The sequence below is a fragment of the Varroa jacobsoni genome, unplaced genomic scaffold (genome assembly GCF_002532875.2).
Source record: "Varroa jacobsoni isolate VJ856 unplaced genomic scaffold, vjacob_1.0 scaffold_1317, whole genome shotgun sequence".
NCBI classification, from domain to species: domain Eukaryota; kingdom Metazoa; phylum Arthropoda; class Arachnida; order Mesostigmata; family Varroidae; genus Varroa; species Varroa jacobsoni.
In genome coordinates this window covers 41,472-113,560 of record NW_019214219.1, presented here as the reverse complement: position 1 = coordinate 113,560, position 72,089 = coordinate 41,472, and the positions used below count along the sequence as shown (strand labels likewise).

The 72,089-nt window shown below is 38.8% G+C and overlaps 5 protein-coding genes and 2 long non-coding RNA genes across 10 annotated transcripts in view; 5 read left to right on the top strand and 2 right to left on the bottom strand.

Moving 5' to 3' along the window:
• Positions 1-26,047: 26,047 nt before the first annotated feature.
• On the bottom strand, positions 26,048-26,624 carry LOC147752331 (uncharacterized). Its single transcript, XR_015314362.1, has 2 exons — positions 26,455-26,624; positions 26,048-26,324 (listed from the first exon to the last, which is right to left on the bottom strand). It is a non-coding gene; the product is annotated as an uncharacterized LOC147752331 (long non-coding RNA).
• An 8,600-nt stretch (positions 26,625-35,224) lies between these two features.
• On the top strand, positions 35,225-37,083 carry LOC111268749 (dnaJ homolog subfamily B member 3). Its single transcript, XM_022847902.2, has one exon. The coding sequence runs from the start codon at positions 36,502-36,504 to the stop codon at positions 36,970-36,972; it is 471 nt and encodes a 156-aa protein (XP_022703637.1). The 5' UTR covers positions 35,225-36,501; the 3' UTR covers positions 36,973-37,083.
• Positions 37,084-39,995: 2,912 nt separating this feature from the next.
• Positions 39,996-40,466, top strand: LOC111268750 (dnaJ homolog subfamily B member 3-like). The gene has a single exon (XM_022847904.2). The coding sequence runs from the start codon at positions 39,996-39,998 to the stop codon at positions 40,464-40,466; it is 471 nt and encodes a 156-aa protein (XP_022703639.1).
• Positions 40,467-42,675: 2,209 nt separating this feature from the next.
• Positions 42,676-45,769, top strand: LOC111268743 (dnaJ homolog subfamily B member 8). Its single transcript, XM_086971795.1, has 2 exons — positions 42,676-43,734; positions 45,473-45,769. Exon 1 carries the CDS (start codon positions 42,942-42,944, stop codon positions 43,686-43,688), a length of 747 nt encoding a protein of 248 aa, XP_086827921.1. The 5' UTR covers positions 42,676-42,941; the 3' UTR covers positions 43,689-43,734; positions 45,473-45,769.
• Positions 45,770-47,578: 1,809 nt separating this feature from the next.
• LOC147752330 (uncharacterized) lies at positions 47,579-48,711 on the top strand. Its single transcript, XM_086971794.1, has one exon. It carries the CDS (start codon positions 47,780-47,782, stop codon positions 48,614-48,616), a length of 837 nt encoding a protein of 278 aa, XP_086827920.1. The 5' UTR covers positions 47,579-47,779; the 3' UTR covers positions 48,617-48,711.
• A 2,699-nt stretch (positions 48,712-51,410) lies between these two features.
• Positions 51,411-52,244, bottom strand: LOC111268748 (uncharacterized). The gene has a single exon (XM_022847901.2). It carries the CDS (start codon positions 52,242-52,244, stop codon positions 51,411-51,413), a length of 834 nt encoding a protein of 277 aa, XP_022703636.1.
• Positions 52,245-65,043: 12,799 nt separating this feature from the next.
• Positions 65,044-72,089, top strand: part of LOC111268751 (uncharacterized) — a 25,561-nt gene continuing 18,515 nt past the window's right edge. For 2 of the 4 annotated variants that reach the window (XR_015314360.1, XR_002685391.2), the window contains exons 1-3: positions 65,288-68,653; positions 68,969-69,070; positions 69,699-70,275. This is a non-coding gene — a long non-coding RNA (uncharacterized LOC111268751). The other 2 variants (XR_015314359.1, XR_015314361.1) reach the window with 2 other exon arrangements.

Here is a 72,089-nt window from a genome sequence, read left to right as displayed (position 1 = left end):
CATACACAGATACATCATGCACTCTCCAGGTATGCAAGTTAATTACTATTGAAATGATCCGATTCCCTGAATCCACAGTCTTCGCCAAAGCTTCGATCATATAGCACGGTACGCGGGACAAGACCCGTGGACATCTTCGATTTACATAATGACAATAGGGATAGTTTTGTATATACTCGTCGTATATTTATCGGCGATGTAAATCATGCATCAATCGATGGGTCAATTCTTTTCACATGAACCGAGCTTGCTAAATGTCAGTGATTTTTTTAACCTGAGAAAATACACTTGTCCTAAAATGACTTTTCTTCAAACCGGCTTTCCCTCTATTAAGCTTTCGAGTTCGGCCAAGCATTTAAAATGAAGGCCTTACTTTAGAACATTGCTGACTCACTGCATGTATTATTCAGTAGACAAAAAACTAGTGCGTGGAGTCGCTTAGCGTTTTATCCTTTGGCGTAAAAAGTAATAGCTTTAAAATTGCGTAAACGCTGAGATTAAAAACGAGTGTAATACACCTTCTATAAATCCTATTTTTTGTCTCAACCAAACGGGACGTACGAACGTTATAATTCCACCCATGTTGACAAGCCTCATCTGTACCAGACGTATAGCATTGAGATGCACTCTTTTTTTTTTATCTTAGTCTATCGTCCTAGTGCGTACGTACATAATTATTTTTGCAAACGTACGTTCTCCTCCTCGTTAGTATACTTGGATTTATTCTGCAAAATAATAGTATCTATAGCTTAAATGCCCCTCTTTCTAATTGTATATCCTAATTAGAGAATGATCATCAAGAGATGTTTCCAAAAGTAGCCATGCGCCATATCAGTCGATTACCATTGCGACTAAGCACCAATGTTATATTCGTTTGTGACCTGTTTTACTGATAGCAAAACTATACAAAAACGGAAACGCTAGTTCTTTTTCCATCTGATAAAATATCGTTCTGTTGGCACGTGAATAAGCACGGTCAGAATTTAAGCGGAGTTGATGGCCAGTAACAAATTTGCTCCGGTATAATGCTAAATGTCAGCTTCATAACTTGAAAATGTCTTCGTATTAATATCATATTATCGATGCCATTTTATTTGGTCTCTTAACTTGACTATACATTTGTGATTTTATCAGTTCATCCCTCATGGGCCTTATTCAGCTCAACGTGTTCGGTATAGGCGCCTGCTTATATTTAATGTAAACATTATGGTAAAAATAATGCCAACAGCTGAACGCTCAGGATATTTCGGATAGCAAGGAACCCTGCGTATCGTTATGGGATTTAGGTAATCCCAATAATTGGAGCAATCCATGAAGTTTATTATCGCCCCGACGCTTCGTTTAATGGGAACGTATTGGATAATATCTGATTTTCGCTCAAATGGTGGAAGTAAAGCACTGTTGTTATAGAAAAACTAGCTTTCTTTTTGTACCAAGAATAGCAGATGAACACATGCCCACTACGGCAAAGAATCCGCGAATGGCCGATCCAGTTTAGATGTTTCACCATGGGCAAAATATGCCTGCTTCGTTCGACATTATATCATAGTAAGAGTTACACGACAATTATAATATAATAATAAATAAATCGGCTAGTTTGGCCAATTTTGCGGTACCCCGCTGTTCCGGAACCCATTTAGTGTCGACAAATTCTGCGCTCTACCGAAGAGATTCTATTGAAAATTGTTCGAGTAAGCAATAGAGCTGGAAGTATGAGCAAATCTCTCTGAATGCATTTAAACGCTATGCAAAAACCGTTGATCTTCTAGAGCGAAGATGCTTAACTAACGCACAAAACGCATCTTATATGGCAACAAGCTCTATAAAACTATAGCGGGTCGAGGAAAAATAGTCTTCGCTCGGGCTTTGTCACCGAAGAGTTGCCAGAGCAGAAGTAGTTTTGTAACTTCGACAAGGCACTAAATGTTACGACAGAAAGAACGCGCACAGTTTAGGCGATGCATGTAGAAGTAATCGGAGCTTACCTCGACCCCAAGAAGCTAATGTGTGCAACCGTCTGTTAAAACTACACACATGTAGGAGCAAAGGCTGTTTGTCACAATAATGAATTTTCGACAAAAGAAAAATTGCCGTTTCCTTTCAAATTTGCAGTTATCGTTAACTTCTTCTCAAAATCGATCCTACGTTCAACTAACGATCGCGTACTTTGTTATAGGTAAACTCATGTGTTGGTAGAACAGATACCATAGGCAAAATGCTTCTATAGTATTCGCTTACATCAGTGTCCACATGCAGAGTCCATGCACGCTCAAACTGGCATTCTATCTCGGAGAGTTTGCGGCCCACGTTATCGGAAATCAAGCTGCGATGCCCACCATGCGATACAAAGCGATGCCTACCTAATAAGGCTATAAATTTCCTGGAAGTCGTTGGTAAATTCTAGATTCTATTGTAATGAACGTTTAGCACGGCGATAAATTAATTTTATGGGTGCGAAGGTCAGTGGCGAATGAAACGTTTAATAAAAAAATAAGCCCGCAGACATCCACTTTGATCACGATGAGTAGTCTAATTGAGATCGTTTCTGGAGTAAATACTACTATTAAATATATCTCTACTCGGATTATACCTGCTGAAAAATAAACGGTTTTTGAGTAAATAATGTAAAAATATTTCTTTAGACCGTGTCAAGCGTGGATCTTAGCTAACGATGCCGGTTCCTAATATCGATTACCAGAATCGGCTCACTGATTCATTTAGCAGAACAGATCAATTCAGCAGAGCTTACAGTTAGAACAGTTACTCCAAGGTACAAATACGATCCCAAATTACCAAGGTTCGTATCATTTCGTTTACAGAAAAAAAAAAAAACTCATGGAACTAATAAAGTATTAATTCTGTCCTTCTAGATGCCTGAAATGCTAGGGTGGCAGAAGTCTTGCACCTGAAAGGAAAAAAACTTGAACTCAGAACGTCAAAAAGGAGATTAGGAAATAGGCTGGTAGTGCGATAGGCATCGTTCGGACACGGGTCGTCGTCTCAAAATTAGAAATATAGGCTATCTCAATAAGTCAATGAGTATTTTTAGAAGCATTAGAAGAACTACTCTTTGATACTCATGCAAACGCATGGCTTAGTCTCGCTTTGCAAAGTGTTTTTACTACAATTTTTCGGATAAGACCTGCGCTGCACAGATGCCTGATCTGCGCTCTAATGAATCTACAACGTCAGAGGAAACTGTTGTGAACGTTAGGACCCGCAAAAGAAATTACAGCCAAAAATTTATGAGTACCATTCATTTCTGGATAAAAGTATAGATTCAGTTCCCTTGCTCAGTAGGACAATTATGGTTAATCGTTACGAGCCCTTAAAGCCCTTAAGCTGTAAAAACATTAGATACAGATTGTCGTGATACGAGTATACGAGCAAGAAGCGTATGGAGAATTCAATATAAATAACATTACACTTTTATTTACAAATACGAAATAATAGTCCCCGTCAGCCTCATTTATTTACGTTGGTTTATTTAATCACATTTGTCCATTAATATTATTATTATTCTTTACTGCTGAAAGTTAGCGTTTTCCTGTGAATTGATAAGATTTCGCTCTGGGATGAATTTTGTACAATGCCTCGTCAGAGTGAGTTGAAGAAGATTTTTCCGAGCGTATTTTTTTCCTGATACAGGTCGTCTTTTACAGTTTTTGGAGAACCTGCTTTACAATTCTTGAGAATACAAAAAAATTGCTGGAGTGAAAAACATGAATTAAGAAATGTAAATATTGTCTATGCAGAATAAGGTGACGATTTTATGTAAATAGTTGATAAATAACGGAGTATCGATGCAACACCTAAAAAAAATACAAGAAGAAAACGAGACAAAAGCAAGCAGATATTGAAATAATAGGCTTATTAGGTCTACACAGGACGAACAATAGAGGTTAGGTCAGGTCTCTACGACAGATTGACACCGCTTGCAAAACGCGGGGCTTAATGTAAGTATAGAAGTGAAATTGACTTTGCTTAAGGTTATGGACTGGCGAGTTTACTTATGATTTAATTATTTCGTCATGTAGGAGGAGAGGCACGTTAACAAGTGGGTCCTTTGCAATAAAAGGACTATCAGTAGGAACAGCAGGACGAGCTAATACAATGCGACATAGTGGCGAGCTGACTGGAGTATGATAAGAGGAGGACGGGTCCCTACAATCGAATAACCGGATTCGTACAACTAGATAACTGTAATTGGTCTATAGGTTATATTGGGTACGATTAATCTGTGAAACAACGTTCTAGAGTGACTACATGAAGTAGGTTACTAATACGGGCTAAATGATTGTCTAAACTAGAGAAACAGAATTACCGTAGCCGAACGGCTGCGACGGAATAACGGGATCGGCCAAAGTAGGCCTCTTCAATTACAGCCGGATAACTTTAAGCAATTTAGCTATACTTCACATTAAGTCGACTGTGACACGAACGGTAATGCTGGAATAGACTGCTGCATGGCGACAGGACTGCCAAACCATTTCAATGAAAGAACAATAACTGCGGGGATAGTTGCTGGTGCCTTCCCAAGCTATGCTCTATGTTAGACTAGCTGTAACATAGAATCAGTTAAAGCAATAGCAATTAAAGCAAAGAGCAAGGATCGGTGATCCGAGTAAAATCGCTTGAACTACATTTGCGCTCACCACGCATGCTTATTATTAGCTTGTTCCTAAAATTATCGGTGAGGCTCGATTGGACCTAGGTAAATTTTGTGAGTAAAAGTGGCTCGTAAAGGTCAAAACAGATTTTTTCAGTTAATGGTCGATTCCCGAAATTGTTTCAATACAACCTTCTTATGGTCGCCTTAGTTAAAGTCCATGTACCATAGGCACTTGACTTTTCTAGAACATTGAATCGTTAACTTGCGTTCCTACGCTCTACGCTTAAGTAAAGTCGCCGTTATAAGAGAGGGAAATAGACTCAACGTCCTAAGAGGACGTAAGTGATGAAAGTATTTCAGATTTAGAAAAAAAAAAAGGCATTGCTTAGGAGATCCTTCATTGCTAGCGTCCGTGATAGTAGGGCTCAGTAGGGTTGCTGCACAGGGAAAAAGTAACACTATTAGGTGACAAGTAAGGATATTATAGATACCTATTTACCTCGGTCTGAAGATAATTATCATGATTCTCTACATCTCAAATGTCTGTCGAACTGTTATGCGGTCAGCTTTCTAACCACGACAAAGCTTTACGCTCCTCTGTAATCTAAGCCAGTGTTCTTTGCTAGAAGTATTGCTTGGATCGAACGTAAAATATCGACATTTATCTAAAACTTCATCTCTCGTGAATGTCAGATTACTAGCAAGAGCTGTTATTAATACTCTATAAAAAATATTTATAAAGTATCAGTAGGGGACGGGGGGAGGGTACCAAAGGGATGCTACCTTACGTGAAGCCAATTTCTTCCTGTTTTCAAAGAAATTTTGTGTTTCCTGCCATTTCAAGTGACACGATCAATTCACATTTGCATCGAAGGTAAATTAGCACTTTCCACGAAAAAAAAAAACCTATTCATCTCGGTTAGTTATTCTCCCAACGTTAAGTAACCTTTGAAATTTCGTATCTAGTAATAAAAAATCACAAACTTGTGAGTGCTAACGATAGATGCAAAAAATAGAACAACACCCGACCTAAGGCTGGAACTAAGAGAACTATGTACAAAAAAAAAAAAGTAGAAAGTGTTTGACCATGAAGTTTTCATCAATTGGTTCGATAGAAACAAAAAAAAAATAACTTAAACAAATATCAGTGCCTACCAGATGCAGCTTCAAATGGCAAATTAAACCAATTAATGAATTTATATGAAACCGTTAATAAATTTAGCAGACAAGAAAAAGCATTCAATAGCCTATTTCTTTTATAGCGCTAGAGGAAAGCTTTTGTGACACAAACAATGAAAAAAGGGTCTAGAACAATTGTGCCAAATAGGTATTTCGATTTCTAATTTCTTTAACCTTATTACAACTTTTGCTACTGTAAAACCATAAACAGATGCAAATTTGAAGCTTAAATTTAGGAGTTTTGTTATACATCTAAGAAAAATATTGAAAACCAATTGAAGACACTTAATTTTACTATCATTTAATCTTGTTTTCAAACTGTGCTTGAGTTACATTACGATAGAAGACTATATGAGGTTGAAATCTGCTTAACGCTATCGTCAAAGATGTTTGGTGTGACGGAGGGAAAACTTCGAAGGCTGTTCTACCATGCCGCCGAAATGGACCCACTACAACCCATTTATTTTCGAAAGAAAATATTAGTTGAAGGCACCTACATCGTTGGTCTATTAGGCCCACAAGGCGTATTTTATATGAGCCTTAAGTAAGCGTCACTAATAATTTCGAACGATCCAACGTAATTTGGTTCATTTTAGAAAGGAATTTGATTATAGCCGGGGAAGATAATGCTTGATAATAATTTACTGCCAGGTTAGGCGAGCCAGATACTATAATTCATACACGTGAAGCTCTGGCGCGCGGCGTAAAGCTAGAATTGAACGATCCAAGGTCTGATAGATACATCGATGAATTTCGTTCGAGAAGTAAAAAGAAGAACAACAGCAAAAATATAATTTAACCATATTGAAACCTTTACAACTACTACGGTTATTTTAAGATAACACTTCATGGTAAATGCTGATCCATGGTTGTGATGATCACTCATGTAATGTGGTGTATATTGTTTTGTACAAATTATATATTATGCTAATGAAGTTGTTACCATTTTTTTTTTTTTCTTTTTTTTCTTTGAAAACAAGAACATGTTAGGTACAACGACTGTAAAAATGTGGTACACTTATATGCGCACCGCTTTGAAGCTGGATTGTAGTGTGAAACTATTTAGTTGTTTTAATTTCTCTGTAAGCTTAGTATTTATAGTATTCGGCTTGATCCAAGCTTGAAATTATAGTGACCTATGTAACCATCTTATTTTGGCCCACACAGTTTTGGGGTAGTCATGCGGCATCACTCAATGTTGGAATTTATCAAACGTAATCTGTTTTCCGTTTGCTATTAATAGGCTATTCGTTTTGGGGCAGGTAAAACTGTCGTATGGTCCAAGCTTTTACCACCCGAAACTATGGAACGCAATGGGTCCGTGCTGGAAACCAGCCGTCCGATATAACGCTTAACGGCGACACCAGACGTAAAGCTCAAAATACAGAGACAAAACTGGGTTAGAAAGACGAGCTGTTTACCTTACTACATTGGCGTTCAGCATAAGATTCGGTAGAATGCAAAAAAAAACTTAGTTAGCTCCTCCATTAGCTCCCACCTTTTGAAATTTAGACAACGAAAGAAAAACTATTAACGCAAAGATTTCGTTAGATATCACACTTATGGGCTTCTCGAAAATCTTGAAAACTTTAAGGTATTGAAATTTTAGATTGGGGTTTTTTCTTTTTTTTTTCTATAGTAAAGCGGACTAGTCTATATGTATATAGCCTTTGCCCCCTATGGCCCTATGGTCAGTTCCCAACCTAGTCAACCTAGGGAGCAACGTTTTATGATGTTTTAGGGTCATTAGTGTTTTGGCACATGGTAGTTTAGGTTTTTTCTATATCAAAAGAGCATATCTGTAAACAGCAAAAGAACAGTCAAATAGAAATCGTCAACGGACGGAAGAGTTGTTCAAAACTCCTACCGGGCATGCCTTCGTTATGCACCAATACTGCTTAAGAATGAATGAAAATTTGTGAAACAGTGTGTTGGCATAGGAAGCCGGCAATTATTCGATGCCCTTTAATTAAGCTCGAGTTGTTCCCTAATACCAACTATAAAATAATAACGGATCTTTGATCACTGGGTCGCCTGTCAATTTTCTGGCTTTACTGTAGCTCTCTTGTATTTGGCCCTATTGCTTTTAAACCACATATTTGCCTTTTATCTTCTGCCACCACTTCTTTAAGAACATTTTTAGTATCTGATAATTTCGCTTCATTCGCGGCAACTACTGCAGAACCACTACAGATGCTTAGTTTAGAAGGACTGTGATGTCAAGCTAAGTTCGAATGCGTCTACTGTTGTGGCAGATGGCGGAGAACCTATGAAACCCCAATCCCAGATCTGTCAATTCCGTTTTATTTCTTGCACAAGCTTACTCGCTAAATCTGTCTACTCAGCAACTTTTGACCCAGTCGCTCACCCCTCACCAGCCAAAAGCTAGATCTTTTAGAAACTTCGAAGGGAACGGAGTTTATGGTAAGAGGAAACTCAAGAAAAAGTGGGTCCAACTCGAATGAAAAGTCTATTGTGCTTTACGAAGACTGGGACGCCTTGAGCGTACGATAACGCAGAATGGGGCCATGAAGGAGAAAAACAAGGCTAAAGACGGCTCGACCATGGTTCGACGACCGAGATTCACGGATCGCATTTCGAATTTTATGAAATGGTCGAATTAACGAGCGGTTGAGCGACGGTTGTAAGATTTTTATCGGTGTTCCTTTCTATTCACACCATATGTCGTCGCGGCGTAAACTACTGTTGACCAATGAGGCCGACTTTGACGACGTATGTGTTGTGTGGATGCGCCTCATGAACGGTTTCGCAGAAAATTTTTAGGCTTATTGCTTTCTAGTTACACATGAACCACGACAAGTCTTTAATTCTATGAAGATTAACCGGTATGTTTTGACTTCAATACTTTGTCCTAATAGGTTTGAATTAGCTCGAGGTGATTTTATGTCTCGAGATGTATCGGTGTTGGAAGGTGTCTGTTGCATTTCATGATGCCAGACATTCCATCTTTGTATAGCTTATGCAGAGAACATGTAGGGCTTCAAAATTTATTCGCCTGTTGCATAGTGTAGAAGACGGTTATTCGAGTTTAGATTTAAAAAAAAGTTCACGTCCGATATTGCGCAAGTGGTTAATATACAAGGCGGAAGGCGATTCTGTCAATCTGAGGTCAGGTTTTTCTTTGCGGTGGAATCGCCGGTCTTGAAGAGTTTTTACGTTCTTCAACACGTGTTACGTTAGATCTAGACTCCGAGGTTTTAACTTATAAATAACGCACTTACATGTGGAGCAAATGTTTACTGAATGTAAGTACTTCTGTAGCCATCTCTGTTAGGTTTATTTACGTTTCCCTCTAATATAGGTTGGCAATGACATATCATGAAATCAAGCTGGGTCAAAGTTAGTGGACTAATCTCATTTGGGCAGAGCAAGTCGCCTAAAAATAAGCTGGCTTACTTTGTGGAAAGGATCAGGCGTTTAGCGACCGATTAATGTAAGTTTCCTAAGTAGGCCTGATGCAGGTCTAGGTTGATGAATGAAGCGACCTTAGTGCAAGAATAGCCACAATGCGTGTTGTCATCTGTATGAAGCTTTTCAATGCCCAACATCCTTCTAATAAATGCCTTATTATGTTTGTTCTGTGACTGTAGAGTAGAAGTATTCACGATAGAGCAGAGGTTGTACACTATTTACCTCTGCGTGAATGGAACTGTAGAAGCATAAACAACAGATAAATTTACAGTTACGGGAAATTTACAGTTTGAGACAGCGTAAGTTAACAGTTAATATTTCGACCTCGTTCCACTATTGATGAACAATAAAGTAGCGCCTTAGACACAATGAAAGCAACTTTCGACGCAAGATAACTTAATGGGAACTTCCTATCAAATAGCGTTCAGCGACAAATGTATAGTGGAAGTTGGAGTTCATCTACTATTTCGTTCGCAACAAATTTCTCCAGTCATTTCTAAAGTAGGTTCTTTTTACAAGCCTTTTTATACGAGATGACATATCGGTGGACAACTGCTAGGTTACTTGGGTATACCAATAGTTACTCACTAGTAATAATTTTGAAGTGGATAATTATCGTTCTAGAGTTCGTCAGTAACTTGTATAGTTTTCCAGAAGCTGTGAAGGGGTTGTATTTTGAAGTTCCTCTGTGCTACGTAAACGTTGGGTAAGCATAGATGAATTGAAGCCGAACTAACTGCTGCACAAATCATACGACAACTAAATAATTATGATTTGAGCATTGTAATTAAATTGATGTGAAGTTCCGCACTGAAGATACTTCTTCATTAACGATGCATTTAGCGGAGCTGATCTCAACCCTTAACCAAACTAGTAATTTTTAAACCGGATAATCGAATTGTGTTAAAAAAGTACGCGGTATTTAAGAAAACGAAACACTTTTCCTAGGAACATGGCCTATTGTTCTCCGATTATCGTCTGAGTTGCTATTTAGGGCCATTTCGTTCTTGTCGCTTCTACTTTCCGTATTATATACGAGCCCATTCAGGACGCATAGAATCCATTCTATAGCTGATAATTTCCAAGTTCGCTGACAGAAGAGGTTTCTTTATAAATCGCTTACTCTTGCAGGAGGCCACTACAAATATAGGAAAATGTTCAAATATTCCTTTTAAGAATAATGAAGATTGAACCAGCATATGATATAATAATACATTAGTAAAAAGAAAAAAAAACCATCCGTAAATTGCATCCGAAATATTGCACACAATAACGAATTTTTTTCATTAGTTCTGGATACAGACTTACTACGCGAAGGACAGGAGCCTTCAGTCGGCCACAGGCACGTCGAAGGTTGGCCGAATCGGAAGCAAACTAAAGCGCTATATTAAGTAATTATCTACAAAACGTTAGGGCACAAGGGTGAATGAGATCGCCTAGTACGGCTGTTCGTACGCACGCGGCATGAGCCACCCTGTTCTGACAGTGTTCTACACCGAGAAAAATCATAGCCCCGGTTGAATCTAAATTCAGTTACTAATTAGCGTGTCTAAGCTTCTTGTTTTTCGCCAACTAAGTTCGCTGTATAGAACTTGTCGATATCTGATATTAGCGACTCTTCGCAAATAGAGTACAAAATCGTCGAACTAGTTATCCCGAGCTAGCTTTCTGCCATATAACCTATATTTAGTAACAATTATAACATCGTGCAAAATGATTTCTATTTTCGATGTTTACGCTTCTACAAGTTGTTGAAATTATTGCAATTTGTTTTACTAGCATCCAAAAAAAATCTTCTAATAATGGATGAACTCTTACAATATATAAATTCTGTTCGCTATTTTTAATCGTGATACGTTGTAGCTATTACTATGCATATATATATGCACTTGCGACAACCATTGGGAGACCCAGCTAAAAATAGCCCGGGAAGCGTTCTCTGTGACCGCAAAAATATTACGTACTTCAAACTAAGCAAAAAACTTTTAACACCCCTTTGCTCAAAGTCTCAGCTGTGTTTCATTTATAGAGATGTTTATTGCAGCAATAGTAGATTCGTACCTTGATAGAATAGTTGATCTACAAGTAGACATTGGGCCTATATGAGTGAAAATTTTGTCTTTTGTATCTCATAATGCTGTTATAAACGTGAATTCGATAGATACGTGTAACGCTCTAATTCATTCTATTTTTCCGTTTGCGCTAAGAAGCTGGGTATGTTGGCCCATTAGACGTCATCTCTTTTTTTCTATTGGCAATTTTTAGACATTTGTAATAACGAAGCGTTTTTGTTGACCCGACATCCTTATCGGTAGCCCAGATGTGCCACATTTCAATAATATGCGCCTACCACGGAGTCTAACGACGGAATGAAAATCTTTCACTTCCAGAATTGTTGGACTTTCGAGATTTCAATGAACAATGATCTACGCGGACGTATCCGTATGGAGTGAGAAGATCTAACGCATCTGGGCATGTAGGAACCCATTTGCCCTACATTTTTCTTGCATTGCAGGAAAAGGAATTTGGCCTTTGCAATTTATACTACCCGAGAAAAGGCAAGCCGAACGTATTGGATAGGCTATAGTCATGTTTCATGTGTGGCTTTGTATCGGCCTAATTTCCTCGTTTCACATATGAACGTTCTAGTGAAGAAACGTGAATAAGGAAAAGTAGACAAACAGCATGTATTCGAATAGTGGTGAATTCAAGGATGTAGGTTTTTTTTTTGGCTTTTATTTTGACGTCCTTAGAAATTTCAGTAGATCCAATTATATTTATTGTAGCTTAATTTAGTTTTATTCTTTTATCACTATTAGCTACACGCCCATATATAGATAAGTGTGATTTCGAACGTTTTTAAATTTGGGATTAAGACTACAGTTAAGAAACCTTTTTTATCGTGTGGTGAAAATGCGAGGAATATAATCGAGCTTTCGAGGGAGCATTCCATTATCCTTTAAGCAGATAAGTTGCCTTTCTACGACGCGCATCGCAAATCCTTTGCTCACAACGGCTATTTCTAACTCTCCTGTATTACCGTTACAAGCGCCTTAAAGTACCCTCCACGTGTGACACGTTCATTCGGCGCATGCGCCGCCTTTATGGGGTCCGCTTTTGTGAATTGAGATTAATGCCCTCTGGTGACTGCCGAACTCAGCCTGCTTGACCACTTCTTCCTCGGTCTAACTGTGCTGTTTACTTGAAACAGCGTTCTTGCCGTATCAAACATATTTACATCTCTGTCATGCACAGATTTCAACTGCTCACCAAGTTCCCTAATGAGGTGAACGTAACTTTCGGGAACATTGACGTGACATATTGATGGACTCCATTGGTATGTTTTCCCTTGTAACCTTGTTGTTTCGGCCTTACAGACACAAAAATAACGACAATGTTTCACTTACCCCTTAATTCAATCAGCCCTATCGGGCGAGTTTTCCACTCAATGAACGTGTGTGCCACGCTAACTTTTTCTTTGTGGACTACAGAGAGAGAGAGAGAGAGAGCAGTTTGCTTGTTCCAACTATATGATTTATAACACAAGTTTTCCCTCTTCATTTGGTGCTTCTTTCCTAAATCCACCTTCAAGTCAATTGACCAATGCATATTTGTTATGTCAATCGTAACGATAATAACAACGATAAGAAAAACAAAAGCACTAGTAACAGCGCATGACATGGCATAGTGCTGGGCCATAGTTTTGGGCTTCGAGTTTACTAAAAATGGAATATGCTTGTATCATTGTGCAATTTTCGGGTGCCACTCCCGCTGCCACTTGTTGATTCGTTGACCGGTACAGCTGAACCAGCTGTTACCATGCTGAAGCCTACCCTGTACTATCTTCCCGTTTTTGCCCCGTACCCTCTTCCCTCTCCTGATGAATTATATGATTTTAGCACCCACAAATGCTTTCGTCTTCTGTGAGTTCTTTGACGATCTTTTCATCCCTTTTCCATAACCGTTTCGAGGAATGCCCAACAGTAAAAGTGTTAAAAATCCTTAACTAATTAATTGCAGTGATACAGCTGTTTATTTATACAGCTATATCCATACACCACGATGTATACCTAGGAAAAGGCACAATAAGGGCTCCGTTGTGTAATTTAGAAGGAAAATCGGCGTTGAGAATTTTAGGTAATTTAGCCTTAAGGTTTCGACGATCAGTACCCATTAGTCGCTTCAGAATATTTTTTCCCAGACAACCTTGACTAAGAATAAACTGTGAGATTTATTTTTGTCTTAACAAGGGGTCTTGTTTCTAAAGATCTCCTTTATGATAGGCCAAATAGTTACACGTAATCCCAAAAAAATACTAGATATTTACATTGAAAAAAAAAAAAGATCATCTCGATTGAATCGTATTCACAGTTGGAACAAGGGAAGTCCATTATTTTCTTAAGTCAATATGGATCACTACTATAGTTATGAAATTGCCGTCTCTTATAGGTGTTAAGTGGGCTGCCCTTGACTTCCCTTTATCGTGGGACGTTAAAGGGCCAGCCCTCCTGAGTCTGCCTGAGTAATAGTACTTATGTACACGTAAACGTTCGCTCTGCACCATGATAGGGGCCGACTTAGCGTCTCCGTTACACGGTCCTTCCGTCTACGCGTTGCTGTATGGATACTGGTAGTATGTTGACCTACACTGAAAAGGTTGTAAGCACGGTCGCTTAATATTTATATTTTCATATCAAAGCAAAATAGGCGTATAGGACCTATTTCCGCGAGGGATTTATGAGTTTATTCGTAATGCTTAGTTTATCGTTAGAGTCTATTACGCGTTATGCGCGCCGCTAAACAACTTTAACTTGTACTTAGTATATCATGTATCATGTGAATCACAAGGATATATGTATAGATATGTTCCGACCCTTTAAGATAGTGCAGATTATATCGCAGGCAACTGGCTGAACAGATTTCAATATGTTAACAACAAGTCTACGATATTTATTTAAGATTGCTTCCAAGTTGTTTTAATAAGATGTCGCTAGCTTTACGATCAGTTACTATAATGATCTTGTCGTTACAATCGTAAAAAGTATCGCCCTAGTACGAGTAAATGGCTAGCGATACGAATCCATTGTTTCATATGCTAAGTGTAAGCATATCGAGCAAGACGTCAATGGGTTTACGTAGGATGTTTGTCTACAACAAGCTTTTGAGCGTCAGAACTCAGTAACGTTACTACTAACTACGGACCTTTCGTTGATTTCCTTTAACTTAAGCCGGAGGCTGGCGGCCAGCCATTGCAATGCCCAACACCCCTTCGAATACCCCTTCGTTGTCAATGCCCGTTATCGCTGTTTTTCCATTTCTAATTTCCGACGTCTGGCCACTGGGTTGAACAACAGGTTTTGTTCGAAAGAAATCTCTATGAGCCTTGCTTAGTTAACAGCCGATCGGCTTTACAGACTATGATCGATCGAAGGTCAAAGCTGCAAGGGGTACGTACAGCCACGCTATACAACAAAAAATTTAGATCAATCTACTTGGAAGTAAAGACAAGTCTTGGGTGAATTATCGTATAAGCTAAACAGACAATTTTTTGGCCTCTTCTTGTATCTCTACACTATATACCGATAAAGAAAACAGCACAAGGTGGAAATAATGGTACCTCGATATTGGCCGTAAGCTACTAGTATGGTATTAGTTGACCATGCGTATTTGCATGGTGAACTAATCGGATCACATGAGTTTTCATTGCTGATTTCCTTACATATATATATAGAGACATGTATCCGAGTGTATACAACCTACTGGGCCAGAAGACTAGATATATATGCACTGTAACGTGCCGGCTCTAATTTCGCCGTTTATGGCTCTGTCGAGCTTTACGCTTAAATAGCAAAAATACGTCATTGTATCAAGTGTCTAAGTCAGCTCATTGCAACTGGCCAACGCTATCGAGGGCTTATTTCATTAGTGTCTTGCTTCAGGAGCTACTTGTTCGATCACTGATCCCTATTACTGCCTCCGCATTGAGTCAGATCGACGATCTAAGTTATTGTTGTAGATGACGCGGTTTAACTGAATTTCCCTAAGAGACTCCAGCTAGTTTCCTGAGTGACCGATGATGTCTTCCTTGGGCACCACGGATGCCATCGAACTAAGTGCCTTTGCATGTTGCGAGTCTGGGTGCTTGTGCTCTATGCAGTCCACGTCCACCTAGTCGTGGTGATTGATGGCTGCTTTTACTGGCTTTCGATTGTTCAATTGAGAACAACGGTTGGATTTGCCCTGTACTCTGAAATGGCACAATCTGCCCTTCAGAAGAATAAACCAGTCAACCTTGCAAACATTCCTTGAATACACTTATCGCGAATGATTAGAGAAAATCACCATTTTATGTGCCAATATCGTGCTGCGAGAGTGACTTTCCGACAAAGGCTCCCGGTAACGAGTGATATCGCTTCCTAGATGAACGGTGCTGACACAGTGCAGCACTAAAGGTCTGATTGGCATTAACGCGATAACCAGAAATTGTTTTTACTGTAAAACTAGTAAACCGTATTTGGTATTCGCAGCACGTTCTTATTAAACCTTTTTAAAGTGTGTGCTCGTTTTGAAGGGTACTCGCATATGATACAACGCTGAACGCTTCGTGTTCGGCAGACAGTTCCCTTTTTCGCCGCGAGCGAACATCATAAAAAGATCAATTTCTTAGCAACGCTGCTTTGGAAGCTTTCTCTCGAAGGTTTCCTCAGAGGCTTTGACGAGACTGAAGACCTATTCGGGCAACCTGAATTGTTCCTCTCAAAGCTTTTCTTTGTACCTCTGTCTCATTTGGTCCGCTACCATTTCGCGTTCGATCGAGTGACTGCTTCATTCCCCCAAAAGGTGATGCTGACGCAATGCTTGTTTGAATACAGGAGTTCTCGCATGAAGGCTACTTTCTTGTCTCTTCATGAGAAGCCTTTGGGGTCTTACTTGCCAGTTAGTTATCGTCTTTGTAGAAAAAGCGTGTTGCACTAGCGTATTGAAAATTAATGTAGGACGCTAGTGAAATAGCTAGCAAATACACACCCGGTATACAGTTTTGTCGCCGCCCAACTACGGCTTGTTTGAGTCAAAGTCCGACGCAGGCAGAGGTGCCCAAGCGTATGATTCCCTGTAAAAAAAAAGCTTCTGTCACCGCCTCGAACGTTATTTCTGTATGATTAAATCAATCGAGGAAGTCAACGTGCGCTCGTAGGACAGGGTACATTGGCATTGGACGTGTACGGGATGTGTTTTACGCCAACTATTGGTGCTTGTTTGATACTGACGCTGACTGTTGGTTCATTGTCAAGTGTATTTCAGACGCGGCGTCGTGAGAAATTTGTCCGAATGGGGTGAGCTCATATCATTGATAGTTGAAAATGATTGCAATGACGCAGTTAATACGCAAGGTTGTGGATGAATTAGATTTTCACGCTCTTGAATCGTACCAATTTTGGTGGTATTTACCGTTCAAACCCATTATTAAGTATTAAACTAACTTGTAAAGTGTACTTTGAAACGTACACACGACTCTTTCACCATAAGTCGCTAGCGTACGTTTTGTAGCAAAAAATACTTTTGCATCATAAATTAATACATAACAGCGGCGAAGTTCTCGATTGTTTTTTCTAGGCCACATTGTTGCTGAGATTTACTGATTATTATTCAGCGTAGCTATGGTATACGAAGTGTAAACGATTGAATAAATTGTAATGTCAAAGAGTCGAAGCGGAAAGCTGCATTTTAAGTAGTTCTACAGCAGATGAATGGGCTTAGGAGTTTAGAAAAGCTTTTTTTTTTTTGATCAGAATCATGCTTCAACCCTGAACCGCTGCCGACCAAAAGTAATTTATCTTGACACAAAGGTTACAACGAAGGAGCGTATAGATGGTTTCGGTAAGGAACCTTGTTCCAAGTGCAAGTCGAAGTCAAGCCTAAAACGATCATAGATTTCTTGTCTATACATCAATGGGTCATTCAGGATGAAATTGATTTGGTCGCTTTGGAAATGGTAACTATCTGACAATTTGGTAGCAACGCTAGTTTATAGGTCTTAAAGTGGATAGAATCTATGGTTATAGCATTTGGCCGCGAGTAAATTGTTTCCGATTTTTGACAACTCTTACCCGAACAGCATCGGTCGGATAATGTACTGTTTGCCTTTTTTTTTGTTAATGTTGTCGTTCATAAAGACTTGAATTCCCGTCCTTTCAATATGCTGCTCTATACGCGTTTTTACGCTAGACAAATGGCAGGCTTCTCCATTAGAGGAATTTTCGTCGAAGCTAAGCAGATCACAATTTAAAGAAATAGGGTTAGGACCGGATGATGTAATTTGACAAAACATATCAGCTATAATCCTATAGTATATATATGTATCTATATATATATATATATATAGTTGGTGTGCAGAATTATTGGTAAGCCTAAAGAGATATTCTGTGCTTGACGAATCTTATTTATTTCGACGCAGAGCCTGTCCTATGCATTGTTTGCACGAAAAAGCCGTTTCATTTTTTCTAGAAATTTATCGTATGTTAAGGTACGCCGCTCCGATAGTGACTTTGGGCTCCAAAAAGATTGGGGGTTTAACGGTTTCTTTTTTATGTAAACGGTTTCAATTGATACACCAAAAAGGTCGTCCAGCATTTCGGCCGCATCCAAAGTTTGATGAGGATTTTCGTGCAAAAGCGTCGTGTTGATTAGGTCTTGTCACTAGCCGTCCAGGTCATGGCCAATCGTGAAGCCTGAAGTTGGTAGAAGCGACACCCAGTCACGTTTGAATGTTGCTATACATTTGGCAATCGTCGCTAGTCTGCAGACTATTTTATCTAAAATAAAAAACATTTCCGATATATATATATATATATATATATATAATATTAAAAAAATAAACAAAAAAGTAGGCATCTATTGAAAAACTTCCTAAACGCGGAGACATTGCAAAAATATCCGAAAAAGCCCGAATGTCATGAAAAGCACACAATGTTGGATTGAATATAGTCACTACTTGTAAAAGTTTAAACTTTTATAAGTAGTGGCTTCTATTACGGAATGTATGTGTATCATTTTTTTATTATATATGTGTATATATGGGCCTTCCGTAGAATGCAAAGATACATGCCGGCCTTAAATCCCCGCAAAATCCTTGAAAGGATATAAGTCACAGAAGCAAGAAAAAAAATATTACCTGGTTTCGTTTCCTAATCCTAATATATTGACTACTCTTTCCTCTGATGGTCGCAGGAAAATAGGCATTTATGTTTGTCTTTCGTCCAATTCGTGTTCCGAAGTTGCGGCTTGCTGTTTGCAGAAAAAGTATAGCAGGAGATGAAGATTTTTTTCCTTTTTCAGATCCTCCGTATTTTGATTGATGTTAGGCATTCGATCAGTTCTCGTCCCGCAAAGAAACTCACGGCCAACACGCAATGCTTTTGTGAATTCCAAGTTACATATTCTAACATGTTACAAGTTACATATCATGACTGTATACCGACGTCAATATTGTGTCTATTTTTTTGCAGTATACATACGGTGTTATGAGGTCCAAGATGCCTCGCGGAGGAAAATTCGTAATAATTTACATTCTACATTGCTCCTACACATTGTTAAATAAGACTAGTGAAATATTTAACTCTCTGTGTAGAATGAAAGAGCAATTGGCAGTGTGTACGCCGAACAAGAAGCAAAAATAATGGCGAAGTTATACTTTAAATTTAGTTTTTTTTTTTTGCTTTATCCGACCCCAGCACTATTCAGATACATATATATATATATATATATATATATACATTTATTATTATGGGATTATTAATTGTTCATTAATAACCATATCTGGATAGCCATATTTCGTGTTAATTATACGATAACTGTATTGTTCTGTTTACCGGAAGCCTATTGCAATCGCTTATAGAACCAATGTTGTTGGAGAATCTAGTTCAAAGTGCCTGTTTTCAGCCTTGGCCAATGCCTCTAGACTTTTGTCTTCCTTAGACAATCATATGTTTCGCATTGAAACCATCATAATAAACGGTCATCTCAAGTTCTTGCGGTTTCCGTCAGTATCGTTTGTTCGAAACGTATTTCTTGATTTTTTTTTTTTTTTTTATATATTAATATTGTTTGTTCTACAATAATATTGTACGCCCTGTACGGCAGATTAAAATTCTGTATTTTATGTGCGAACTTGTAGATTCAGAGCAGACAGTTTTACGGAAATTCATAATTACTGAGCAGAGTCACTACCTCACTTAAATTTCCTTAAGCATTTTGATTCTTTTTATATTTAGTTTCAAGTATCTCATTTGTTAGCCTTTGTCACTCTACCTGTAGGACTTACGTTCTATCTAAGCATTGTACCAACAGGGACACAACTATTAACAAAGATTTTAATAACATTTACTGATTGACATGTATATATCAGATAGAATCGGGCCCAGAAGGGCGCTCTAAGGCCCCGTCTTGTACTTCCCACAGTGGACTTGTGTTATTAATAATCATCTTTTTTCGAATTTGTGAAACAAGATTCAATATAGTGACCCTGTGCGCCCTATCGCTAAGTCCAAACGCATTAAACGTGTCCACTAATGTTCGTGTTTTGACGTTGTCGAATGCCCTCCTTGAAATCAAGAGATGCCACTGCCGATTTCTTCGTGGTGTTAGTTACTTTAGCAAGAAATCTATTAACCCTAATCATTGTCTCTTCTGTGCATTCCCTTGCTTCAAAGCGTGTCTTTTACACGGAGTATAGTCTTTTTTTTATAAATTCGTGCAATTACATATTTAGTACATTTTTGATGAAGCTAGGATACTTATATTAGCCCCTAGTGTTGTATTTCCTTCCTGTAAGCTAATGGCACCATCAGCATTGTCTTAAGCTGTCAGAATATATTTTTGGGCAGACAAGTCACACTTATCTAGCCCTTTGCTCATAGACTGAATTATAATTTGTAGAGTGGTTATCTTTGTTTATAGTTAGATGGCGTATGCACTTGTTCAAGGAGATATAAATACATTTAAAAACGTAGCAACAAAAAACAGAGCAAGAAATGGTACACGGTTTACTAGGAAAACCTCACGGGAGAGACATGGATTAAGTAGGAAAGCGACGGCCACTGTAGCCTTACGAGCTAATCGAGCAAGCTGCCCACAAGCTGTTTTTAAGCAACCCGGGTCACAGCACAAAAAAACTACAGCGTTCCTTTCACGTTTCGAGAAAGAAACGAAATAATAATGAAAATAGTTCCTAAAAGTAAAGCACCCTAACCGAGCAGAGCACCTGGCTAGCTCGCAAAGACCTTTTTCAGGAAAAGCCAAAATTCTCTGACATAAGGTAAACACACTGCATGAGCAAACGTACGCCGTAGCCTGCAAAAAATTATTTTGGTTCTTGTAAAGAGATCCGAAACACTTTATTTAGACGACAGAGCACACAAGTTAATCTGTCTTCCGGACATGGTTAGGAAGTTTTTGGAGCCATTATATAAGGGACTAACGACAGAATTGGAGAAGAGAGAAGCGCTGTTGGATCGTCAACGCATATTCCGTTGGAGCTAATTCACTGGAACGTCCATCAGCAGAAGCTCACAAGAAGCCGGAAAAAGAAAGACAAACTAGGGGTCAACGAAATGCTGTGTGGTTATCTTACTGGATATTGGAAACGTCTTCAATTTTAGGATGCAACAGACGTAATAAGAAAGAAGCCTCTCCATGTTGTTAAAGGCTAATCACTTCTTATTTTAGCAGCAGGGTCGTCACTCATGGGACAAAGAATTTTGCCATAACCGCCCAAAGTATCCCAGGGATCGATACTGCCATAGGACATAATCTATAGAAACGTCCTGGAGGTTTTTGAACTGAAGAGAATACAAACAATAACATCGAAAAATAATATAATCTCAGAAAAGAGTGAAACAAGGGTGCTGATGGGAAACAAAATTCGCAGACCCATCTATTCCCCACTAAACTGAACATGTCCGATTTATGGTAGATCGAGCCCTTACAAAAAGCCCCCCATAGTAAGTGGTTGAGAAAATGAAGGAAATACCCAACGGGCTAGCAGAAAAACCCACTGTAAGCCTAGTTAAGCCACAGAAAGAAGAAGCAGATTTTAACGACAGCAACCAAATCCATGGTAATGTATGCGGCGCCCACGTGGGGCTCTATCGCGATAAGAAAAGAAGTGAGACTAGACGAATTTCTAAAAGTGCAGGGCATCGTGGTAACAAAAGTGACGAGAACTCAAAAAACATGGAAAATATATACAGGAACGAATCACTCTGCCGGTGTATTGCCACTTCTTGCCTGGTCCCTAACCTCATTAAGTGTTTCAACAGGAATCATGGCGCCGCCGTCTTCTATCTGACGCGAGTTATGACTCGGCTTGGAAATATTCATAAATACTTGCACACGATAAAGAAAACGGAGAGCGCTATATATGTGACACGTAATCGACGATATGAAGTTCGCCGATCATCTTCCATAGCCCAGCAGTCTAGGTTACCCATGATGGCGTTCGGGGCAAAGGCGCAGCCTATACGACCAAAGCTAGTAGCATGTATGGGCGATCTGCTGTAACAGTTATTTCTAAAAACCTATGAATGAGAAAAGCTCAGCTTGCTACAGAAAATAATATAAGGACTTACTCAGACGGCAACAGGAATTTCGGTACGGGATTACAGCTAACAGGCAAAGATGGCCTCTCTTCTTGCATGAGTACCGCCCTTGGTCCAGCGGGGCTAAAACAAGTAAGTGATTTACTCGAAAGCCCTTCAAAGGCTAATTTACATCGAATAAGCAACGGAAAATAAAACAAGAAGAAGAAGAAGGTCACACTAAACATATATAGGAAAGCTAGATCAAGCGCCTAGTAGGACAAAATATAAATTCTGCTTCGAATGTGTAGCATTCCCCGATACCTTCAGCTGACTGTACCTTGGGCCTCGTTAAAAGGAAACAAATCGGATAAATCACCCTAACTAATAGGAGGGTACGGGTGAGTCACGATCCCTGTCGCGCATGTGAGGCAAGAGAGTTTATCAAGGAAAGGGGCTTTACTAAGGGGAAGACTGTGTGTCGAAGAGACATATATATTGCAGTGGACGCAACGCTACACCTTTTTACCTCATAGACGTGTCCTATTTGAGGGAGTGAATGGCATCTTGTCCCGGAGATTAACAGCCGACATACAAAGTAATTATTATTGTGAGTGTCTCATTAGGTCGGTGATACAATAGGCTTCGAAACGATAGAACGAGACTGTAAGAAGAACTAGAATCGCGTGTCAATGCAGAAAAAAAAAGCAGCTATTTCTTGTTTAACTTTAAAAGAAAAGCAACGTCAAAATCTTTAGCAAAAAATTTGCGGCGCGTTCATGGGCTTTACCTCTCTTCATGCTTATTTCAATCTTTCAGTGTAGTCAGAACTTACGAGAAAGGGTGTATTGAAGGTTTCTCAGGGGGCCAAGTAAATACAACAATACGTCGTCATTGTGAAATCGTATGACTAGATTAGTGAGGTGGCAGCGAACTTTATTCGTTGCAAAGTGAATCCTTGTACAAGTTTCGTATGTTTGGACAAGTAAGTTGATGTTTTCATTAAAACCTAAAACCACAGAAGTGCTGTGCTTTGGAACTGCATGAAATTCATTGCATTAAGTTATCTACTGTCCAAAATTGACCAGCCGAACGAAGGATAGCGATATGGGCGGATCTGACCTTTGACAAGTTCTACTTTAATGTGATTAATTCTGTTGCACAAGAATAAATCAACCGATGGATACATAGATACAACTATATCTTCAGTAAGCTAATGGCTGCAGATGAGAATTCCCAACGTTGTTTTTCATGGCTCAACAATGTCCTGCAAACAAACTAATTAACTTCTTTTCGTATGTATGCAGGAAGTTTTTACTTCGAGAGGATCATTCCTTTGTTGTTTATATTTTATAAACAATCGGGAGTATAACGATTTAGATTTAGCAATTTTGATCTAGGCGATGAGTAAATTGAAAGGTATCGGAACTTGTATACACCTACTTTTATATGTATAGTACATTTTATAGGTAAATTTAATTCACTCTGAAGCATACAATAGAAAGCATTTCTGAGACTAGAGGACGCGTTTGCACTTTATTTAGCTAACAAACTGTGTGCAGATGTACGAAATGAACCAGCATGACTTGTTGATATCACGCAAAGCTACGATTAACTCATAATTTCATCTCGCAACTCGTGTTTAGTTTAGGTCTTAATACGTAAAAATATGACAAACCGAAAAGGATTAGGATGAGGCGAGCAATGATGTAGAAGGAGAAACGTTGTGAAGGGTGTTGCGTAAAAAGAACAATGTACACCAGGCAAAGGCATTATAAAACAATATGCTACGACCTACATGTGGTGCCGTTTTTGCGTACGGTCGATTTCCACTTGGCAATCTAATAGACGCAGTTGCTCGTACGCAATGAATAGGTCTGCCACCAAATCTTGTCTTATGCCGACCTGCTTAAGCCATACTTGTGCTTATTTTCTGGCAATTAGATAGCGTAGTAAGGGGCCAAGGATCCTCTTAAACGTCTTAAATAATGTAATACTAGAATGATCTAACTTCCAGTTTATTTCACTAATCTGTGGAAAACGTTCAATGTGGCCTCTTCCATCTATATCAGCTAAAATTATAATCGAATTATAATAAGAACCGACACAGACTACCTATGTTAAGCAATCCAGTGCATATATCATAGACAGCCAATAGGGATATGACGATAGGAACTTTTATCTATATTTACGTTACCTAAATATTTATTGATATAATAATAATAATAATGATATAATTCAACCGAAAATTTCTTTTTGGCCCCCCATTTTAAGTATAATTAAATTCCAGCTACGTAACTCTATTCCATCCTTGCAAATGATTCTACAAGACTTACTTCAGCTGTCAGACAGATTTGCGACGCGAGCCACAATGAAGTTTTTGAGAATACTCACTAATGGTATTTGGAGTCAACATTTTCTTCAATCAAGCACTTTCTATCTTGGCAAGTATTTTTAGATTAAAAAAAAAAAAAACTAACTTATTATTTCAATCTTGTCTACATATTTTCGATCTGTCTTATTTATCCTGAAGGCGCATGCTGCCAGTTCTAATTCCTCTTGTCCCATGCTTCTTTTCTACTTCAGTTTAAGGCTGATGCAATGATGGTATATAGTAAGCTATTTAATGGATGGCTAAGTAACCCTGCCCGAAATGGTCCGTTCGCCTAAGACGGCGGTAGTGTCCCGTCGTTTGTTGAAACTGCACTATAGCTCTTGTAGTGGAACCAACTCTTTTTTAGTATTCCCCAAGCCCCATAGAACGTTATTTTTTTCATATCACAGCTACATGCACATCCTCTACCAGAAGGAAACCTAGATTCGTATCCTACGATTGTTTTTTTTTTTTCGTATTAGGTAACTTTAGTTCAAGTCGATGAGTGCATATTGTACATAGCGCACACCGATCAAGTCTGGAACGTCTAAAATGGGCTACAGAACCTTTGAACACAACGTCAGTTACGTCTATGGATGTAGGTGAAAGGAAAAAGTGCGAAACTCGTTTCAGACCCCGTTTACAGGGACCGTGACAGGGACGTCTGTCATTTATGTACCCCATTTCTATACTACAGTGTATATGTAAGGGGTATTTATGTGAATTACATTCACAGCGTTCCTTGTGCAGTAGATCAGCGGATTAGCGGTAGGCTACCGGACCCTCATTTGATCCATATTTGTATTAACTCAAAAATAAGGTACTTGTAATACTCAGAATGTATATCTGATAAAGTAATTGATTTCCCGATTGAAATACGTCTCCACCATTTTGAGTGTAATACATAGAGATATATTGACATCAGTTCAAGTAATGATGAATTCATCTTACGATATCATCTTAAAGGTGTCAAACAGGTAGCAAGACGCAATTTCGTAGTATATATAGCCATGCCAGATCATAAAGCATTGCGTCAAGGTTGTACTGTCTTGAGGTCTAGTATTCGATGAAGGCCTATAGAGTACATGCTTACAGCGGTCCCCTTTAGATAAATAAATTTTTATTACTTAACCCGTGCATGTAAGTACATTATACTTTTATTTGGATTTATCCTAGGTTTTTGGAAGTTCCCTTCGCGGTCAGTGTGAAATAACTACCGAATTACTGCATTGCTATTTTTTATATATACATAAAACGTGTCAAACTTAACACTTACCCATTTTGTAAAACGCATTTTTCTTCGACTTGTGTCGTGTTCATATTTTGAGACAAACGTAAGATTTTGCTTAAGAACCTATCGAAATTTGAAAGAAAAACACCTGTTGCGTGAAATAGAGCTTATTATTTCAATTATTTGCGCAGTGTTTGGATAGTTTAACGTATATATTGCTTATAGCGATATGTATAAAACAAGCTGTATAATCATACATAGAACGGTACACTACAGGCAGCTTAGCATTTATAAATAACGTGTACTTTAGGGAGAAGCTGGCTTTTTAATGATAATTAATAATTGTGAATTTTTTTGAAATAGCATTTGTTAAAACCTCAAACAAAACACGAACAAAAAAAAACCCCTTTAATTTCCTATTACATATAAAATTATTACTTTTTTCTGTTACATTGTTTTTGCTTCGACATGACAATTACTATGTTTATCTGTTCGAGCTCTGACCGAATTGTTCCATACATCCTACACATAACCATTACCTATATTTTATTAGTTAAATCTAGAAAAGCCTCCAAACAAACACTTATCTATGCTCTTTTGTCTATTTTATAAGTATAAAAAACGCTTCAACTGCATGCAAAACATAGTGTGTTCTCAAGGCATTTATATTTTTATTGTTAACACATCTATTATGTAATGTATGAATCTTTCTGTTATTATACTCTCCTGTGACTAACTGGAAGGATGTTCCCCGAACTTCATATGTGTATGTGCAATTCTCAGCGAGCTGCGTGCTTGCCTCGTGCTTTCGTGTATTGCCGCCGGCTCTCCAATAATGGATGAGGCCTTAACGTTTCATACCTGCTGCGGTAGTATTGCCTGATCGATAAGCGTCCAGTTACTAGCACGTGTGGAAACTGTCTGATGAAGATGCTCAGACAAAAAAAAACGAACAATATGATTATTATTATGACTAGTATTTGTTATTATAGCAACCGATCGCTAACACGGAAGAACAAAAAGTGGACCATAAGGACTAGAACGAACTTACCTTACCAAGGACAAATACCATCATGGAAAGGAGGTTTCAAATTTAGCATATCTATGTTTAGGTAGATACATCTACTGATATAACGAAAACAATACATTTCATTATCATCAGCCAATATTTTGCCATAAACGTGCTAATCTTAAAATTTTCGTTTTTTTTATTACATTTGGTAATTTTTCTCATGGTTAGCAAAAAAACAATGGTAGTATATACGGAAATAAATTTTCTAAGTTTACCTTTTTTCTAAGTTTAGGTTATTAATTTTGGAGAATGATAATCAAGAACTATCTTTCTGATCGTTATTTGTATTGACAAATAACCATGTTATAATATTAGCTAAATCTCGTAAATATTCAGATAGATTGCATTATAGAAAAATGTTTAGGTGACTAATGGCATAAAGTTAAATTGTTGAAAGACATCTTCTGGATAAAAAGCAACGAAGTGATTGAAACAGGTGGCCACTGGGACGTATTGCTTGTGATGAATTATCGAAAGTATCCACACAAGGGGATTCTATAATAAATAAGCCCCAAGATCATTGTGGGAAAACATCAGTCATGAAGACCAAAGATGCTAAAAAATCTTGCATTATCTGACAAATGTAACCAAAGGAAAAGTGTGAGAACATCTCTGGCTTAATATTAGAAATTCTATCGAGTGAGATTGGTGTTGAACGCTCCGCCCAGGGAAAAAGAAAGGTTTGTCGCCCCTTTAAAATTGGCGGTAGTTAAAACAATAATTTGAATTAATTTAATAATAATTAATTTGACATTAATCTGCCTGAGAAGATATGTCGTCACGCATCTTCGGTAATACTGGCTTTAAAATCACTGTGTATACATTTGGTTTGAAGCGCAAGCCTGTAAAAAATATGCCATTCCTATTTACTTAAACATGCAATTAAGAATTACTATTAACGTATATATAACAGGAAAACATGCGATGACTTCCGTTTGTAGTTAATTTGCTATCTATACGTTCGATAGAACCACTGCTTACGAATGTAATGGCGCTTAGCTTCCATAAAATGGGGAGCAGCTTCTATATGCGTTGAACGAAGCTCATATGCATATACCGTAGGGGTGAAGTACAGTAGCTCCAAAAAATACAAAGATATCTCCTTGGCATCAGCTGATTTTCAATGCCATTTTTACGATACGCTCGTCAGCAGAAAATTGGCATCGCGGACAGCGATTGAAGCGCCAGCTGTTACTCCGCTAGTAATAATAAATTATACTACTTGCTACTACTCAGTACTTGCTTAATAATATTTTAATTCTTATGCCATGTTAGCTTCCATAGGACACATAAAAACACATTGTGAAATCAGAACAGTACATCGTATTTCATTAAAGCCGTAATTCTATATGGCTTATCTAGGATAGCAGCCGCATGATATTCTTCGGGGAACACCTATAACATTTCTTGTCCGGTCGTCGATTAATTATAAATTTTAAAAAAGTTTACAACGTCTACTTATGAAAGCGATAAAGAAGTACTAGCGTTTGTGATCTGAATGGTATTAGTGCACTAAGAGAAAAATATAGGAACCACGATTTTTAGCGTATTCAAGAACTATCGTCCCATCGAAGTGTTGTCTGCAAGCACAGTGTATGCGGGACCTATGTTGAATACTAAGTAAAATGAGGTACGACAGTTAGAAATGCTGCTTCAAAGTAAGATATCATACGAAGAAGCCACCGACTCAGTGTGAGTTGTTATGTACTGGTTAGATTGAGACAAACGCTCGTAACTTTTTTTTTTTTACTTAAGTTACTAAAAGGCCTCTCATTGTTTTGTTCGAATGACCCGAACAAAAGCGGGTGTTGAAGCTTTAACGCGTGTTGCTTAAAATCATAGAGCGTCAATTCGATTTCACCACAAAGAAGTCAACGTCAAAATTGTGCTCTTTGGCGAGCCAGACCACTGTCTTTGATGCCATGGGTAAAGATTTCTGTCTAAAGAAAGCAAACAAAAACCTAGAACTTATTGATTTCTAAAAGGGGTCTCAGTACATCTTTTCGTTTGAAGCCGTGTTCCGGCCTTTGGCGATCCAATTGGCTCAAAGATAGAAGTTCATGCAAAGATTAATTAGCTTTGTTGACGAAAGCATTTATTAAATAATATAAAGGCAATCATAGCCGCCATGCGTTCGACGGTAGTGACTTTAACCTTATGTCTCATGCAAACAGAACCACCTGTACAACAGATTGTTCTCCCCCTATAAGTTTTTCTGAAACAAAAATGTTCTCATTGGGCCATATTATGCAACTAAGCAACAAGCCAAATTTTTAAGTGAGTGTTTTCTCACCTTATATATATAATATATATATATAGGAACAACATATGACGGAACTGTGGTAAGACTAACGAAAGACTGAATTAAATTCAAACTATAAAATTAACGTGGAAAGCTTCGAAAGTTATAGAATTTAAATACTTAGCTTAATTCTCACTAAGCCCACGTTTACTAAGATTATACTTTTATATTATTTAAAATTGTTATTAAATTAGATACCATTCTAACGGAAAACGTCACAGAGTATTTATTCTTGTATATGGAATAGCTAAAAAACGGTTATGAATTAGCTGCCTACATAAATAAATGCTGCAAGTTTTACGTCGGATACTGACTCAGATGGCTGTCGCTTTGCAGCAGCAACCGAAAAATGCAGCTTGTCCCTTGAGGCATCTACAACACAGTCGAGCTTTACAGCAAATAGCCTGTTGTATATATATATATATATATATATATATATATATACATATATACCCATATAGGTGACAATTACGGCATTTAACCTAGCGCAGACAACATGCTTCATGAATGTTGAAGCTTGTATTTTGATGAAATGCTAAAATACGGAATAAATGAGTTATCTTGTGTTATCTCATAGAAGTATGTAAACGAGTACCGTCACGAAGCTTAACAAAACGGCCGTAGGAAATTCGTGCTCGCTCTAGCTGTTTACGCACTACATACACACCTACAGGGTTTCAAGAACACAGTTTCTATTTGGCTTGTTTGTGCTTTGGTGTATACGCTTTACTAGCATTATGGTCAACCTTCTACTTCATATATTCATATCGCTACGTTATTACTTCGAACTTCTTTTTTTCGTTAAGAGTGCTTGAAATATCGAGTAGTTCGTTAAACATTTTAGAAAGCCGTGATTGATATAATATTGTTGTCTTATACGTAATAAAACGCGTAATTTTCCTGTACGTATATATACTCGACTATACCCTCTTGGAAATAATCTACAAATTAGCATATCAGTTGGTATTCTTTTTCTTTTCAAAATACTAAAATAAGCTCTTTGTAAATAAGCTCGTTGATTTCACATTATATCTTTTGTATGCACAATATAAGCTTGTATCGTTTAAGCGCGCGAAATTTTAAATCCATTACTGATACCGTTACTAGCCAAGGAACGTGTGATGCCTAGACGCAACTCTCGCGATCGCAGACAGCTATGTCTGTTTGAAAAGAATGAATATTTACAAGAACGTAATTAATAATACCCAATATAGTTTAGTAAGTCTAGTTTGGTAAGTAAGTCCCATACTCTAATCCAATAAACAAAGCTTCAATATTGAATATATATTATTTATTAAACTGGCGCGACGGGCGGCTTTATGTGAGTTGTCAACTCGTTGAGTTTCAGCGCTGTGATCACGAGAAAAAATGGTTAGTACCTAAATATCTGCAAGTTCTAAAAGGCAAAGGCCCTTTTGTGTAGCTATTCTGAACGAAACCTGCACCTTTTCAGAAGGAAATACTAATTTGAGCCAAATCATTGTTAATACTTTGAAATGTAATTGCGAAATCACTAACCGAGGCCGACGGCATACTTCTGTCATGTTGGCTATAATATCATTATTTTTATCTTTTATTGATCGCTTCCTAATTGGCCAGTTTCAAGGTATCACATTTTGGGTAGTATGAGTTTGCGACAAGTCGGCCTTGGTGCCTTTTTAAAGCCAGAGAGCTGAAGATTTGGCAGTAGTAGTGAGTTTGCTGCCAAAGTTTAAATGCTTTTTGAACTAAGGCGAGAAACTTCTAGGAAAGTTCACTATATTTTACAATTTTAGACACAAATGCTGCCCAGACCTAGGATGCATTATCGACAAAAGAAAACGGTATAAAGTTAGTTCAGGAAATTTCGATGCGGAAGATTCTCCTCGTACTGGACGACCGATTACGAAAAGGGATAATGAAATGAAAGTTGAGCAAGAATCGATACTCGAGTAGCCGTCATATTGCTAAGGAACTAAACATCCCCCACCAACAGTTTCAAAACATTTGAAGAAAGCTGAATGTAGAAAAACCTGATCTCTGGCTGCTCAGTTTAGTCAACCGCAATTCCATCTACAGGATTCGAAACATGACACAAAAGCAAATCATCTCTAAAGCGGCTAACTGCAATTGATAAAAAAAAAAAAAAAAAAATAGATCATACGCAACATTAATATGCAGATAGAGAAAACAATAGAACAATGCACCTCATAATCTGTGGCAAAGTCCGGACTGACGCCAACCAGGCGATAGGATTAATAGGCGAATAGGACTGGAAGCAGTCGTGCATTATGAGTTGCTGCGACATCGCAAAAGACAATCCCATTGAACCCTCACTGCCAACATCGAACGACAACAACCCATTCCAAAATATCGGCTGAATTTTGTAATCTGAAGGGGCACCATCATCCATTATGACAATGCCGGACCACATACATGTTTAACTAGCCCACAAAAATGGACACCATTTCCATAGAAAATTTTAATACATCCGCTGTATAGCTCGAACCTTCCATTAACAAAGTAACATCTATTTCGACATCTGCAAAGCGCCTCCAAATATGGTGTTAATTTCAATAGAGAGATGCAAAAATTGCTTGTCACTATTTTTGTGATCGAAATTACAGAAGCTATAGAATGATATGATAATGGTGTTGCCAGAAGACAGGCAGAAGATCTTCGGTTAAAGTAGCACATGTCTAGTTTAATTATATTTATTTTAAAATAAAAACGTACTTTAATTTTACTTAAAAAAAAAAAAAGTCAACACCTTTTTCATCAAACCAATATCGTAATAGTAGATTCTTTAAACTCGATTGAATCATGGCTGAAGACTTATAATGGCCCATATTCAAGTAATTCAATTACCTAGATTATGGGTTGTTTACATAAAAACTTTTTGACGGCCTTCGAATTCAAACGTATCATTCAAACATGGCACGTTTTAAGTATATAGTTCGCAAGTAAGCGAATGAGAGAAACACGAGATTTGTTTTAAAGCTTTATAGAAGTATTATACTTGATTGGTCAAAAATCTATGATACTATGCCTTTTCATTCCATAGACGTACACAAATTGTATCCTTTTCCCAAACGTGTAGTTCATGATAAAAATATGTCACTCTTCAAAGCTACATAAAAGACAATTTGTTTCATTTGTCAATTCCTTTCTGTTGGAATCCAATGTCATCCGAATCAGCTGGGATCTCTATTTAACAGCATTACAGACTGAGAGGGGAGATTGACTACTGCCATCGGATCATCAGGTCGGGGTCACCCTGCTTAAAATCCTCGTCCCGTCAAACGAGTTAACCATTTGTACAAAAATATGAGTCATCGTACGTTCTCTGAACCCGACAAAGTATCGTCCGCGATGTTGTTTATATGCCACAAGCCGTTCTTCTTCTTGGAATATCCTCTTTGCTAGAGCTCACCTGCTCCAAATACTTTCATGATTCAATGATGAAGAATATACTTAAGTAATATTACGCCACCTCCTAGAGATGATCTCATTTCTCTTATGTGTTTTTCTCTGATGTGGGGTGACTGCTATACATGTCGCGAGGGTCTACTGTGCCATTCTTTCCAGGTCGGCAATGCAGAGGACATAGACGTCCGATGATCTACTAATCTTTTGAAGATAGATAGCTTAAAAACACTTCACTCTCAGAACTAATTAATATTATCTCCCACTTTTTACCACTTCCTTTAGACTTTGCTTCCGCATCATTTGTCGGAGATCGCGCTAGTCCCTAGGAATCGTGCCTACCAGGATCAAGGCCACCAACGGATTAATAAGCTTAGATGACCCTAAACGCAAAAATTTTCTGACCACTTCTAGGTAGCATCTGGACCGTGATACCAATAGGTATTGTCTAGAAACGTAATTGACTCTGCTACCGCCATGAAAAACCTCTTCTTTCTTTTCTGTGTACCATGTATGCTTGGCATGTATCCTGGCAATTTTCATGGTGTTTCTAATCGCGTTTGTGACGCTCTGCTCTATGTGGTGCACACTTCCGTTGCGTGATCGGGTTGAACACCTAGAAATTTCGCCACTTTTGTCAGGTTTATTCTCTCCCCGTTCAAACGGGATGCAAAAGGCGATTATTTCTTTCTGTCGATAAGTAGTGTAGCCTTTAATCTGATAGAAACCTGCGTTCTTTCTCCTACTTTAAGAACTCTCCAGTGTCTGATTTGTTTTTATGTGAAGTAGTTCTGCCATCGGGGCTTGAATTGTAACAACGAGGTCATCTGCATCGACAACGATGGCCATTTCCAAAACAGAATACTTAGCCTTAACAACCCATCATACGTCAGGTTTCGCAGGAGAAGACCCAGGATAGGCCCTTGGAAAAACCTTGCATACAATATCTAGTTTCTTTACTAACTACCGATCTTTCCCACAGGTCACAGACATACAGCAGAACACCCCTTTCTCTGGTAAAGTTCCTAAGCCCTTGCTCTATTATGGCCTCGATGCCCTTCGCCAGTGTCCCCATGAGACGACTTTGTGGGAGCCTTTATCCTCAGGGTTAAACACGGCCTCATGTTTATGCCACTCTGGTAAGAAACGGCCTGAGTTGAGAATCGGCACAGCAACTATAACGGCCATGTCAGGGAAGTTCTGGAAAAGAGTTCTTATAACTAGGGCCGGGATTCTGTCTAGTTCATGCGCTTTACCTGTTTTCATTCGTTCTTTCGCCTCCAATACGTCTTTTCTCGTAAAAGGTGAGATTTCTTCTTCAGTGTCCGTATCTGTGAACTAAGGGTTAGTGAGATGAGAATAAATATCCTAGTATCTTCACTTTTTCTTCTTCTGGCAAAATATACTTCTTCGTTCTACCCGCTTCCCCCCTTATGAGCCCATAAAAGCGGTCCCATGGGTCTTTCTGCATATGTTGCAGAAAACTTCTTCAGGGAATGTTCCTGCTGTTCCTGATCTTTATCTTAAATTTCGCTTTTCTTAGATTATAATCTTCAAAAGCCTCTTAAGGCCCGTCTAGGTTGTTACCGGCTTTGACTCGTAAGTTTTTTCTAGTTCGGTTTCATACTGCTCGACCGTAAAAAATTTTTTCAATCCACCAATGAGTTGAATTCTATTTCTGACTTATCCCACAGGACCTTCTTACTTCGTAGATTTCTGCTAGGAGTCGGTGTCAATCTGCGGCACTCTGCGGGTCTTTGGACTTAGCGTTTTATAGTCTCCCTATCTCTTTTCTTTTCAGATCTATCAGTGAAGCTCTGCCTGGAATGTACAGTGAGCCCTATAGCATTATAATCGTTTAGCACTTGTTCCTGTTCTTGCACATTCTAGCCATCAGGGTGAGTCACCTTTTTTATTTGTGATAAAAAAACTCACCCGGCTCTGAAAGTCACCAGGTCGTGTTTAGCATTGCAAGGTTCTGCGTACTAATCTGTCCTAGCAGCTGCCCACCCCTCCTACTTATCGTACAAACGCCGTATACCTCTGATGTTGAATTTTTTTCTAGTCCCCAGCAATATCAACTAACATACCACCTACTTTAACCATCGCCACCTAAAATTCTTTTGAAGTTTTGTATAATCCCTTTCGCTCCTTAGGTTTTCCAGAAAAACTTTTCGCCCGTTTCACTTCCCATTGTAATACCTTTTCTGTCTTTTATGCATGCTGTGCTATCGAGGCTCTATGTCTTTTGTTCATTGTTCCATAGGTTAGTGTTAGGTTCACCAAGAATTACTATGTGAGCACTTTCGTTCTAGGTAAGCTCTTTAAGTAGATCGTAAGAAGTTCTACTTCTGTTACAGCTAGGCTGGAGAACTGATCATTGCTCAGTCGCTCTAAGACCCTTTTCTTTCATTGTTCTTGTCACAAGGGTCATATCATTTTGTTATCTTCTTTTTTCTTTGGCGTACATGGCTGTCTCAAAGTTACCGCCCTCACCACCCTGCTTTGAGGAACTAGGCACTGCAGCCAAATGGCCTATATTTTTTATCGGTGTCGGTATTTTATTAGCAAATACCCATTCCATTTACTTGCATCTGCCCGTGACTTTCCTCTGCGATGTTGTCTCTATAATTCGGTCAGCTTGTAGAATTTGTGGCAGGAAGATTCGTTCTTCCAATCCTTTAGTACAGCTCAGACCAGTGGCATCTTTTCATTGCGGAAGTCTGGTCGAAGAACTTAAGGGCTTTGTGCTTCATCTTTTGACATCGCACGCCACTCGGCACCATGACCGACCTTGCAAAAAGAGTACCATCTTTGGTGTTGATTTTTTTACGCTAAAATATGAATTTTAGCTAAAGAAACTTTACACTAATCGACGTGTATCAATCTCCATGAAGGGTTGGCGCTAAACAGGTAGTATCTTAGGTAAAAGCACATTTTAGATATTTTTAGTGTTTCACTTAGAAAATCTTTTAGAGAATATTTTTAAAAAAATGTTTCACTATAATAGTTATCGCTTCAACTTTCCCATTGAAACCTTTTAGAAAATTGCTTAAAAACCCGAAGCAAATTTTCAACTTATTATCGCATGAAAGGCGCAGATGCTACATTCTTTTTTTCTGCTTTACTTAAGTCTAAATACTTATTTTAGGTATAGAGCTATGCCTAGCATTTCCATTCAGCTTATCAAGGTCCATCGATTGGTATGAACACATACTTTTCACATAGAACACTATGCAAGATTTTTCAGTCTTCAAACGGCATTTTTTATTTTTACACTAACATATTTGGGTATAAAAGTATGTATCAGCTCGCCGAGGGTTTTAGGTTCATATCAAAAACGCTTTCCTTTTCCTTCTACATTGACCCTAACGTAAATATTCGGCTGCCATTTTGTTAAGAGGAAAGAAGTATACGCAAATTTCGTTAAAATATGGCCTATCTCGGCTCCCATAAATTTCCGACGGACATATAAAAAAAAATGATCCATAAACTATTATGCGAACGAATCAAATTAGCATAAAGCCTACTAAGGAAAAACTGCCAAAACAAAAACATATTTATACATTCGGAAAAAAATTTAATGGCATGGCCCATATTTTATCAAGTAAGAACCATTTAGGCAAAAATTACCGACTCATCACAAAGTTACAAAAAAAAAAGAAAACGACCTTGTCCTAAATGCAATTTTCTACCTGTTTTGAAAGGCTAGAAAAAAAAACAAGCGATTTTCCAATACGGCATTTTGTAAATTATCGTAGCGGTTATCAAGTAAATAGCAAAAAAGCGACTAGTTTTTCCAAATTTGCATTATGCTCTATGGGAATAAACAAACCATTCCCTTATGGGGACAATACTTGGCCAATCAGTTTCATCTTTAAGGCAGATCTTATCAGGAGGAAATTGTAGGGATGCACTGTACTTTTGCGCGCTTGAAAGGAACAACAAGAAAACAAACGTTCGTCGTCTACGATTTTTCAGCTAGTTTATAGACCATACCAGCCTGAAGTTTCTGTTCGGCTCTAATCCGGAAATCTATGTGGCAATAATAATGTCTGTTATTTTTAATTCGGAAAAATGTTACGCCCATCATCGATATAGTATGTGGGATTTCGTTTAGCTGACGTCTTTTTTCGTTGAAAACAACGAAACACTATGGCATATGGGTGAACATTTGTAGGTGGAATCAAGATTATATAATAAAGTTAAACACCGTAGTGTCTTCAAATCATTGAAGTGTACTTAGCGCAACTAGTCGTTTGCTGTTCAGGAGAGATTTGGATCACTTTCAATAAGGGCAGTGCAGTCAAGTGTGTCATATGTCTGACGAGTTTACAAGACGTTCATTTCCTGACCCCTATGCGACTCTAGAAGTAAGACGAGCGGCAACATCTGATGAGGTAAAAAAAGCCTATCGAAGGCTCGCCCTTAAGTGGCACCCCGACAAAAATCCACACAACCTTAAGGAGGCCGAGCAACGTTTTAAAGAAATCTCCCAAGCCTATGAAATACTGTCTGTTGAAAAGAAGCGTCTTATCTGCGATAAGCACAATGAGCGGTGGGGTCCTGGAAAAGACAACCCCAAATCGAGCACTGACTTCAACCAGGGATGGAAAGAGTTTGAGGAGTTGTTGGCTTTATTCGACATCCGTAAGCCAGAAGAAATATTTAAAGATTTCTTTCAAGATGAGCAGCTAGCCAAAGATTTAGCAGAGCTCTGTGGCAAAGCGATAAGCTGTATTGTCTCGTCTGTCGCGGAAAATCTGAGAAAGCACCTGAATTCCGTTTAAAGTACATTTGTATTTCGTCTGTTTTTAATTAGAGAATATTTGTATTTCGTTTGTTTTTAATTAAAGTTAACTAATTAAAGAAAATAAATTAGTTAACAAACTTAATCTTAGCGAAAATGTTTTAGATATAGATTTCGCGTGTTTAATTAATTGGAGAACATTTCGTTAGTTATTAATTTTAACTAATTAAAATAAATTAGATAGAATAAATTAGTAGTTAAACTTAATCTTAGCTTAGATATAGATTTCCACGTGTATGGATACCGAAGTTTGAAATGCGGTGTAGAGAAATAATTTTCCCCATGTTAGGTAGTAATGAAAATGAATTTGAGTGAAACCACTTTCTCTATATTTGATGGTAATGAATGAAAGAAGAAGCTGAGACATACTTAACTAAATAAAAAGGATACGCAAACACCGAAGTCTGAAGTGCGGTGTAGAGAAATAATTTCCTCCATATTAGGTAGCAATGAATAGAGTGAAACCATTTTCTCCATATCAGATGGTAATGAATGAAAGGAGCTGAGACGTACTTAACTAAATAAAAAGGATACGCAAAAAGAAATAGTGATTCTGAATTACTGTGATCTTCTTGAGAGATGAGTGAGACTTCTGAACTGATCTTGGCAGCGTCCCGCGCTCGAAATTTTCGGCCTAGTGGCTTCAGTGGTAATGAGTAGAATCGAGGTAAACACGAGATAAAAGCTCAAAGATATGCGTAATCAAATAAAATGAATATGCAAGAACAATGAATCATTATACTGAGTTTTTGAAAGCTACCTAACCTATACAAAGATGTGTTCTCTGAACTTTTTACACATGATGCCACAAAATCTATGCATAAATTGTTTACCTTACCTAGGAAGCTAACTTAAATGGGGTGCCATTTTTTGATTTTGTTTGAGCGAATTTATTGGCTGGTGGGTAACTTTTAAGGTATGAAAGTTTATAGAATTTAGCTTACTAAAAGCCGAAGTATGAAATAATTGCATGTTGAGAACATCAGTCCAAGATCTATAAACGATAATAATCAGTATCAGGAAATGAAAATAGCAAAACTCCTCTTATAAATAAGAGGATCTTGGCCTTAGTAGTATGACGACTTGTTATAGATGTTTCTATATTGTTTGCTCATTAGAGTTAGATGCAGTGCAAGTGAACAGTGAGAGTGAAGTGGGAAATAGGCTTTGTAATGGCCCCTCAGCATATCAAAACCAAAACACAGGTTCGTCAAAGGGTAGGAACTGCCAGCGCATAGCAGCGCTAGAAGCTATTCCTGATATCATTCGAATAATGGACGGGCAACCACAATCTATAGTATCTGAAGATGTCTGTTGTCTAGCAAAGTTACTTTTAAGCCCTATTAAGCCATAGTTGGCAATGTCGTCCATGATTCACCTGTTTCCTAATAATAATATCTTATAACTAATAGTAATAACAAAATTCTAAGTCTAGAACGTTAAAGTTTGATTCTGTTACGCACAAGAGTTAGTCTTCATTGACGGCTTTATCGAATACATTATACAAATAGTAATTAATTTATATTAAGACAGTATAAGCACCACAGTTATGGTCGCGTTCAATTGTTCAGTGAACGGCGGATTTTTAATTAATAAGAAGATAATTAGCGAAATCAGACAGATCAAAGGCATATCTTATATCAAATACCGTTTATACCTAAGTACGTACAGCAGCTTCACTTTCTGCCTGGGTGGCAGCAAGTCCGCGGATGTATCTTTCGAGACCCATATAGCTGGCTTTTCAGTCACAATCGTTCCAACTTTTTAAATACACTTTATATACAAAAATCTAGCCCATTAGTTTAAAGCTCGTTATAAGTACGTGACGTACCGTGGGGCTCGAAGCAGCTGTTTCCGACTTCGCAGATGGAAACTTTCGTTAAAATATAACCTACCTCGGCTCCCACAACTTTCCGACGGACATATAAAAAAAATGATCCATAAACTATTCTGCAAATGAATCAAATTAGCATAAAGCCTACTAAAGAAAAACTGCCAAAACAAAAACGTATTTGTACATTCGGAAAAGAACTTAATGGCATGGCCCATATTTTATCAAGTAAGAACCATTCAGGTAAAAAGTGCCGACTCATCACAAAGTTACAAAAAAAAAAGAAAACGACCTTGTCCTAAATGCAATTTTCGACCTGTTTTGAAAGGCTAGAAAAAAACAAGCGATTTTCCAATACGACATTTTGTAAATTATCGTAGCGGTTATCAAGTAAATAGCAAAAAAGTGACTAGTTTTTCCAAATTTGCATTATGCTCTATGGGAATAAACAAACCATTCCCTTATGGGGACAATACTTGGCCAATCAGTTTCATCTTTAAGGCAGATCTTATCAGTAGGAAATTGTAGAAATGTACAAAAAATTTGCTTAGTCGGATTTTAAAGAAACCATGCAATATAAATGAAAATAATAATCGATCTACTCATAAATACAAATCAATCAGAAAATAACACTGTACGAAATACCCGCACTGTTAAAAATTTTTTTGTCTAATTTTCATTCTTAATCAGTTTAGTAACTGCGTCGCCTGGATGCGCCCCATGAAAGGGTGAATTGAGGCCAGGTGAACCTTACCCCCCCCCCCCCTCCACTATACTTTTGCACGCTTGAAAGGAACAACAAGAAAACAAACGTTCGTCGTCTACGATTTTTCAGCTAGTTTATAGACCATACCAGCTTGAAGTTTCTGTTCGGCTCTAATCCGGAAATCTATGTGGCAATAATAATGTCTGTTATTTTTAATTCGGAAAAATGTTACGCCCATCATCGATATAGTATGTGGGATTTCGTTTAGCTGACGTCTTTTTTCGTTGAAAACAACGAAACACTATGGCATATGGGTGAACATTTGTAGGTGGAATCAAGATTATATAAGAAGTTAAACACCATAGTGTCCTTAAGTCGTTGAAGTGTAGTTAGCGCAACTAGTCGTTTGCTGTTCAAGAGAGATTTGGATCACTTTCAATAAGGGCAGTGCAGTCAAGTGTGCTGAATGTCTGACGAGTTTACAAGACGTCCATTTCCTGACCCCTATGCGACCCTAGGAATAAAACGAGCTGCAACACCTGATGAGGTAAAGAAAGCCTATCGAAGGCTCGCCCTCAAATGGCACCCCGACAAAAATCCAAACAACCTTAAGGAGGCCGAGCAACGTTTTAAAGAAATCTCCCAAGCCTATGAAATCCTGTCTGTTGAAAAGAAGCGTTTTATCTACGATAAGCACAATGAGCGGTGGGGTCCTGGAAAAGACAACCCCAAATCGAGCACTGACCCCAACCACGGATGGAAAGAGTTTGAAGAGTTGTTGGCTTTGTTCGACATCCGTAAGCCAGAAGATATATTTAAAGATTTCTTTCAAGATGAGCAGCTAGCCAAAGATTTAGCAGAGCTCTGTGGCAAAGCGATAAGCTGTGTTGTCTCGTCTGTCGCGGAAAATCTGAGAAAGCACCTGAACTCCGTTTAAAGTACATTTGTATTTCATCTGTTTTTAATTAGAGAATATTTGTATGTCGTTTGTTTTTAATTAGTTATTTTAATTTTAATTAAAGTAAATAAATTAGTTAATCTTAGCGAAAATGTTCTAGATATAGATTTCCGCGTCCGCGTGTAAGTTTGAAATGCTGTTATTAATTTTAATTAAAGTAAATAAATGCGGTTATTAATTTTAATTAAAGTAAATAAATTAGTCAAACTTTGTTCTAGATATAGATTTCCGCGTCCGCGTGTAAGTGTGACGAAAATGTTTCTAGATATAGATTTCCGCGTCCGCGTGTAAATTTGAAATGCGGTGTAATTAATTTCCTCCATGTTAGGTACCTTAATTTCCTCCATGTTAGGTAATAGAGTGAAACAATTTCCTCCATATCAGATGGTACATACTTAACCAAATAAAAATGATACGCAAAAAGAAATAGTGATTCTTGTGATGTTCTTGAGAGAAATCTTGGACTGTTCTTGAGAGAGGAAATCTTGGACGTGTCCCGCGCCCCAAATTTCCGGGCTGGCTTCACTGGTTATGGTAATAGAATCGAGGTAAAACCTCAAAGATATACGTAATCAATATAATAATAATAATAAATATGCAAGTAAATAAAATGAATATGCAAGAACAATGAATCATTATACTGAGTTTTTGAAAGCTACCTAACCTATACAAAGATGTGTTCTCCGAAGTTTTTACACACGATGCCACAAAATCTATGCATAAATTGTTTACTTTACCTAGGAAGCTAACTTAAATGGGATGCCAGAAAGAAAATTTGTTTGAGCAAATTTTTGGCTGGTGGGTAACTTCTAAGGAATGAAAGTTTATAGAATTTCGTTTACTAAAAGCCGAAGTATGAAATGATTGCATGTTGAGAACATCGGTGAAAGATCTATAAACGATAATAATCAGTATCACAAAATGAAAACAGCAAAACGCCTTATAAATAAGAGGATGTTTCTCACCTCAATAATTGTATGACGATTTTTTTATTCATGTTGTTTGCTTGAGGTTCAGTGCAGATCAACAATGAGAATGAAGTCGTAAATACGCTTTGTAATGGTCCCTCAGCATATCAAACCAAGACACAAGTTTGTCAGAAGTTAGGAACTGCCAGCGCACAGCACCGCTAGCACCATCATTCGAATGGTGAGCGCATAACCACAATCTATAATATCTGAAAATGTCTTTTGTCTAGCAAAATTACTTTAAATAAAGTTAGCAATGTTGTCCATGATTCACGTGTTCCTCAATAATAATATCTTGTAACTAATAATAATAATAAAATTCTAAGTCTAGAACGTTAAAGTTTGATTCCGTTACGCACAAGAGTTAGTCTTCATTGACGGCTTTATCGAATACATTATACAAATAGTAATTAATTTATATTAAGACAGTATAAGCACCACAGTTATGGTCGCGTTCAATTGTTCAGTGAACGGCGGATTTTTAATTAATAAGAAGATAATTAGCGAAATCAGACAGATCAAAGGCATATCTTATATCAAATACCGTTTATACCTAAGTACGTACAGCAGCTTCACTTTCTGCCTGGGTGGCAGCAAGTCCGCGGATGTATCTTTCGAGACCCATATAGCTGGGTTCCCGGTCACAATCGTTCCAACTTTTTAGATACACTTTATATACAAAAATCTACCCCATTAGTTTAAAGCTCGTTACAAGTACGTGATGTACCGTGGGGCTCGAAGCAGCTGTTTCCGGCTTCGCAGTTGGAAACTAACTTGAACTACGACGCAAGTACATCGTCTAAACATTGCTAATTGTCGGATGAACAAAATCAAGATGTTCTATATTTTTTCCAAGATTTTCCGAAGCACGTTACCGTAAAGAAAGCCTACTTTCTGTATACATACTTTACTGTCACCTAACTTACAAATAAGTGGTTTTGAGTTCACTGCTACAGATATTGTCTCAGGCACCATGACAATTTTCCGATCGGTGCATAAGACTGAACGGCGCTAGGCCGGGCCAATAGAAGTTCATAACGCACGTTTTTCAATCCTTTGAAACCATGATGGCACAGATGAATTTGATTCGTTTAGTGTCAACATGATTTGCTTAAAATGGCAGAGATAGCTCATGTGCATCTTCATCTGTCGTTTGGCCATGTATGTGGTGTTAATTCGAAACACACCACGACGTATCGGTATAGTCGAAAAAATGCTTCAAGCCACAGGTTGGAGCCTGTTTTCGAATACCAGTAGGTGTTTTCTTTCGTTGAGAACAACGAAAGTTTGTGGCAGACTATGGTTGAAAACATTTGTGGATACAGTCAAGATTGAGTGAATGCATCTATGCAAATTATTCTGACCGAATCTTCGTAGCACCACTTCACGCAAATAGCACGTTGTTCTCATTCAAAAGAGAACGCAGGCGCTCGCGTGCTGGCGTCCCACACTCAACGAACATAGAGATTCCTTGGGCCAACATCGAATGGCTCATACCAGAGCATTTACGAGACTACCACAACGTGACCTCTACGCCGTTCTCGGAGTAAAGCGAACCGCAACATCTGAAGAAGTGAAAAAAGCGTATCGAAAACTTGCCCTTAGGTGGCATCCGGATAAGAATCCACACAATCGCGAAGAAGCAGAGCGACGTTTTAAGGAAATCTCTGAAGCCTACGAAATTTTGTCTGACGAAAGGAAACGCCGTATCTATGATGCCTATGGAGGGCACCGTGGTATTCCGGCCAGTGGTTCTGTCCGAGCGGCCACCAGCAGTCCTTGGCCTAGTTCATACAGCAGCCGAGTGTGGGACAAAGATATAGAGGAGTTCTTAGCTTCATTTCGGTTCCGGAATCCAGAGGATGTGTTTAAGGAGTTCTTTCGGGACGACAACTTCAGCGACCTTGCCAGCTTCTTCGGCAAAACAATCAGGATTAATATACAGTCGGGGCCACAAACAAGGCCTGGCTATCGTTCCCCACATTATCACAGAAATGCTACAAACCCTTTTGCTAGAACGAGCACGCAGTCACCAAGCAGCAGTTCGCCTAGCGACCCATCCCCAAAGACAAGAAGTTCAACACGAATGGCTAAAATGACGAGCGTGCATTTCGTAAATGGCCGAAGGATCGAAACCACTCGGTACATGGAAGGCGGGAAGGAAATTGTTATCACTAAGGAGGATGGCGTCGTGACAAAGAAAACTATTAATGGCAAGCCGGAACCACTATAGTTGGAGTTAATGCGAGCAAAAGGCCAACGGTGCTGCATAAGGGAAGGTGCGTTAACGTAACGGTTAGGTAAGGTCTACAGATAAAAATGAAGTAGATATACGCGCAAAATTGTGGCGACAAAATATACTCTACCTAAATCACGCTCGGTAAATTTCAGTCAATGAAATCATTTTCAAAGAAAGTTTATAAATAAACTTTCTCGCATATTTAATTAGCTTTCCATAAATTACTTTACGAACAATAAAATAAAATAAAACACGGCGTACATGACGCCATCGTAGTCTCGCTTATCCCAGGGCCCTATCATCCATCCTTCATGCAGAGCCTAGATTAATTTTGTAGATGATTTACTTGCTTGCTTTGGCGCATAAGCCCAAGATGAAATGCGTAATCGCGTACCCAGGAAGCTAGAAACTAGGCGTACATTCTAAGTGGCTTTTGTGGGAACTCGTTATTGACACTTGGGTAAACACTACTACGATCTTGGAAATAAAGTAGATAGTGCCGAACGCTATCTTTCTTTTGTTCTGAAACAATTTTATGCATAAAACGTTCCTATGAACCTGCATAAAACGTTCCTATGAACCTGCAGAAAGGTCAAGGAACTACCCATGCTCAAATGAAGGACAGATACATGAACCTAAATCTTGCTCTTATGAGTTGAGTTAGCTTTTATGCTTACGCGACTTTTTAGGTGTTTAGGACAGATTAGGCACAAATCCTGTGGAGAACGGATCAGCGCAGTTGCGTCTACGGTTATATTTATTTAATAGTTGATTGATATAAATATTGATAGTTGAGATTTGAAAATTTGGTGATTTTCTCGAATTGGTTGTTTTAGGGTTGATCCCGGTAATTAAGATAAAATAGGAAAATAGAAAAACAATTTCACAGATCTTTTAGCGGAAAAATAGGTGGAAAGTGAGTTCGATTATTTAATGTCGCTTTTAATAGTAAAGAGAAACTTGACAAATAACTGTAAAGTAGCGAACATTAGTACTGCGACTGTTTCAAGGCAGGGTCAGTCGTTGATACGAAGTTCTAAACGGCATTGATAATATATAACTCTTCGCTGTCTTCCCAACAGTAAATTGAATTTATTTACTGCTGAAAAGATATTAGGAAACAACTTTTTGGAACTTGTATAATCCGTGTATAGTTCGCTAGTGGTGCAGGCAGTTAACCTTCGATGCTTGCAATGCTGGCACCTATATGAAAGCATTTAGGACCCCTAAAAGTTTAAAATACTACTAATTTCCTCTAGGAAGCTAGCACACAAACAATTGTGCCATACGAAAATATCTAGATAAATTTTCTAAAATTATATGAAAAGGCAATTACATTTGTGTATCTATGGCCAATGTTGAGGATGACACATTAGCATAAAAATCTAATTGGCCAAATTGAAGAACATAAACATTTAAGCCGTATCAATCAATTTGATACAGAAGTTTTTATTAAATATTTTTATTCAAAATGATGACTATTTTTGCATAAGCTGGATTGAGACAAAACATTGGATAGAAGGTTTCAAGTGGCGATATGATTGAAATTTCAACCATTCATTTAACGCGTATGTCCATCAGCATTTCCGTAAGCACAAAGCCCATGTAGCTTCCTAGCGATGGCCTAGCGATTGTGTACAAAATAGATAACGGATTCTTCCGCGGGAGATTTTTTTCGACGACTGATTGCCACGATTTTATGGATCCTACGCGCTTCGTCTGCGAACATTCTGTCAACTTAATTAAACATTTATTCATGGTCGAATCTATTTTTTCAGTTGTTTCTATTTCTAAGAGTGCAAGTGACGACGACCGAAAAGATTCGTCGACGGTCAAGAAGCCTACAGGGTAGATACCAAAAACAAACAAAAAAAAAAAAAGTCCGGTATATATATATATACCAACCAATGATACAAAGAAGCCTTAAAAGGAACTTGGAACACTGTATGTCAAAAATATCATCATCGGCCGAAAACAGGCTTCGCGAGTAGACCTCAGATCGAGGACTTCGATTTGTGTTAACATATTTTGATACAAACCCGAACATGTAGAAATTAGTAAACGTCTTTAATCAATTCGTTTGTATTCACTTACCTTTTTTTGTTTATGTAATTGCACCTTACCACGTATAGTTTAGAAAATTAATTTAATTCCGTGTAGGCGAGGTACTGGATGTGATCTTACGTTACGTACTACTCCTGAAACAAGCGCCCCTCCTTATTTAAATCAATTTGCGATTTTATTGTCTGATGATTATGTATTGTAGAAAAATTAAGACTGCTTAACACTTGTGGCGAAGTCGACATTTCACAGGTCGAGATTTAAGCGTTCAGGTTCCTACTTCGCCGGATTGCCATGTTGTCATTGTTGAGATTTCTAGAAATTCTGTATTATACGGTTTTGTACAAGATCGATTAGGCATTTTTGAGCCTACACAATGATGGTGATTTTTCTTATCTTTCCTGGTAGTACTTCTTTACGAAAACAACAAATCTATGCTGTCTGATGAATCATGCGCTGCCTCTTTAACTAAGACGGAACTTCGTTCTCCTACATGTCATAACCTACATGTCATGGGAATCTCTATCTAGACAGGAGGTATTGGCAGCTACGAGTCCATGCATTTCAAAGCAGGTATGATTGGAATGGGTGACTACCGCGTCCGCGGAGAGCACACATCACTGATCTGTTGATCTTGTAGAGTTCGGTCTAGATAACTGCTCTAATGACAGATAATCTAGAACAAATACCTGAGATTCGTCGCAATTTATACGCGACGATGACATTGTTAACAAAAAACTGAGATCTATGGTGGTGCCAACTGTTATATATCTCGGTAGCGCCTGTTTTTCGATGTCTTAGCCGCCGACCTGCTCATAGGACCGTTCATTTAGACTTTTTTAAATGTGTCAGGCTTTACTTCAGGTAGCGTCGTTAGGTGTTCCATCAGACGGTTGGGTTCTGGCGCGAGACACTTATATAAACTGCTATGACTAAAATAGCTTCATAAAAGATCTTTTCGCTATCTTACTAAGGCGTTCTATGAAAATTAAAGGCGAAATTTCATTCGCAACCTTTTAAGCAGAAGGGGAAATCTGTTTAAGACTTCAGTAAAAGTTGTATTCGAAGTAGCGAAGCCGCTTTGACTTCTTGCAGTGACCAACAGCAAATTACAACGGCATCTCCTTGCAGCCGATGAAAGTAATTCAATTGAAATTCTTTGTACAATTTTGTACAAACAGGTTGTGAAATTTCAGTTGAAAGTTTGGAATCGGGCTTCGAAAAAAAAAAAAATACTGTCCAATACCTAGATGTACGATATGTGAGACGGCTACTCGACGGGCTCTTACTCAGAAAGTGGAGAAGGTCCATTGAGAATCAAATAATCTTGGCGTAAATTAGTCGATTCCCAAAGCTAGAGAGTTTAAAACAGCGGAAAAAATAGAAAATTATTTTATCTTACCTAATGTTTAGTTCTGTTTCGGCAGTGATAAGGGCGTTCGCCAGGGCTCGTCAGGAGCAGTAGTTATGTTGCGCGTTCAGTAATCTGCTTATTCTCCTGCCCCTATTACTGCCCCTGCCTATGCGCATATTACTGATGCAGTTGGAACACTACAAGTACTCCTATACATATCGTATATTATTGGTTGTCATGCATGTAATAAATATCCATATATTATTTTTGCATGTATTCAAAAAGCCAAAATTGAACTTTTTTTTAAAAAGTTTTTTTGGGGCATTAGCTTTGCTTCGCTTTACCTATTTGTCTCAAAGGCCTAAGGCGCTTTGCCCTCAAAGTAATTAATTTTAAAAACAACAAATTTCTGCCTAAATATCCTACACTATTATCATAGTTCTATATTCGGAAACGGTTATGGAATATCGGTTGTTGTAGAACACAACTTATCGAGCCAAGTTTCCTCAGACTTACAAGAATGTGTGATTGTCAATCATAGCCATTCCGACACAATAACGAATCTTAGTAATTCGTTAGAAAAAGCTGTACTACTATATTTCCACTATTTTCATGATGCTTTCGTCTGAATAAGCTCCGTGAAAAAATAGGCAAACGACGAGCCAAAGAAATGACTGCACCTGAAGATGACCTGTACGAGATTCTAGGAGTCCACCCAAAGGCTACCGAAGATGAAATAAAAATGGCCTACTACAAGTTAGCTAAACGATACCACCCAGATAAGAACCCGAATAACGCGACAAGAGGTGAACGTTTTAAGCTTATCAATGCAGCATATAAAATTCTATCTAACAAAAAGCAACGCCGTGAGTACGATCTAAGGAAGAGCGTAGCTAGGTCTGACCAAACATGGGTTCATGACTTCGATGACTTTTTCAATTCTGGGCATTTTCAAAACGCACAGAGCCCTATAAACTTATTTCAGATACTCTTCACATCGTCATTGAACCGTCACGGACCTATTTGTTCCGGTGATGATCGATTTCGGCATCGATGTGGAGAACATGACTGCCGAGGTAAAGAAAAGAGACGAGAGCGCCCAATCAAAAGCTTGTTTACATGTCTTCGTCAAGAAGCCAGTAATCGTCATGAGGACCACGCCCAGGAGGCGTCATGGATGGCTGATTTTTTCACACAAAAGATTGGCGAGGAGACGGTAAATGCTTCTAAACGTGGGAGCAATAGTGCTGCGACCGCGTACGAATGTACAGTACAAACTATTCGAAACAGGAATGGTAACGAATTCAGGGTACAGCGAGTGAAAACCGAGTGGAACGGAGAAATAAGTTCACAGACTATAGTTTCCAGGCACATCCACGGAAAGCTGGTAGAGACAATTACAACAAATTGCAATGGTGTGGAGACAATTACAGTTCGTGAAGATGGCGTCGTTAAAAGCCGAATGGTTAATGGGAAGGAACAAAACCCAATCAGAAGGTCAAAATAGGAGGGCTTGCCGTCCTTTTGGATTTCCGGCCGGCAAGAAGCTGGTCCAAGTCGATAATTATTTTCGAAATGAAGAGTGCGTCTGTCGTTTACAAACAGTTTAAATTAATGGAATTAGAAGTTCAAAATAGGTTGTTAGATCTGCAATGATACACACCTTCGAACAAGTACTGCTTGTAAGCAAGATTCATATTTATACACCAGGGCTGTTATTAGGTACAACCCTTCGATCAACAAAATAATAGTGTTCTATCAAATAAGGATAACATATAGGTATAGCGGGCGTCACAGTTCGCATGGAATCCGTCTTGAAATGAAATTACGCGCATTGTTAAATGTGGTCCTAATAGCATAAGACTTAAGAAACAACTAAGTATATGGGTCACGGTAGTTCGTATAGTATGTGATAGTCATAGACGACAAATTGTTTACCACTTGGCCACTTACAGATACTTAAAAACGCAATATGGACAGTTGGAAAATGTTCTGTGCAAGGAAGCAGTATCTGACCTTCCTGTTATACAAATATAAATGTATAAATTACAAACTCTACTGCTGTTAACGAAGATAGAGAAATTATAAATAAAGCATTTACTTTTCCTCTAACAGCATAAGACTTAGGCTTTTCAAATTCATTCAAGATCCATGAGAAAAAAAAAACCTAGCATACACAACTATAGCAGTTTTATCTAGGTGTAGCTGGCGTTGGATCATTAGGCATCACGTGTATTTAGGCCAACTAGGTCCAATTTGATGGCGTAGCACTAGTACTAATTGGTGTCCATAAAGACCTAGGCTAATTTATTATAAAGTAAGTCATAAACTTTGGTGTATACTTAAAAACTTGATTATGAAATATATTTAATCCTGGCGCATCTGTATGATAACTCTTAAACGCCGTCGGGACCGATCGTTCTGAATTCTTGGCTATTTCATCTAACATTAGATGAGCAAATCCTTCCAGTTCAATACGTAAAATATATTTTAGAACTTTAAAATGAGTATATTGGTCGTCGACTCCTATATGTATATCTTGCAACAAACTCCTCCAAGATTACTATACGCACTCATAAATCCCAAAGTTACTTAATCGGAAGCAGTTCCTCTGTGAGAACGTACGAACGTACTGGGGTCGAGTCCAGCCACTTCAGCAATGCTTTTTTTTTTGGTCATGAAGAGGAGAATTAATTGCTCCTTTCAAGTCGTTTCTATGGCCTTGAGTGTTCCGAATTCTCGAAAGGAGCCAAACTTCGAGCGATTCCTATTTTCTGTTCGCCGTGCGGCTTCGATATAGTTTAGATTTAACAACGTTGAGGTGTACTAAACCGAACATACCCTTGGATGTGTAGAGTATTAGTCGAAGGAACAGAGTCGCAGCCGAGGATGAGGTGGCCATTTTGTTCGACATGGTTTCCTAGTTGTATGAGTGTTTCGATATCTTCTGTTGTCTAGTTATTAACCGTGAAACACCAGCGAGCGTGTGTTGGGTTCGACATTTGTCAGTAATATTGCTTGCTGAGTTGTGTCCTTTTACACAATGAAGTGACTGCTTAGTATTTCTAGTCACTTCGCGATACAACTTCTCAGAATCTTAGCAAGGCGAGTGACGGAGGGAGCGGCTATATAAGGAGAGCCTTTTCAAGTGGTTTATACTTTTATCTCAAGCACCCGTAGCGATAACATCAGCTATTGAGGTAGACCCTACTACTCCTACCACTAAAACACAGTGCACACAACACAACAGCTTTAGAAAAGATTCAGGATATGATATTTCATAGGTGGTAAAATGACTGAATAATATATCCTTGGGGGCCAGCTTGAACGTCTTTGAATACCGTAATGAAATCTGATGTATTTTCGCACGATTGCTTTCTTTCATTCTTAATTTCCTGAAACACCTATGAACAGTTATTAAACGGCCACACCTCTCTGGACTCGATGATGCCTAGAGCAGCCAGAACGTTTCCTGCTTGCCAACTCTAAAACCTACGACGGGAAGGAATTAAAGAATACTGCAGCTCAATGGCACAGAGTTCCCTGTAAATCAATCTAAAGGGAACATTTTAACGATTCAATAGGAAAGATCGGGACTCCGACAGGATCGCCCCTCCCAGTAAATTTTTTAATCATATGAAGACTAAATGAAAGGTTACGATGCTTCAACAGTTTCAGCTGTCTAACGTATTTTCATCTGTAAAATCAGCATCGAACAGACAAATAGACTTACTTAAGCAATTCTCAGAAGCCCAAGTACTTGTCCCCATTATAGGGTTACACATGTTAGGTTAGTTTTGGTAGTATAATCTTTCATAAAATCATACTACACTATGAATTTTAGTATTGGCAGAAGGAAGTTTGAATCGGAAAGAAGCAGCACTATAGTTAGGTTGGAAACGTAAATTCAGAGCACGTCTTTTCCATTTCTGTCATCCCGATCTTCACTAAATGAAGTCAGTGAATTGATTTTGATTTAAAGTTATCTAACTTATCAGGGAAATGAGCCATTCCCTCAGGCAGTACTTAATCGCGCAGCAGTGGTAGTCGCTTTGAGAATGTATCATACTCGAATACAAACATGGATAGTGCAAAGGAATATTATAAGAGAATTATGACGTTTCCGTGACGCTGTCCTTAGAATTATTGTAGACCTTAAAGCGGTGAAAATGATCGTGATTACCACAAGCGTATGTATGTATCACTAGTAGATTGTTACGGTTATCCAATGCCGAACTTACTGATCGCACTATCCATATTGGTATCCGATTTATAAACATCAGTCGAAATTGAAAAGCAATTTATTTCTTGGCACGTATTCTCTGCTCAGGCTGTTCCATAGCGATTTGCGCCTGTTGATGGACATTTTTACTTTTAACTAAACCATCTTCACGAATAGTAATCGTCTCAACACCCTTATCATCAACTAACTTTACAGTTTCCTGAAGCTTTCCGTTGACTCGTTTTGTGTATGTGGTCTTCGAAGTCTTTTTGTCGCCATCTCGAGTTTCCTCTCGTCTCTCACTGACTATATCGCCATTGTTATCTCTATACGTTTGGCACACACGCCGAAAAATACATCGTTCAGTCCCGTTCACTCCCTCCAGTGGATTGGCGAACATGTTTCGAAAAAGATTTTCAATGGGATCCCCAAAAGAACTCTCATCAGCTATACCGGCAGTTTCAAAATAGCGCGGTCTTCTTCGATCTGAGCCGAAAACGTTGTTGGCCCTTGTTCGCCTGTACTGGTCCCTTCTTTGCTGTCTGCGCCTGCGCCGTCTAGCATTGAATTCGCTAAGCGGAATTATAATAGACGGAAATCTAAAGGAGGACATGTGGAAGGGAGTGAACAAATTACCGAACATATCGAACGGATCCGAATGGAAAATGTCGTTCATACTGGAAAACTCAGCAAACCTTTGCTTTGCATCGTACTCGTGACGCTTAGTTTTATCAGACAAAATCTCATATGCAGCACTAATTGCTTTAAAACGCTCGCCCACAGCCGCATCATTTGGGTTTTTGTCGGGATGATACTGTTTCGCTAAACGACGGTAAGACTGTTTGATTTCCTTGTCGGTGGCTTGCGGGGTTACTTCCAAAATTTTGTACAAGTCGACGCTAGGTCTTACCATTTTGTATCCCTGTCACAGGTAATCGTTATATGCTTTCAGTGTCTATAGCCCTATTCTACGTCATCACAGTGCAGTACAAGAATAGGATGGTGTGATGGATCTAATCACAATCTTGACTAACAAAAATCCATCACTTCGAACGGCGTCGTTTTTCTATTCTAACGATTAGAGAAACCCGAAAATGATTAGATTTCATCAGAAATGAAGGCAGTAATTTCCAAAGGCGGATCTAGTAAACACCGCCGATAGTTTCTATTAGCTTAGTATAGGCCGTTTCCACCCTCGGAAAGGGCAGTTTTTACTATCCTTTTTTTTTCTTTTTTTTTTTATATACATAATGGGACAATTTGAAGAGTCTTGAAGAAGCAAAAGCAATTTTTACCGAACACAGTGCTGACAGACGTATTCGTTTGCTTGAAAAAAGATCCTAGGGAAAAACTGAGAAATCATTTGAGGCCTACCGAGTCTGGTAGGAGCGATCTGGAAAACAGTAAGGCCTAGGCGGAACTTCTATTTACCCTGTATACGCACCATGAGTTCATTCTAACTATGTCTACACATTTTTGCACCTGGCTTTCGATGAGATGTATCGAAACATTTAATAAGTTAATTTACCCAGGGTAAGGTTAACCGCGTATTTTGAAACTGTAGTAACAAGGTATTACGTAGAAGGAAAAATACTGACTCTTAAAAAACCAAATGTTTCTCTACCAGTACTTAGATAAATTCGCATATGTGGGCGAAAGTTGTAGTTTTATTATTAGTTATTAGTTTAACTAATAAATAATAAAGTAAAACCGAAGCAAACGTACAGGTCCTCGTGAAAATATGGCATATAAAATACGATGCAGCCGTATGAGCCAGCCCGTTCTTCTAACGAAGAAGCACTTCGCTTTGAGAAAAAGTATGATCGAAGCTTTTGAGATTCTAGTTAGTTACTGGATTTTATTTAAGCAAGTTTGATCACAGGGTAGGCCACAGTTAAATATTACGTTAATAAAGAACGTTTGTTGAACAATAATAAGAATAAACAATCCGTGGATCCTTCTTTACCTAGAGGGCTACGTTGTTCAAAAGCGGCTGAAAATCAACTGCGCGTTAAGTTCTGTTATGTGACTCAACCAATAGGCCAAACTGAGAATGATATAGTAGCGCATGTCGCCCGTCCTGTAGCTCTCATCACCGCGTTTTGCAAGGTTACATAGGCCAAAGACATGGCTTCCTTATACGATACTTTCTCGAAATTTATCGATTCATCCACAGGCCTTTCTGAAACACGAAGTAGAGAGTCCTAATCCACAAGGATGATTATTTCTGCGTAGTCTGGCAAATATATCCCCACCATACTCTAATCAAAGTAAAAAAGAACGTTTTATATATAGCTGTTGCTGTTGCTGCTGCAGCATAAATCTTTATAAAGATTTATTTCTATTTACGTTCTGCTCGGATACTAAAAGTGCTGCCGCAATGACGGCCGTAAGACGATTTTTCGTTTCAAAATAATATTATCGGTAACCTGTCGTGAAAATGAATGATTTAAATATTAAAATTTAAAATATTTAAATAAGTAAAAGAGCGTAAAAGGTACTATTACGTGTAAATTCTGTATTGTTTGCTTCCTAAGCCAGTAAACAATTGAAGAAATCAGCTTTATCAAATCCCTAATTTTGTAACCAGTTCGTGTGAGCGATGTTAGATAAGGTACTGGCTAGGATAACTCTGAGCGCCTATGTAGAATTCAATGATTCCGATTACATCATTGAGGATTGACTGTGCTACGCATATAAAAGACTGTGTTTTATTGGCATTCAGCTAAAGCGTGTCTTCTTTGTAACTGCTGAATGCATTTTCTCGGGTGGATTTTGAATGTACTATCGTTTGTGTGTATTGTCGCACGTACGTACCTGGCAGTACGTCTAGTGAACATTACAATGGAGAAAAATGCAAGGTGCCCCCTGAATGGTACGGAAGTTAGCTTGGAACAAGCGATACGATGGCCTGATTCGTTTCAGAGTCTGTTTCCTAAAGTAATCCAATTACTCTTCACAGTTTATTCTCTCGAACGGATGCCATAATCCATGAAGCCAGTCACATTTGCTTTAGCTGCATCCAATTTAGGCCGATCTTTCCTGTCAGTCATTCATCCTCCCAGCCTGGCAAAATTCTGTGGTCAATACCTCATTAGAGCATTGTGCAGGTCAAGAAAAGCTAGGAGATGTTTTTCATCCGACCGAACGTCCTTCTAATTTTTTTCTAAACACATAACGCTAATAGTTAGTTATACGTTTAACGGGTATTTTTTAAACGATTTTTAAACGAGCGATGAAATTTTCATTTTCAATGTTATTTCCGACATTTGGACCTAGCTGTTTTACCTTGGTCCGGCCCCTCCTAGCTCGCCATCGCTTTTGATCTGAGAAGTATCTTAGTTGGCTTCAGAAGTGGCCAACTTGATATAACAGATGCCTCATTTGATCCGAAAAGTGCTTGATTAGATTTGCAAGGCATTCAGAAGATATCCATCCGATTTGGATCGAAAAGAGTTTAGCCTGATTTGAAGAATACTGTTTGATTTGAAAGCAAAATTTCTAATTAAATTTCAAAAATGTCTAGAACGAAAAACCGATGGTGAACATGGGTAGATAATTGCGTGCCAAACGAGCAAATGGCTTGCTTTTCAAGCCTGTTTCTATTGGCTGTCGCAAAGCGTATTGACCATCAGGCTCCAAACCGTCTCCCGTCTTCTTACCTTTCCACCACTAAGATTTCTACAGCTGATCTACTTGAAAAGCCATCTTCAATATTCATTTTTTTGCCCATAACTCACCAATCGTGTATTATGCAGATTAGCTGCGATAGAACGACTGAACGTTAATTTAACTGTCTGCCACTTTTTCGCCCGGGTCACGGCGGGTCAAAGACAGCACAAGGCTTAAGCGCTTACCTCTGCGCTTTTGAATCGCATTGACCTATGGGTTTTTCTATGTCATGTTTATAACTATATGTTCGTAATGTATACGTAATAACGAAAACGGAAATCACTTCCTAAAGCTGTCCGCTTCGAATCATTGGAAAATGAACAGTTCTTTACGGGACTCGCCCAAGCATGCTGCCGGCTTGCAATGGAAATATTTTGCCAACTTTGAGTCTCGGAAAGTGGCGTTGGCATACACCTACCTACCTACCTACCTACCTACCTACCTACCTACCTACCTACCTACCTACCTACCTACCTATACGATCACTCGCGGACGTCTAACAAAGGGCTGGCAAATAGTTCGATAAGGGTTTAATAATTTATTGATGTTTAGCCTACATGATCTGGTATTCTTGCCTCGAGAATAGGCTTTGCTAACTAGTAAATGTTCACACCTTCAAGTAAATATATAATGATGTTTAGTAAATTTATGGCTAAAATTTAACTAGGTTAGGTTTATTAGGTACTGCTTCACAGTATCTGCACACCAGTTTATATGCTCGTAGAAAAACCTGAACCTCTCTATAGAGACAAAGCATTGATTTGATAGAACTGTTTAGTTTCATTTTAATTTAATTAGTGACACAAACGCTTATTTCACTAAGATCCAGACAGACATTGTCCTAGAGAGAAGGAATCGTATAGTAAATAGGCATGATTAACAAACAATAATTCTAGCATGCCATAGACAAATTAAATATAGTTAAAATTAGGCTTGTCAGACTTATTATCCTCAAAACGGTAAATAATTCTCTGTGATTTTTTTACAGCTAAGAGTTTGTGGTCGTTGCAGTGAAATGGGTGCCCCTTAGGGTGCTAAGCGATGATGTGCTGAGCGAAAAAGCTAGCAGTCGTTCATACTGAAGAATGATCTAATTTACATAGTCCTTATCAAGTCCGATCTAGCTCACAAAGACATCGATCAAATGAGAAATAGTTATCACGATTAAAAAAAGCGTGCACGAAGCGGTTAGGGTACTTATTTGACCTTTTATTGAGCGCTCCGATGCCATTTCTCCATTGTAAAAACGGTCCGAAAGTTCCTGTTTGTGGTTAATATGCCTGCTGGAAGTCGTCACCTCCTCAAAGTCTTATTCAAGCTAGTTTTCTGCGGAAACACTTCGTCTCAATTTAGCCCAGCCACTTAATTTACGGAAAGCAATTGTTACGTAAACAACAATAACCCAGAGGCGGAAAAATATATATATATAGTAGGATAGGGCTCACGTAATCACCTGCGGTTGGTACAACCCCTCATATAGGTACGTTCTATACAATACAGATTCTTCGCATCCCAGAACGAGATGCTCATGAAGAAAACATATAAAATAAGACAATTCAGGCCTGCCCCTATATGGGTTTGTCTTCAAACAGGAAATTGGTAAAAGTGTCCGCCAAATCCAAGAAAAATAGATTAGAAAATATTAACCTAATGTAAAGACTAGGATTATGTCACGGCAGAGATCACTAACCTTTGAGATTACTGCAACAATACGTTCGGATAGCGGCATATGTCGAAATGAATCAGTTATACTTATCCCGTGATACGGTGCTGTCAAAACATATATGTAACTTAATGACTCATTGGACGCGCCACTTTTCAAAATATGAATAAATCAAAACATTTCAACCGTGCCAATAACTACGAGCATCAAGATAAGAATACTAATTTCAAGTATGACATTTACCAACCATATGTTATATCGATAACAGTCATCAGGAAGGGACGCAAAACATAGAATCCACCATTTATCAGCCTGTTGTCTTATCAGCTGTATCAGCTGTTTAAACTAATACTTTAGAAACTAGAGTATTTGCTTAGTTCCTAACGAAAAACCCCTGATACAGTACGTAGTTAGCTACCTAATCGCCTTTGACACCATCAAATCGACACCTTTTTCCCCCGTTAAGTTAATCCTATTCAATATAATTATACCTGCGCTCGAAACAGATATTAAACGGAACCCTGCGTTCAACCTCGGTTCGTCGACTTAGGCGTATAGAGTCGTGGGTAACGTAGTTGATTGCTGATCCTAAGAACACGTTATGATGATCTAGGTTTGAACACGGCTATGTCTATGTCCGTGTTCATTTCGTGTTGGGTGAGAGCCACCCGTCTCTGATAGAAGCCCTATCCTCTACGCCGGACGTAAAACTCGAGACTTGCGGTTGCTAGAAGTACTGCATCGATGTGCAACTACGAAATAGGGGAAGTGTTGACGAAGTAAATATAGAATATTTTTGAGTAAAAACAAAGGATGTATAGAAGAAATTTCACCTGACGTTTTACATGCAGACTCTGCCACATGCTTATTCTCGCATGTGTCACAATGCTTTTTCGGTTTTCATCCGTTGCCAACGAAACGATAATCACGTTACCAAGACGATATGAATTTCGTATGGGAGGCGGCTGGTTTCTTCAGTTGTCGCATGAACAATAATGCATCTTCAAACAAAGAGGACCCTGACGGGATAAGTGTAAAACTTTGAAATGTTTTTGAGCTAAGTCGGCTTGATCTTTGATTTTTACGCTCGGGCATGGGTTAGCTTTTACCAGTCTTCGGCAATTTTACCTTGTATACAAGGTAAAATTGCCGAAGACGCTTTCAGATAAGAGAGAATGGTCCGTATTTGCAAAACAAGAACTGGTGAGGTATTTCTACTCTGAGAGAAGCAATCATTGTAATTTCGTATTGATGCGCTCGGTAGAAGTCCGGCTACCATTCAATAGAAGAGCCAGACGAAGTCAAGCTGTGGTTTACTGAAAGGCTAAAATCTAACGGCGTTCTAGCTTGCGTTTTCTATTAATAGTACAGAAATGTATTTCTATATGCATTTTTACGGTTTCCTACAAGTATCATACAATATACGGTACAAAATAATATTATTCTTTTCTATCCTAGTCTCTATCGTTGGAAAACAATTACCTAATTTACTGTATTATTTATATCCCAAGCGTAATGACAAATCATCTTTGTTAGCACTGCTTTAAACGTGTTTTGCGAAGGCCGCTTTGAACAGTGCCACCAAGCCGAATGAGTGAATCCTTTTCGGAAGGCTATTCCGTATAAGCGGCAGATGACAACGTCAGGCACGGAGGCTTAATTTTGTCCTAATCACCAGAGTCTTTCAAAAACTCGTCTGACGCATTATTTTATAGTGGACTCAGGTGAATTGGTAGATAATTAAGCTGGAGATCCCTCCCTTCAGCCATCAAAATTTGTTTTGAGTTGCAAAGCCGCTTAGTTGGTAGGATTCAGACTTGGGTGTATGAATCTTGTATAGAAATATTTTTCATTAGGAAAGCATAAGCTGCATGTAATTTGATGGGAGTAGAGTCCCATAAGCTTTGAATAGACAGCTTAAATAGAGAAGCATGGTATCGTTTAGAAGCCCCAATAGTGCTTGTGCTAGTAAAGGCTTCTGGGGGCAAGTCTTAACTCAGGCGTTTATGAAACCCTACCCGTTAACACGTCTCCGAGGGCGCATCTGAGTGGCAACAGTGATCACGAGGCCAATGGGAAGCAGTTTCAAATCTGCAGTAGGCCAACCTAGATAGAACAAAGTTTGTTAACTCTAAAGCCAAGATTCTCAAAGCTTTAACCTACGCTATCAAAGCTGTGACATACAACTTGAATATTTCTTGGTCCTATGCGGAATGAAGGAGTACTCTCATCGGCGTATGTTATGACATGACGCTTTTTAGAGCTTCGTATGCTTAGCAACATGGGACTAATATAGATGTTAAACATGAGAAGCGTCACAATTTCAAGAACAGAAACGTACTAGGAGACTGCTTTTTTCTCTCAGTGGGAAGCATGGGTTTCTGTCATCTTTGCCTGCTGACAGCCAACCCAATGCAAATCATAACGTTCTGCAGTAACAGTTCGAACTGCTTCTAACACAAATGATTTACCACGTACTCGACGTTGTCGCCCGGCGCCATATTCAGGCACATTTACAACGTTCTGCAACAAATAACAGCTCCTGCCAGGACCTGAGGGCACTTAGATCGACTCAGAAAAAGTAAACCAAATATCTCTAGGTTTTCTTTTTTTCGATTTATATATCTTTGCATATATATCGAGATCTTAGAAAGATCCGCAACCAAGGTGGGTCGATAACAGCTTTTTAAATCGTCACTCAGCTATTCTCTCGGATTACAGTACCGTAACTCTATCGGAAAGCCTTTATACTCCGTCCAGTATAATGAGTATAAGATAGTGGTCTGGTAAGAAGGTATGAAATTTAAAAACAATGGGAGCAAATATGTCCGGTTTGCCAAAAGCTCTGTCGAAGCTGCTTATTAACACAGGTCAAATAATTGGTTAATCACATACAGGTGCCCCTGGGCGAGAAGAAAGGCGGATCTCATTTTGAGGCTCTTATTACTGTCACTTGTCATGATGTGTGGTAGAAATATCTATGTTGGTAAGAAGCCTTGTCCTAGATTGACCAACGTTTACTCATGTTTGATAATGTTGCTGTAGAAAACCGACGAAGTGGCTTTCGAAACCGTACGAAGAGCTCGGACATCACTGTCTTCGCTAGGAGACATTTAAGGAGACGTCGTCTGGCAGGGAAGGTGCACATATGCCGTCGTACCACCACTTATCCTGAGGATCTTTTTGACGACTGCATGCAATCAGGCCGAAATTGATAATGTCAGTAATTAAAATAGCTCAACTATTCTAACTAGCGTTTACTAAACATTTAAATCCTTAAGTGGTTTCATTTTTCCGACTTTTCAATACCCAAGTTTCTAGGCGTTAATGTGTATAACGTCCAAATGGAAATTGGGATCAAAGGCTATGACGTGATAATTCGACACGATCACCAATTTAAACCGGTAGCGCCATTATAACGTTATTTAGACGGCACCATGTATCTTCCTTGAGCTCTTAAAAAATCCTTAAATTCTTTGCCCACTCGTTCGTCAGTATTCAAAACCCAGAATATTTGTGTGTCGCATCTATACGGAAAACTGGGTTGTACCTATTATTCAAATATCAGATTTTGCTACATTCTTTATGTGAGACAATACTGTATACCAGAGCTTTTCGATCAGATTCAGATAGCCCGATTTTTCAGTTCTCTTTTCATAGTCACATTCGCGCTAACGTGTATACTCTGCCAATTGAATTTTGTACAGCCAATGGGAAATAGGATGAAAGACTCTCTCTTGAGGCGTGACCAGTTGAAATGCAGGAAGAACTTATCTCTGACTAGGGTGGATCATAGGCGTATTGCTTTTTATGCCTTCACGCTGATGTTAGCGGCATAGATAAGCTGAGTAGCGGCTGCCATTACACGAATATAGATTTGGCAATTCATTCTATGTGACTTATTCAAACTTCGAGTCAAAAGCTCATCCATGTTCGATTCCGCTTAAACAACAATACACAGCACGTGCCTGTTTAATGCATTGCAAGTCTGGCTCAGGCGTAGGTATGTCAGAACGGGCTAGAAGCTTCACTGAGCGCGCATAGGGCTTGAAAGCTCAGCAAAAACCGCACGGCTATTGTGGCCAGTAAGCGTACGAGTCAATATAGAAAATGCATCCGGAAAAACCTCCAGGCTTAGCGGAACCCCAGTGGCAGCTCAACCGAAATGTACCGATATATGTACCAGTTCGTCTTCGACTGGGGCTCTTGAAATTTTCTGCAGACTTCAATTGGAGTCCATCTTTTCTTGCAAGACGGAATTTTGTACAAAATATCATATTCGCTGTTGTATAAAAGTCCATCTCTAGGCAGATTTTCTTTGCACAGGCAGCTGGAGTTTACACGTTGTTGCACCGCGGGCCTAGAAGCTGAATAAATGAAGCCATGGTCTGTATGTAGTAATCTGTGTATCAGGTTGTATTCTTGAACACAAATCGCTGTTTCTAAGAAGGGTTTTGACTCCACGGTAGCATCTTGAACTTAAACTCACATGCATGACCGGGATCATGGACTCTGTTGGCTATTGAGGTGTCCCTGAAATAGTTATCTTTCAAAATGAACCATTCCAAAATAAACGGCTTCCGATGAACGAAGGATTGTCAAATTTTGAGTCTGTTTTTCGTTATCACTTAATTTATACCTAATATAACTCTTCAGTCGCATAGAAAAGCTCGATGTCGGATGAGAAGCGCCCAATTCGTTTCCAACGCATTAATTGTACTAACACCTGTGAAGAGTTTGTTCTATGAATAGCTATCTTAAATAAATACATACATATATACATATATATTTACTGAGACAGTAAATAACCACTAGGTCGAACTTTGGAATCGAGTATTAATTGTTATATTGACCTTGAGCAAAGTTTTGATATACGATAGGAAATTGAAGTAGTCTACCTTAAACGGTATCACTCTGGTATAAGAATGATTAATATCACTAGAGACATAAATAAGATATCATTATAGTATAAAATGCTGTTATTAACTCGCAGTATCTTCCTCGTTCTGCTTAGAAGATGCGTCAAAGTAAGTGGCGAAACATGACTAAACTAGGACAAGCGATGTTTAAACGTTACAGAATTTTTTTTAGGCTGCATTTGCCTCGCGCAAAGGCTTTTTTGCAGGAGGTTAAAGGTGTTGCTAATAGAACATGGTTTTACAAGGATTAACGCGAGATCTCACTGCCAACATTTGTATCTCCTATTTATCTCTATATGCACCCACATTCTGGTGAGCAGTTTAATGGTCGCGTAAATAGAGTGAATACGCGACACCTTTAGCGTGCCAACACAAGTAAGCGGTCAAAGCGGCAGATTCAGCTAAAGCCTTCATCGCAATCAGAGTTGATTCTTCAAGAGTGAAAGATTATCTTCATGGATGAAAAAGAAGTGTTGTATATAGTGTGACGCATGTTTACGCGGGCGGGCGGGGGGGGGGAGAGTGCCTACACTCATGGCTTGCGAAATTACGGAGCGGTTTAATTCGGATTAATTTAAAAGACGCCAATCAGGTGACAAGGAAGAACAACATATTATGATGTGACCAACAACTATTGGATTTGTTCAGTTCTGATCTTCGCAGTTGGCCAGTGGGTACATATCTCATCAGTTAGGCCGGATCGGGAACGCAGCCAATAAATGAACGTTAAATATATTTCTCTACTGGACGAAGTGTTCGAGACAGGCCGCACTGTTTAGCTATGCCCTCTAGCTCGGACGCAGCAAATGATGAAAGTTAGATAAGTTATTTCACACCTGAAAAGGCAGCAGGTAAGTGGCGACAAAGTTATTATAATGAAGCATAGCGTAGGCGCTGCGTCTCTAACCATAAAAAAGAAGACAATACCCATTTCATACCTAAGCATGTATACGTTTAACCGAATTGTTAAAATAGAATGATTTAAAAGCAATCCAGGCAGGACATTGGACCAACAGACAACTACAGAGATAAGTGTTTTGGATCTATGCTTATGTGTTAAGTAATAATGGTGCTGCATCATAGTCTCTGCAATGTATACACAGATTCTACAAGTGTTTTTTTTAGCATTTATTTAATATTTAAATTGCATAAAACGTATACCATGCCGTTTCATGGGCATGTTGGAGAAGCCCTAGATATATCCATCATAAGCCATCCCCGCTAGACCTTCTAATGGAGACGAATCCTTTATGCTATATCGAGGTGATTCCGAGAAGCTGTTCACACAACAGATACAGGTGTAAATACTCGAAAAATGTTAGTACTGGCTATGGGGAACTGGTAAGATGCCCTGTGCGAATCCATCTGCACAGAAGATTCTCATAAATATATGTGCCAACATCACGATGATTAATTTGAGTGCCCCGTCCCGTTGGAAGTAAAATTCGCCATCTCCGTTAAAGTGCTCCGAAACAGAAGGTGAAACAGATTTCTCTAAGTAATTAGTATCGGTTAGAAAAGGATAGTCCAATTTTTCTAGAGATAAACCTAAATTTTGTGAAATTTACATAGTGTTCTCCCATAACATGTAAGTTCGCGGTTGCCCAGTGTTTTTTTTAGGTGCAGTTAATTGTACTACTTGATTTAAATGTAGCTCGAACGTTCCGAACAATTTTTTCCTATGGCTATGCGTTTCTTTCGCATTTTTCCAAACATCATTCAATATTATGTCCTGCATCATCTTCATCGATAGCCTGTTCCGTTATTGGAGTGTGGATTTTTCATCTATAACGTGTCCACGTTAACACTAGATTGCCGCAGACCTTCGGTATCTTATCTTTTGTCCGATCAAATTTAAATCGCTTCGTTTACTCTGCCTGAAATACCCTGCACTTGCCCCTCTGCTACATTTTTATACCTCTAACAGAATCTTAAAATATATTTTCTTTGTTCAGAAATTAATCATGCCCCAAGCAATATTTCCAATTGATTACCGCGCGAAAAAAGAACAGTCAGAAAATTATGATTAGTGAAACATGTTATATGTTTTTCATAGACATTTCATAGTTAAGGAGCGTAGTTCCGCAGACTACATCAGAGATGCGCATCCTGAGTGTCGAAGTCTTGGAAGTCTATTTTTAGTTAAATAGCACAATGATGAGGTCTCTTTGCTTCTTTAAGAGCCATCTCATTTAACGAAGGCTAATGCATTTTAGATTTCACTAGTTTAACTTTGGGGAAGGCTGTCTGCTCTGAAATCATAGGAAAGAGAGGGTTTAATCACACAACGAAACTTGTATAGTAATGATATAATAACAATGGGAACATCGGTTGGCTTATCGACTGCCAACCTGTGTTCTTGTTATTATATATATTTCATTGATACATAGCAGTATAAATAACTGAAATTATTGAAACAATTTTACAGGCATCGCGATTCAGGCCTTATCAACTATTTATAAAAATTTGCATAAACCTATTCCTTCTATAAGAAATCTTATAAAAACAGTATCAAACAACGAGATTAATTCGGTATTTTATTTTTGTCAAATCGCATTTTAAACGGGTCCGCTATGTGGCCATGATCCATTAATTTTAAATGTACGATGGCATGCTTAATTAATTGAACAGAATTGAATATTTCTTTATACAGATGCGTAGGTTTGGTCGCTTTTAGGTCGTTATAGATAGATTTAAATTTGAAGATCTCTTCCGAGGCGTGCTTTCGCCCAATTCAAGTTCAGTCATAGTTGCCTAATAAATAACTAGGCTACTATATTTCACATTTTTTTCGGTTAAGACTTTCGTAAATCTGGATAATAAGGCCATGTTTCAGTTGGCCAGCGAAAGAGGTATAGAAAACGAAAAAATAGAGGGCCAGTGTTAGATTTCCTTCAACAGCGTTAACTGAACGTAGAGCCTGATTTTTAGAAAACATTGTAATAGTTTTTGCTATGAGAAATCTTCGACCGTATCAACAGGCGATGTGTGGAAGAATGGAAAAACACATATAGTGATTTTCTTTATAAGGTTTAAAGTAGCTGACAAGCGGTTCCGCTAAAATTGGATCAGCGTCAAAATCGCATCAAAAAACCACAATCAAAAAGTAACACTTGGTGGGTCTTGTACAATGATCAAACTTCACCCACACAACTTTTGTTTCCAGCCTGCATGTGTGTGCGATCTGTTTTTCTGTCAATTGTTCTATGTTCTCAGCTAAAGGCTGCTATCAAAAACAAGGTGTAGACCCATTTTAAGGTACCCATCAAATTTTTTTTTGATGAATGGAAGAAAAGTATATGTGCAGCGATAAAATCTACGAAAGACTGACTCATATTTGTGTAGTCCTTCTTTACTCGCAGAAACCTCAGTATATACTTCCGTCATTAGGCAGCGCATGTTTGTCAACTTCCCACATTTAGGTAAACATAGAAAACATTTTCCACTTAGGACCCGTTCGATCAGTTTCGTCTGTTATACAGTGTTTCGTTCTACATCCGATCGTTGTAGAACGATGTCTATTTGGTTCAGTCCATGCCAATGCAAGGACCAGCGTGTACGTCGTGGCGCGCTTCAGCCATCGTGGAGAGGGACCGGTAATGGAAAGGGCGGCTGTCGTTGGAAGAGTAACCGGTGTAGCCACATGTTGCGTGAGAGCGCCCCCTGGACGCCGGCTAAGTCTTCTCAGAGGTAAGAGTTCGCTGGCCGCAGCGCGGATGGAAAGCTAGAGCCGCTTACGAACTGCCCCTAGATGCGCCCGTAGTTACACATGTACGGAAGGCCGAACAATAGAATTTTCTAACAGCTAGTGTACAAACATCCACAGTCCTAGTACGGAACATACAGTCGCACCATCGTTTTACCGTCTCTGCGTTTCGTTTTACGCTTATTGTGATTAGGTAACGGTCCACTGGATGGCAGCAGCAGTGCGCTTAAAATATAATGTGGTGATAGTTTAAGTTCCACTTACAAGGAATCAGTACATACAGGAGATGCCGCTGGGTTTCGTACGACTGAAATGATTCAGATAGTTTCATACGGTTCAATACACAAGTGTTGCCAATGAACCATGCGCATTCGTACCTCTTAGAGGAGAAGTGTGTGTCGTGACCCATTCCCGCTATCGCCCAGTTCAAGTCAAATTTGCCGCAGGTGTTGCGTCGGAGCGTAACTATCATGCAATAGTTAGCCATAGCAAAACAGGAGCCAAATCGAAAATAAACTATTGGCTATACAGTAGAAGTTATTACTAGCACACGTCACCTGCGTCGAAGTTTAGCATAGCGCTTTCTAATGTAAAGCATGATCGAGCTGACGTTTACGCTACGATAAGCGTGTCGTACAATAGTGTATCCACTGTCACGCTTACGATGGCCGGCACCACTGCAGCAGGAGGATGAATAGAACAAATAGGACCAAGTCTAAACCAACCGACCAATTGATAAACGAGAAGTGAATAGGATCAGCGAACGACAACGGCGTGTCCACTATATTTGAGTCCACTTGATCATCTAGAACATAATGACGACACGGGCTTTTGTGTGGTTACATGTGAGATGCTGGTGTTTCTGTTATGTCGTACTGGTTGCCATTATCGCGCTGTGTATCGCTCTAATCAACGCCATTGGAATACAACCAGAGATTTCCATCGCCCGTAGTTTGGCCTATGCTAACATGCTGCATACCGCACACGTGATAGGACAAGTCCAATACACAGAATTAGCATCGTCAAACAAAGAGTGACTTTTACCATTGTTGGCAGTCGAATATCGTTTCCCAAGTAAGTGTAGTAAGCTTCTTCAGTTGATTGTAGAGAGTGTGTATATCCAACTACTATTAACAGGATATGTCAGCCACTCAAACGATAACGCCGGTCGCTACCCAGAAGCGTGCCATTAAAGGCCACAATATCTCGGAACAACGAACATCGAAGTCTACGGAAAGAGTCAGATCATAGTCAACATTAGTACGATTATCAAGGGCAGCAGCAGTAGCATCAAAACATGAGCGTTTGCTACAATATAATTGACCACTTCAGATCTGCAAGAAACAATCGCTGAAGCGCTAACGGCTACAACAGCGATCTGGGTTTGGAGAAAAGCGCCGGCATAGAATTTGTTTGTAATGTCTATCTGTCCTACGACTCGTTGCCACTTCTCTGAAGACCAGTCTAATCGTTGTTATTGTCGCTGGCGTTGTCGTCATCAACAACCGAAGTGGCGACCAAAGCACGTTCAGATACACTTGTGTCCATTATAGCTAACACTGTATCTATATGGTGCATGGATCTTAACGACCTTCAGCACTCTTTGCACCAGCATGGTGCGATTCATACGTGTATATGCTAGTAGGCCCACTTTTGTTGGCGCGCTCATTACACGTGCCTGTAGTTTGAACCGTGCCCAATTAGTAACCCATCGTTCAGTACTGCGATTATCACGAGCAACTTCAGCATCATCATTGTTGCTACTGTATCTTTTTTGGCTGTTGTTACCTTCGTCACCAGCGACAACACAGAGAAGCCGCCGTTACTGGGCCGGTTTTTTCATCGGCTGATATCGGAAACAGGACTTTAATTCGAGTTACATAGGCCGCAGTTCTGAAATATCTCGTACATTTGTCTGCTACGGACAGATGGCAACGCCGAGACACTGCCATCACCGTTGACACAGCTCTTTAGCTTTCGATATCATCGGCCATCACCAGCGTCATGGTCGTCGTAGTGCAACTGCCATACCGGTGCGTCCGGCGTCAATAGTGGCATTAATATTCCCGCAGCTGTACCATTATTACAAGTGGTACCGAGGCCCTACACGCGTTGAAGTTACCTGGCGCAGATTGCGATCACATTTAGATTTAGGCAAGTGAGTGCCACCTGCAGTACAGCTGCCACGCGCCTCACTGCTGTTACTGCTACTATTTTCAGAAGAAGACATGTCAAAAAGGACAGATAGAGAAATACCGATGATTGGGATTTGTATCATTGCCACGGAGCGTTCAGACAAATACACACACGTACATACCAGCTGCATACGGATGATTTTAACTATATCGGTAGCCATGGAAGTATTGTCGACAAGAGTCGTTCCGCTGGCAAAAACCAAAAGAAGCATATATAGTTGAGTATCGTTGGTTACCACTACAATATACAAAATTATACCCAACACGTATCACAGTAGTCACTTGAATCGACCGCTAGCCCCGCCGCGACTACCTTTTCTGTGCGCATCTGTATATGCCTATCTTTATATTCCATGTGCTCTGCGCACGATCAGGCAAGGGGCCGTAGCTTGGAGATGCAGACAAGGGGTGAAATTGCTTTCTAAAACTGAACTAATCGAAGACATTTTCTCCATGATCTAGAAAAATAGGATGAAATCATCAGAAGCACCATAGACGCAACGGTAAATGGAGTAGGAAACGACAGGACTTCGACCGAGTAAAATTGCGTGCTACATAACAACTCTCTCAGATCGAGCTCCTATAGCATCACGTCAAAATACAATGTCTTTACGATTACCTTTATAGATAGCAGCAGCGCCGACCTTGCGTTATGTTGCAACTCAATACAGTCGCCCAAAAGCGTGGACAAAATCGGTGGTTAATTGTGTAATCAAATACCGGAAAGTTGCTAAGAACCACCTACTTCCAGTGGAAAGGACATTGGAAGAATGGACCAGGGTGTGAAAACTAGAACAAGAGAAAGCCTACGGAAAAGCATTCCCGTCCTTGAACGATGCCAAAAGCTTCGCTTTGTGCCTATATATGTCCTGAAGCAAGTACATTGTGTTTTTAGGTGTGTGAATTTCCAGCGATAATATTGTGACACTGGAAAAAAAACGTAACGAAGTGAAACTTACGAACAACTTTGTAACAAACATGGTTTCTGCTCTTCTGTAAGCACGTCAACAAAGACTTTTATTAGGAGAGAACCTGTCACGCTCCCTGTATGTTATGCGTGTAACATCGAAGTTTTAACTAGTTCCGTGACCCATACTCTAATTAAGGAATCTAAACAATCATCGAAACAAGAAAACATCTCTACTATGGACACAGTCAACTGTACTCGTAAGTACCTTCTTTTGCTTAATTAAAGCTGTTTTCTTTATTCTCGTCTATCTTCGGATAGTAGAAGGCGCCTTGCAATGGCTAAATCTCATCGAAGCCTGTGAGCTGGTATGTCTGTAATGTTTGACATAGTACAATGACTATATTTGTGTAACGCTTGGACCCTTAGTATGGCTTGGTTAGTCAGGATTCTGGGGCTTTTTTTTGCGGAATTGCTACATCCGTCGGTAGACGTATTTGAATAGTCCGCGTGCAAATAGCAGCCAGTGTGCATTGTGGATGCACTAAGACGAAGTAACTTTTTTTTTTTTATAGATTCCCTTCGACAATTTGCACACGTCATGATACGGAATAAAACTCTATACATGGCGATTTCTGGTAGTAATTTCTATAAAATCAACGTACGCCCCCTTCTGCGTAAGTTATATTCACGTCCACGGCACGCTGCGAACGCTCTTATGTGTAATACAACGAACGCATAGATAGATAGATAGAAAACAAATCATTTATCTGCTTTTATGAATACTCGTTGATTAACTTCCAAGCGATTCAATACTTGGAAATACTTAATAAGCCGGAATAGAATTGCTATTGTTTCTTTATGTTCTATAATGAATTTCAAACTTTCCGTAGAGCGAATTAGGCTTCCACTCGTACACGCGCAAAGCCCATTTTCTAATGTAATGTTGTACCTAGACCTTTAAAGGTAAACCCGTAGGTACGTCCGTAGTGACCTCATCTTAGTCTTAGAAAACACTTCAATATTAGAACAAATATAAAAACGATTTTCTTGTAAATATCGTATTTTACATGCATACCTAGATAGAGTAAGAAGTAAATATTTAGTCTCGGAGTTTTATCAGGACTAAGCCTTAAAAGCCCTTTCTGAAGCCTAGATGCCATAGGCTTCGTTACGAGTATTCCTGTCAGAGTACACATGGATGCGATAGAAACAATTCGATTGTGTAACAGCATCATAGGGCATAATGAAAACGTATTTATTAAATACAAATGAACAGAGTCGTAAAAAATCTTTGCATTTCAGATATAATCCCCGCGTAGCAGATCTAGTAATCTCAAACTTAGTCAGATTGCGGGACTGGATCTGAACGAAAATGCGGTAGTTTACCTCGTGCGATCGTACTACCTTGGATCACTGACGGCTGTCCTTTGCCTCTGATTCCTTTTTGACTTCGCCGCTATTGTCGGTATTATTATTGCCACTGTGGAAGCTTTCCACAAAATAACACTGACTTTTCCAAACGATCATGCGCGAGTACTTACCTTTGTTCTATTCCTCTCTTTTTCCTATTTTTCATCATTCGTAATGTGCTGATACGAAGGAATTTTCCCGGCGTGTATTTCCTTGCATGCCCCTCAAGCTTATTGAAGTCGTTCCTGCAACTTCAAACGACTACTGCAGCTATTCCTGGTTCCTCTAGAACATGAAAACTCCACAAAATCAGAACATAATTCAGCTGTCAAAGATGGAAAAGAAATAACTGTTCCAAAAAAAAAACAAAAATGTTGCCCATCAAGGCTCGAGTGACAAAGCAGTTTGGAAGAAGACAAATGTACCCGCTTCTCACAAAGCGTCGTTTACAAGTGTTACCGATGAAAATGTAAGTATAACACGAAATCCAGACAGAAATTTTAAAAAATTTCTTTCAATATTTGCAGTGTTATTACTTCCGCGGCATCTATTCAGTGGACATGCACTTCAGCGAAACCACATTCGAGGTTCCCTATGTGCTCATGCAAAATATTTCTCAACCAAAAAGCTGACTTTTTAACCCTAACTAATCAGAAATATGTCTAATCTGAGTTCTACCAAAGCGACAAGTCGTATATGTTGATCTAGTAATCTAGTCTTTCACGAAAATAGAATTTAGGCAAAAAGATATTGATATAATGCGCGTATGCAAGCGTGCGTACACTAAATATAGTTACTGACAAAGTCTTTTTTCGGTCCATCAATAACTTACCTCATAAAAAATTGATCGGACGACAATTATCCATAAAAGAATAAAGGATCGCACATAATTAGGGTTCCCTTTTGCTTGTAAATATTTCTTGCTCTCAAAAGAAGTGCTTACGTCGCAAAACATTCACCCGGACGACTCAAATACCGAAAGGTATCTTATTCACTAGCTACAAACGAATGCTGGACTTGATCTGCTTTAGCATCTATCTACAGCGCTGCATGGTCTGTTTCAGTGTTTAACTAATGAGTGATCCATCGAGACCTAGATACAGCTGAGGCTAAATTAGCTATAAAACAACTATAACAACAATGTCCTAAATAAATTATACTGAAAATTCGTTTACAACTGGTGAGACGTTTACCACAACAACAATCGTCTATGCGTTAGTCAGCAACAGCAAAACATAACGCGAAAATGTTGGAATTTCGAAGAAATTGTTATTTTTTCTACGTCTGGCTTGTACCCCGGGGGTACACAACATGCGGCAGATGTCGTGCTCCGCTACCGCGCGTGCGAGAGGACATGCCGCCGGACATTGGAAGAATAGTCTCAATTGGATTTCGGGAGATGCGGCGAATCTCGACAATGTCGAGCCATAATGCCGAGAGTGTCAATGAACGGGAACAAGTCGACTCGAATAAAGCTCAGAGAAGACGACGACAAGCGTCAAACAGCTGCTGTAGGCAGTCACTTATAGCCGAGAAAAGGGTAAATAATAGAGTGTTTGTAAAACTGAAAGCTGGAGAGACGCCTGGTTACGCCAACGGAGCTACTCATTAATGCGCGAAGACGGTATTGTCAGATAAAAACAAATTTGTGCTTTGGATGTTTTCCTTGTAGAACAGAACTATTTCAAAACCCACGCTGGTTTGGCGATCGTTACTATAACTAGAACGCCTATGTGTTTATGATTTTAACGCCCATTGCTCATGGCATAGTCTTATAGTAAGAGTACTATTACGATATGTTGAAATTAAGAGAAAAACTACGAACGTTTTACAGATAAATAAAAGCTTGTAAAAAAGATAAGTTTTGTACTTAACCTATAGCATTTATTTTATTATTTTTATTTTAATTTATGAATTTTTAATATTCTAATACATCTTTGTGGGTCCTTTATCTACACTGCGGTTCATGTTGGACATACGAAACAGTGCAACAAAAAATAAGTACTGACTTACTAATGAAACTTCAGCTACCTCCATAATAGCATGAAATATGTGAAATGTGCTGCACTGTCAAAGACTGGATTATCGAACAGGAGACCTTTCTGCAATATACTTTCTGTACGATTTATCTCAGATATCAAGTTAAGGCTAATATCAACTTACGTAGAAGCCCCTACCTTTAACGGCAGTAATATGTATGCTATAATATTTCGCTCGTTGAAATGTACGGCGTTTGCTCCTAAAGGACTTTTACTTTGTGTACGGATGGCCGTTTTGAGGCAA

Bases quoted from the DNA above. Each gene is read 5' to 3' on its own strand.
- LOC111268749 (XM_022847902.2), top strand. From the start codon at position 36,502: ATGTCTGACGAGTTTACAAGACGTTCATTTCCTGACCCCTATGCGACT.
- LOC111268750 (XM_022847904.2), top strand. From the start codon at position 39,996: ATGTCTGACGAGTTTACAAGACGTCCATTTCCTGACCCCTATGCGACC.
- LOC111268743 (XM_086971795.1), top strand. From the start codon at position 42,942: ATGGCTCATACCAGAGCATTTACGAGACTACCACAACGTGACCTCTAC.
- LOC147752330 (XM_086971794.1), top strand. From the start codon at position 47,780: ATGACTGCACCTGAAGATGACCTGTACGAGATTCTAGGAGTCCACCCA.
- LOC111268748 (XM_022847901.2), bottom strand. From the start codon at position 52,244: ATGGTAAGACCTAGCGTCGACTTGTACAAAATTTTGGAAGTAACCCCG.